General features: G+C 37.7%; 3 protein-coding genes and 1 pseudogene across 3 annotated transcripts; 1 reads left to right on the plus strand and 3 right to left on the minus strand.

Annotated features, from left to right (window-relative positions):
- Window positions 1-1,108: 1,108 nt before the first annotated feature.
- On the minus strand, window positions 1,109-2,994 carry LOC137709768 (geraniol 8-hydroxylase-like). The gene is made up of 2 exons (XM_068448753.1): window positions 2,095-2,994; window positions 1,109-1,714 (listed from the first exon to the last, which is right to left on the minus strand). The coding sequence occupies exons 1-2, from the start codon at window positions 2,992-2,994 to the stop codon at window positions 1,109-1,111; spliced, it is 1,506 nt and encodes a 501-aa protein (XP_068304854.1).
- A 29,085-nt stretch (window positions 2,995-32,079) lies between these two features.
- On the minus strand, window positions 32,080-35,166 carry LOC137711062 (copper chaperone for superoxide dismutase, chloroplastic/cytosolic-like). Its single transcript, XM_068450266.1, has 6 exons — window positions 34,778-35,166; window positions 34,549-34,575; window positions 34,163-34,235; window positions 33,919-34,053; window positions 33,270-33,487; window positions 32,080-32,608 (listed from the first exon to the last, which is right to left on the minus strand). Exons 1-6 carry the CDS (start codon window positions 35,048-35,050, stop codon window positions 32,345-32,347), a joined length of 990 nt encoding a protein of 329 aa, XP_068306367.1. The 5' UTR covers window positions 35,051-35,166; the 3' UTR covers window positions 32,080-32,344.
- A 2,756-nt stretch (window positions 35,167-37,922) lies between these two features.
- LOC137711744 (subtilisin-like protease) lies at window positions 37,923-40,349 on the minus strand. Its single transcript, XM_068450999.1, has one exon. The coding sequence runs from the start codon at window positions 40,338-40,340 to the stop codon at window positions 38,064-38,066; it is 2,277 nt and encodes a 758-aa protein (XP_068307100.1). The 5' UTR covers window positions 40,341-40,349; the 3' UTR covers window positions 37,923-38,063.
- A 10,011-nt stretch (window positions 40,350-50,360) lies between these two features.
- On the plus strand, window positions 50,361-53,261 carry LOC137710020 (subtilisin-like protease 3; annotated as a pseudogene).
- The last annotated feature ends 7,687 nt before the right edge of the window (window positions 53,262-60,948 follow it).

Genomic DNA, 60,948 nt, shown 5'->3' on the forward strand with positions numbered 1-60,948 from the left:
AACTGTGGCGATGCAAAAAAAAAAAAAATACCCAGAACAACCCAGATGCAAATTGAGTCAGTGAATAACTCCAGATGAACAAGAATTGCAGACCTGATCTCCAACTAGCAAGACAATCACTATACACTCACAGAGAAGCAAGAATCACATATATACTTCAACAATGGCAATCGGCCTTGAATCACTTCAATTACTTCAAGAATCTAAAACTCGCAACAAATTTGGCATCGGCCTTTCATCAAATCAACATATAACTCTTCAATTAACCAGAAAACTACGGCATCGGCCTTCAATCAACTCAAATCACTTCAATTCAAACTAAATTTCAGAAGAAAGAACACTAAATTCTTTAGGGTTTTTAACACACAGAACACATTTCTAGATACAAAGACCAGAAGCAATATCACCTTCTTACCAGTCGAAGCAGCGGAAACAATGAACCAGTACTATTGCGCAAGCAAGCACAGCTCTTGATACCTTCTTAACAATAGAGATGGATTCCATAGAAATCAAGAAATATACTGAAAAGGAAGCTTGAAGGAGAAGCCAAAAGAAACTCTCTATATCTTTTACTCAATATCTCTAATATTACAATCACACTAAAAAATAAAAGAAGGAAAAGCTATTTATACTAGTAAGCCATACATGCACATGTTTCTCACGTGTAGTGACCTATATACTTATCCAATATCACTTAGTACTATGGTCTAGTAATATTCTGTTTTACTTGTAAGTGAAAGGTCTGAGGTTTAATTCTCCCTTAAGGTGAATTAAAACCACATTATTGCTAGCCTATTATGAGGCTAAACCCTTCTCCATTCCCTTAATGTAAATAATATCGATTGTTAAATAATAATAATAATAATAATAATAATAATAATAATAATAATAGTAAAATTAAAATAAATGTATTTAAAACATGTCATGTATTAGTATTACATGCTTTTATATTTATAATCTATTACATGTTTAATTCGAAAGCTACATGTCGCTCAAACTTGTCACCTGGCATAAAACTGTCCATCCCTGATTATTCATGAAAACAAGAAACATTCCACTTTGCAAAACAATAATAATTCATGGAGTAGTTTTGCAAAATATTGGACATTTACAATGGGATAGGAATAGCTCGCAAGGGTTGGGACATCTCTAAGGTGAGGCCAACCTTATCATCCATGTTCATGTTCTTTGGTGTAACCCCATCTGGAAGCTTCCAATCAAATAAATGAATAAGAGAACCCAACATTAGGTGCAACATTCTCATTGCCAATGGCAATCCAGGACATATTCTCCGTCCACCTCCGAAAGGTATAAGCTCAAAATTCCGGCCTCTAACATCAACTTCCGACCCCCAAAACCTCTCCGGCTTAAACGAATTCGGCTCATCCCACAAGTTTGTGTCCCTGCCAATAGCCCACGTGTTAACAAGCACTTGTGCACCCTTTGTCACTGTGTAGCCTTCAATTTCTACGTCTGCTCCAGCTTTTCGGGGAAGTAACAATGGAACTGCAGGATGCAACCTAAAGGTCTCTTTGACTATGGATTGCAAGTAAGGCAGTCTTGCAATGTCTGATTCCTCTATTGGATTGCCTTTGCCAATTACTTGCTCAAGCTCTAATTGAGCTTTGGATAGAACCTCAGGGTTGTGCAATAGCTCTGCCATTGCCCATTGGAATGTGGATGATGTTGTGTCTGATCCAGCAACAAATAAGACCTATTATCAAACATAACCACTGAAATCACAGGCAAAGAGCCGTTTGAAAACCATTTCATTTTTATTTTTTATTTTTTTAACTAAAAGCTTGTATGGTAATTATTTCAGTTTTCAATACCAAATACTGAAGGTTACTATTGTGAGTTTTCAAAATTTGGTTTTAATTTTCACAATGTTTTAGTTAAAAAAATAAAAATAAAAACTAAGTAACGAAATAGTTATCAAACAACAAAGTATAGCGAAGAGTTTGTAGATCAAGCAGCTAAAAGCATGCACTCAATCTGCATTTTATATTTGATTGTTCCCCCTCGCTTTCGCTGGTATATATAAAAGATAAAAAGTTAAAGCTAGTAAACAGTTTCAAAAAGATTTGTACTAACCAGTAACAAATGATTGATTTCATTTTTGTTGATCACTTCACTGTTTTCCTCAGCAATGTTAAGAAGGGTTTCTAACACATCATTTTTAACCGCAGAACCAGGCAATTTTCGTAACTCCATCCTTTGGTTGATTAACCTATCATTCAGATCCAATATCTTACTAAAGTACTTTGTCATCCTCCGCCTTCTGCCATTGGGGTCAAATTTTCTAAGCACAGGAAAACAGTCCCCCAAATTCGGCTTCCCAGCCTCCATCATAATATTACACACCATCTCCTTGAAGTTCCTAGCCATTTCAGAATTTGGGTCGGCCAAATCGATCGAAAAAATTGTATTGCTCAACAAATTGAGAACTGTTGTGAATGCAGCCTTCCCAATATCCAGTGCCTGACCGCTTAAGCTACTTTGACGGACCTCTTCAAGGAGCTCCTGCAGTTTCCTGCGCCGCAGGTTTTCGTTGGAATCAAGCATTTTATTGGCAAAGAGTTGAGTGTTGCATATTTTTCTAAGGTTTCTCCACATGGTTGAAACTGGTAGCCAAGGCAATCCAATCGTATGGTGATCATGAGCTCGAAGCGAATCGGGGATTGTTCGGTTACAGAAGAAGTGATCATGGGTTTGGAGAACTTCTTTGGCCATGGCTGCTGAAGAAATGACTATGGAAGTTACTTGACCTAGTTTTAGGGACATGAGAGGGCCATGTTTTTGGGCAAGTTTGGCAAGAGACTTGTGGGGTTTGTCACCAAGTTGGTGCAGGTTCCCAATGACTGGGAAGGGTTTTGGCCCCGGTGGAAGCTGCTTTGATCTTGAACTCTTTTTACCTCTTCCAAGTGAGTAGAAGAGAGCTTCCAGCAATGCCCAGGTGAGAATGAGATAAAGGGAAAAGCTCAACCAGTCCATCTCTCTCTCTCTCTCTCTCTCTCTCTCTCTCTCTCAAGACAAAATTGTATCGTCCTATCTCCTATGTTATGTGAAGGAAACCCACAATTTTGATTTTTATGGAAAAATAAAACTTTACTTAATTTCAAATTTAAGGGCCAAACTAAAAGCATCCCTCGAAATGCTGGATCGTATTATTTAAGCTTATCATTGATCTACGTGTTCCGTTATTCATGCAGCTATGCTTAACTGAAGTCAACGAAGCAATAGCAAATATCGGATTTGGACCTCATGTGGATTTAAATTATAAAAATTATAAAAATTCTTATATCTTAATCATTAATCATATATCGTGTTTTTAGAAATCATTTGAATATTTTTATTTAAAATAAAACATAAATATTATTTTACGAAAATTAGTTGTACAATGTACATTTTACCAAAATTGACTTCTAAAATCCTCGAAGATCTGAAGAGGATACTCATCCGAAATAACACCTACCTGTCTTGTTTTAAAATGGTTTTTGATACAAACGAGGGAAGGGAATCACATCTCAGATCATCAAATACAGGTGTAAATATTAATAATTAATTGAACTACAAAATATTTGCGTTAGGTAGAAAAATAATGAATAAATAACATCATGATAAATTGTTCCAGCTACCACGCTCTCAGTTTTTTTTTTTTAATCGTCGTTGTCAAGCACTTCGCTCACTGTTCATATCTCACGTTTGCACTCACGTAGTTCTTTAGAATATTAGAAATAATCTATGCACATGATTTTTTTTTTCTCGTTCTACACACTTCTATTTATTTTTAAAGTAAACTACACTAAACAATTGTAATTTTGGATCACACTACAATCTCATATCTCGTTTTTAAACATTGCAATGTCATACATCAACTTACAATAATTCATTGCAATATCAAACCTTCGTTAAAAAAATATATTAAGTTAGCCGTTAAGTGACGACATAACACCAATGAATTTCACATTTTGTGTCACCCAACTTATGCCACATGGCTAAACAACTAAAAAAAATATTTAGTTATTAAATATTCAATTCTTTTTATATTTATTAAAAAAAAAAAAACCATATCCCATTCATTTCCCCTCACCTAATCTCTCTCTCTCTGTGTCTCTCTCTCTTTCTTAGCTGGGTTAATTACACTAACACCCATTGAAGTTTATCGAGTTTTCACAAAATCCCCTCACGTTTGAGACATTACACTAACGCCCCCTTACGTTTTGTTTCACTTTCAAATAAACCCTTGGGTAAAAAATTATCTTATAAATTTACTAATTTACCCTTATAATTAAAGAAAAAATATTTATAAATATATAGAAAAAAGAATATCAAATTAAAACATTAAATATTAAAAAATAAAAACGTCAGGAGAGACTAGACACAGTTCAATGTCTCCACGACTCAGGCTAGGAGTAGAACTGTGCAACAAATTTGTAAGTTGATGTATGACATTCCAATGTTCAAAAGGTAAGGTATGAGTTTGTTATGTGATCCATAGTTAAGGTTGTAAAATGTAATTTCATTAATTGATTTCCTTTTCTTTTATTCTATTTAAAGGTCATTGGATAAATAAGGGTGTATATGAAGAGAAAAATAGGTTATGAGAATCATTTTCCTTTAAATAATTGGTATGATTAAAAAAAGTTCTCGTAAAAGAAAGGAAAAGTCGTGAGGGCTAGAGTTTGGGATTAGGTTGACATCAGACGAACAAGGAACACGGAGACGGCAAGAGTGGAGTAAAATAAAACGGAATTTCAAATCTGGGGATTAGGCTCTGAGATGACAACGAGGCTGAACGAGGAAAAAAAGGATACGATAAAAGGGAAGGAATCACCATCGCACAAACCCTTGGACGCAGGTCCGATGGGTGAACAGAGGGAGAAGAGTGAGTTGGAGGCTCTTGGAAAGCCTTTTGGCTCCAGTTTAGAGCTAAAAGAGAATGAATTGAGAGGGGTCAAAATTGAGCGGAAAGTAGTCGAAGGAGCGCTTTTAGGCTTTCACCATAATGTGTTGGCAGTGGTGTTTTCGAGTAGAGAGATCAATTGCGAGACAATTATTGACCAGTTTATGTCTCTTTGGCAAGGAAGGGAAGGCGTCGAGTGCTGGATGGATAGCGTTTCATCGCCAGGTTTGCAAATAAGAGGGATATGTTCAGGGTGCTAGAGACGGAGAAACCATTGACATTCAAAGATGAATGGGTATTGGTCGTGGATGGTTCAGAAGCGGGACGGTATCGGGAGGTGCCTTATAGGATTTTTACCGTTTGCGCAAATAAGGATAAAAATATATAAAAATACTTGCAAGAGTACAAGGTTGTCGTACTATAACAGCTCAAGTAAGGTCGTTTTCCACGGGAATTGAATGAATAATTTGTATTTAAACTAATTCTTAGCTAATTATTTAGAACAAAGTTTCAAAAATGTTGATTTTGGAATTTAAAATAATAAAAACCAATTTAAAATAAAGACAATTAAATAATAAACTAGAAAGCAATTTAAAGAAAATCAATTTAAAGAAACACTAGGTTCCGCCATCATCTTAACAATCCTACGTAGTTCTTCTAATTACTTATGAATTACCCATGCATATTTCAAAGCTTCGGTTTTCCTAATATATATCTATTTGGACCCAAAATTACACCATCAGCCAGTGCAATCCAGGCCGTTGAGTAAGCATAACTCCACACCGTTGGATAGAAAAGTTAAGATAATTTTGTTGTTAGGGGATAATATTATGATTTTTAATCATAATAATTATCTTGGCACTTTTCTTAAACGAGATACATGTGACGCAAACTATATTGAAGCAAGCAGAACAGTTCGATTTAATTTGGGATTTTTAGCATTCAACGCGGGGATTGAGCATCATGCATTATGACAAGAGTCCTAGCATGTGGTGGCATCAGTTGGTAACCAAAGTGGAGTCTAACTTGAAAGATTGAAGTAAGCTAATGTGATGCATGCATGGGATAATTATTAGCAAACTCGAGGCCACCAAACAAGTGAAGTGAATATTCTATGGATAAAGCTTGTGTCAGGGCTTTGGGACTAAGGTTTGAACGACAATTCTTATTTTTAGCAAAGACGGAATTGGCATGCCATGATTTGTTACGTGGTTTTGGCTGAAATACGTGGTTAGCACCAAAGATGTTGAGTGCCACGACTCTCATTCAAGATCAAGAAGTTAATAGTGCGCCCAATGCCACATCAATATATTTTACTCCCCGGCCAAACTCGGCCGACGCGTTCGCACGCCCTGCACACAACCGAATGACGTAGGTAGTTTATTAATTACTTGGCCTGGGCGCCACGTAGGCTTGGTTGTTTTTAGGATCAAAATTTTGGCATGCCTAGTGGGACACCGTGCTAAAACTATGAGGTTTGTATGATATATCAAGATTCCAATCCGGCTCTTAGCCGATTGTACCAGCTCTTAAAGCAATTGGAAAAACAATGAGGAAAGTAAAAGATCTTTGGAAGCGGAAAATTTTCTTTGTGGCCGTAGAGAGATGCAAAAGTCATTCACTTACATGTTGAGAATAAAAGCTCCTGTTACGCTGCAAGAGCAATGGGTAAATGAAGACAGGGCTCGATTTAATGCCTGGCTACATAGAGAACATTTTCCTTACATTCCCAACTACAAAACAATTCCATTTGAGGAATGGTTGGATCATAAGGTTGGGGCACAATTTTTCGCCCTGGCCACAATCAAAATTCAGCCTAAGAAAATTGTTAATTTGGCCGAAGAAAAAGGCACCTATTTTTTGGTCGAGACTGAAAATATGGTCGACAAAAAAGAAAAACCTTGGCCACCTATTTTTCTGGTCTAGACTAAAAGTTTGGTTGGCCTAGAAGAAAAAGTTCAAGTTTCTGAGCCAAAAATCGACTTAGAAAATGATTCGTTAGAAGAGTGCTCCAATGACGAACAAGGCCAAGACATGGTCTTTGATGCCGAAACCATGACATTCAATATGGTTATTGGCTATAAAGCCGTTATGGACCAGTCCCGTTCAACTAAGCTATTCGAGTTAAAAGATGAAATTGGTAAAATTATGATGCCCGGGGGGCTTAATAATTATCCAATGCAATCGGCAGCAGAAGATGTCGAATATTTCGCCAAGTTGAAAATATTTGGAGATCATTTCTTATTCAGGTCAATGCAAAATCTGATTGGCTATATTGATATACAAAGATCTTGGCTAGGAATAAAGCATGGTTGGCCTCCTCCTCATTATGGTTTGGCCACTTTTGCTTCCGTTTGCTAAAAAAAAAAGAGTGAATAAATTATTTTCTTAACCTTTCGACCTCTCGACCAATACTTATGAAAATAGGGGGGCAGAAAAGCAGTGTGCCTATTGAAGGAAAGAAAACGAATAATACTTTATCCAGTAATGTATTCTAGGATTCTCCAATGTGAAGTCAAGTATCAGACCAATTACAAGTCCTTCGGTGGTGTTGTTAATTCGGTGGAGTTATGTTAGCCTACCATGCCTTTGATTATTCAGCATGACAAGAATTGGAATGGTGGTGGATTGATTTAATTTGGTTCCAAAGCCTTCGGCCAGGCCAGCTGTTGTCTCTTGGCCGAGGCCCTTGTCGTCGAACTATGACATGCAAAGATTTAGCAATAGAATTCATTTGGTATTTGTATAGGCCGACAGAACCATGGTGCTATTTGGTCGTGATTTGATTATTGTCGAAAAAGATTTTTTTTCGGTGATACAACAACGTTTTGCTGGGCACAAAACGATTACAAAACTGCAACCAAAGTTGTTAATGTCATAAAAGCTTGGTGGACAGTTGATGCCATTCGGTGGAGAAAGCTTGTCTTTGAATTTGCCAGAAAGCATTAAAGCAAGTCCACTTGAGAAGGCCATTTGGAAAGGGTTGAAAGTTTGACCGAGATTTTCTTTAGTTAAAAGATTTGCACACAAATATCAAGGCATATATGAGCTTTGGTGATGGATTTTTTCGGTGGGTTGTGGTGTTTTCTATGAGGCTAATTTGGTTTTATAGTGTGTTCTCACCGAGTTGAATAACTGGATTATAGTCTACACAATCATGAAGCTAGACGACGGCTCTCGACGATGACTTAGGCAGTTTTATATGTTATTTAATAAGCTTATATATGCATAGCTAATTCTCCAATTTAAAGTTGTGGTCATGGGGTGTTGTCTTTCGGCAAATCTTGATTTGGCCAAGATGAGCTTATGAATAAAGTGGAGTGTTTTTTTTTTTAGAGTCGAGATATTTATGGTATTTTCACACTGAGCTCGGCGGTCAGTCTGCCGAGTCGGAGTCGTGTACCGAAAAGGTTTGGAAGGGTTTGGGTTTTCGACGATGCTCTTCACTGATAAGTTGGTTTCATAGTACTGGCGCGTAGAGCAAGGATCAAATTGAAAAGGTTGATTTTATTGCCGGCGAGTGACTCTTGTGCCATTATCGTTGGTATACACTGTGAGCTAGTGAGCTATGGAAAATTCTGGAGTGGCTTACTAGTAGTTTGTTTTTGCCGAGTTTTGTTTGTACTCGGTGACCAAATTTTATTTGCATGCTCGGTGGAGATGTTCTGACCCATTAAGAATTTATTTGACATGGTAATCCGGCTACTTTGGGGCATTGTTTTTTTTCATAAGTTTTGATCGGAGGGATCAAAGCATAAGCATGAAGTATTAGGTGATAGGGCGCTCATTATAAACCATGTAAACCAGTCGAAGGTTCTCAAGAACACAGAAAACAGAAATACAGTGAGAGAGATAAAGAAGATGAGAGAGAGGTTTAGAGAGAGAAAAGTTATATTTCCATATCTGAATATGATTATTCGTTACAACTGTTTACACCAACAGTATATATCAGCAAGCATAGCTTGCTCACTAAGCTACAATCTTTAACAACCTCACTGTACTCTTAATCTCTGGCCACATGTTTCTTTTGTAGCCATTGGATCTTAATACCTCTAACATCCCCCCACAAGCGCAGGAGCAGTGAAGCTGAGCCTGAGATTGGCACAATGTGTCTGAAAAAGTGGTGCAGATAGCCCTTTTGTAAGAATATCAGCATATTGGTCATGCGAAGACACAAAACGAACTTGTAGCTGTTGTTTAGCAACCCTTTCTCGAACAAAGTGCACATCAATCTCAATGTGCTTAGTTCTTTGATGCTGAACTGGATTACAAGTTAGAGCTATAGCAGATAAATTGTCACAAAACAGAACAGGTTGCACAGATAATGGAACGTGAAGAAACAGCAACAATTGTTTGATCCAATCAAGTTCAGCTGCAGTTGTAGATAAAGCCCGATACTCAGCTTCCGTGGATGACCGAGAGACAGTGTTTTGCTTTTTAGACGACCATGAAATTGGATTAGAACCCAGAAAAACAACAAATCCAGTAGTAGACCTTCGATCATTAGGATCCCCGGCCCAGTCTGCATCACTATAGGCAGTAATATCCAATGAACCCTTGATATAGTGAAGACCACAACCTTGTGTAGCCTTTAAGTAGCGAAGGATGCGCTTAACAGCCAAAAAATGGGACTCCATTGGACACTGCATAAACTGACAAACCTGAAGCACTGCAAAGGATATATCAGGTCGAGTAAATGTCAAATACTGGAGAGCACCAACTAAGCTTCTGTATAAAGCAGGATTATTATAGGGCTTGCCATCATCTTTGAGTAAACGATTATATGGCAAACATGGCGTAGCACAGGGTTTGGAGAGCAACATTTCAGATTTAAGTAACAGATCTGTGACATATTTAGCTTGAGATAAGAAAACACCATCCTCTTGCTGCACAATTTGAATGCCCAGAAAATAATGAAGAGACCCCAAGTCTTTGATATCAAATTCCATAGTTAACGATTGAATTAACTGCATTAATAGCTTGTGTTGCACTCCCTGTGATGATGATATCATCCACATATAGCAGTAAAATCACCACAGAGGTACCCACAGTCTTAACAAACAATGAGGAATCTGCATATGTAGAGAGGAACCCCAAGGATGGTAGAAAGCTAGTGAATCTCTCATTCCATGCCCTTGGGGCCTGTTTTAAGCCATATAAAGATTTGTGTAATCTACACACATAAGCCTCATGTTTTGAATCCTGAAAACCAGGTGGTTGAGTCATGTAGACTTCCTCTTGTAAGATGCCATGAAGAAAGGCATTCTTCACATCTAGTTGCCTCAAGGACCAACCAAAATGTGCAGATAGAGCTATAACCAATCTCACAGTGGTAGGTTTCACAACTGGACTAAAAGTCTCCCCATAGTCAATACCTTCTTCTTGATTGAACCCTTTAGCAACAAGTCTAGCCTTATATCTCCCAATAGATCCATCAGCATTCCTTTTGATCTTGAAGACCCATTTGCAGCCTACTAAGTTCTTGTGCTGTGGGAGAGGGACCAGAGACCATGTACCTTGTTGATGCAAAGCTGAAATCTCATCTTGCATAGCTGCATACCACACTGATGACTTTAAGGCAGATTTATATGTGGCGGGCTTGACTTGACTCAAATCAACTCCCCCATGTTCATGAACAGCAGCTAAAAGTGCAATTTTCTTGGAAATACCACTTTTTGATCTTGTTTGCATAGGATGAAGGTTGAGAGGTGGTATAGGTAAAACCACTTGGAGATGTTCAGGTTGGAATTCAAGTACCACATGGAGTGTAGGGGATAAGGACTGTGTAACTGGTGGACCACTAGACTGATCAGAACTGGAGGATCCTGAGGGGGAACTTGAAACTACACCTGCTATGTCATTGAGCTCAACAGAGGATTGGTTGACATTAAGAGTGGGCATAGGGCTCAGTGGAGCAGCAGAACCTATATGTGGAGACCCAACAAATAGACTAGGAGTAGAAGAACTCGGAGTAGGTGGTAAAACAAGAACATTATTGTTATCTGGGATTGGAATCTGGGGTGATATGAATGATGGTAATGGTGCAGAACAAATAGAGTGGCTTTGAAGCACCAAAGACTTGTAAGGAAACTCAGTTTCATCAAAAATCACATGTCTAGACACATAAACTTTCTTTCTAGACACAGCATAACACAAATACCCTTTATATTTGGATGTATATCCCAAAAAGACACATTTGGTTGTTCGAGGTTCAAGTTTGGTGCTAGTGTATGGTCTTAACCAAGGATAACAGGAACATCCAAAAACCTTCAGGTGGTGGATCACAGGTAAAGCATTATGCAGCAATTCAAATGGGGACTTATGTCCTAATGCTGGAGATGTCATTCTGTTAATTAGGTAAACTGAGGTTTGACAAGCAAAAGACCAAAACAAAGATGGTAAGGAGGCAGTTTGTAACAAGGTAATCGATGTTTCAATGATGTGTCTGTGTTTTCTCTCTGCTGTGCCGTTTTGCTCAGGTGTATGGGGACAGGATAGCTGGTGACTAATTCCTTTATCAAGAAGAAACTTTTGAAAGACCTTACTTATATATTCCCCACCACCATCATTGTGAAGAACTTTTATGGATGTATGAAACTGAGTTAAAATAAAATTGGAGAATGAGACAAATGTGGCAAAAACATCACTTTTATTGCAAATTGGAAAAATCCAACAATACTTGGTACATTGATCAATAAAAGTTACATAGTATTTGAATCCCTCTAAAGAAACACAGGGAGCAGGGCCCCACACATCACTATGGACAATATCAAATGGTTTGACAGATTGAGAGATCAAAGGATAGAAAGGGAGTTTACTAAATTTACCCTCTAAACATGTTTGACACAGGGAAGGAGTGCTATCTGCAATACAAGATATATTGGACTTCTTTAAGATTTGAGAAACTATGGGATTGGAAGGATGACCTAATCTTTGATGCCAAAGACTGATTGTCACTTGTTTGCCAAAAGAGCTACAGATTGGGCTGTTGTCTGGCCTGAAAGAGATCCTGATGAGATGATAGGGTACATGCCATTGTTACACAGTCCTTTGTAAAGAATCCTCCATGTGGCTTTGTCCTGAATCCAAAATGAAAAAGCATCAAAAATCAACCAGCAATTATTGTCCAAACAGAGTCGATGCACAGACAGTAAATTGTGAGACAATTTTGGAACATAAAGAATAGAATTGAGCTTGACAGGATGTATTGGAGTTGGTAAAATAGAGGAACCAATGTGGGAGATATGTAAACCTTCACCATTAGCAGTCTGTATTACTTCATTGGTTGGGTATGGGGTGGCCAATGAGAGATTACTCAACTTAGAGGTCATATGGTTATTAGCACCAGAATCAGTGAGCCAAACTTGCTGTTGCATTGGTGCAGAAGGCACTGAAGAAGAAGAGAATGAACCAGTGCGAGTAGCAGCATGCATTGCATTCAGTTGTGTAGAAGAAGCCTTCTGAAAACAAGTTTCAGCACTATGATAAGGGTTTCCACAAATCTGACATGCTGGAGATTCCACAGCATTCCTAAACCTGCAGGTATCAGCAAGGTGATTTTGCTTCCCACATATTTGACACCCTGGAGAAGTATTTGTATTTCTGAACCGGCAAGTAGAAGCCAAATGATTAGTCTTTCCACAAATCTGACAAGGTTGAGCCTGAAAACCATAGTTTTGAACCCTTGGTGGAGATGAACCAAGAATGCCAGGAGCAGGGCTTGAATGAAAAGTCTTGTGAGGGCCAAACTTTGGATTAAAGTTCGAATGATACCGATTTCGACCCTTATTATTGCTGGTGAAGGACTTATAAGCAGTGGAATGCGGACTGTTAGGATTAGAACCAGGACTAAAAGCAGATTGGTGTTTGGAAGAGAAACTATTGTTCTGTGCCACAAGTGCAGTTAACCCAGGTAATCCAGATACACTTTCAATTAAGGCTTCTTCCGCAAGTAATTGAGAACGAAGATTTTTCAAAGATATAATAGTTTCACGACCCCTAATTACAGACTTAATGGTATTATATTCAGCAGGCAACCCATTTAGTGTAAGAATCACAACATCATCATCTTCAAACATCACACCGGCAGCAGTTAATAAATCCCTTGCTTCTTTAATCTTCTGCAAATATAATGTGATAGAATCAGTCCCTTTCTTTATAGTCTGAAGCTCAGACTTGAGTTGAAAGATACTTGCTTTTGTAACAGTAGAAAACTGTTCTTTAAGTCTGAACCATAAATCCTTAGAGCTGGTACTGCCAATAGCACAGGAAATGGCAGCAGGAGATAAAGTGGCAGTAATCAACTGCATCAATGCTTTGTCATGCATTTTCCAAATCTTGTACTCATCTGTTATTGTTCGAATAGAAGAATCAGCACAGAGGACTGCAGAATCCGTAGATGATTCTTGAGCAAATTGCACAGGACATGGTGTTGATCCATCCACAAACCCAATAATACTATGACCTTCAAGAAGCAATTGCATTTGAAAATGCCAAGCCAAGTAATTCGTATCATCCAATTTCATATGAACTGAATTTGAAACGGACGAAATCAATGAAGTAATCGGGGACTGGAGAATCTGTAACTGAGCAGCTGTGACCATTGTTACCGAAATCAAAGAAATCTTGAAGTAATTTGACTGAGGAATTATCAAAACACTTGGTGTGCACACTGTGTAGATCGCAGAACAGGGAGAACGGGTATAGAAGAAGAACCCTAAATTTATCAGACAGAAACACAATTTCACAGAAGAATATGGAGATGGAGCGAAAGCAGATCACGATCGAAAAACCGTCAAGCTGTTATGCTTGTTCCGGCGATGATACCATGTAAACCATGTAAACCAGTCGAAGGTTCTCAAGAACACAGAAAACAGAAATACAGTGAGAGAGATAAAGAAGATGAGAGAGAGGTTTAGAGAGAGAAAAGTTATATTTCCATATCTGAATATGATTATTCGTTACAACTGTTTACACCAACAGTATATATCAGCAAGCATAGCTTGCTCACTAAGCTACAATCTTTAACAACCTAACTGTACTCTTAATCTCTGGCCACATGTTTCTTTTGTAGCCATTGGATCTTAATACCTTTAACACTCATTGTGGTAGGACGTCACATGCCACTCTTCCATGAAATCTCGGTGATGAGCAGCTAGGTCAAAGCCTATGTGGACTTTATATAACCCATCATGGTGATTGGGGTAAGAGAGAATGAGATGTTTTCCCAAAATTGTCAGTGTGGGTTTGTCGAAGAAGGGAAACTCCTGAGCATATTGTTTCTCGACTTCCTAGTGTTCGGTTGTGATGCTCTCGGCAATTATTTGACCCTAGGTTTAATTTCCTTAACCATTCGGCTTTCAGGCCGAAGCTCAAGGAAACTAGAGGGCTATGTTTGGACCCAAAATTACACCATCGGCCAATGCAATCAAGACTGTTAAGTAAGCATAGCTCCACACCGTCGTATAGGAAAGTTAGGATAATTTTGTTGGTATTAGGGGATAATATTATGATTTTTAATCATAATAATTATTTTTAATAATGAATTATTTTGACACTTTTCTTATACGAGATAAATGTGATGCAAACTATATTGAAGCAAGCAGAATAGTTCAATTTAATTTGGGATTCTTAGCATTCAACGCGAGGATTGAGCATCATGCATTATGAGAAGAGTCCTAGCACGTGGTGGCATCAGTTGGTAACCAAGGTGGAGTCTAACTTGAAAGATTAATTACTTGAAGTAAGCTAATGTGATGCATGCATGGGATAATTATTAGCAAACTCGAGGCCACCAAACAGGTGAAGTGGATATTCTGTGGATAAAGATTGATATGCTAGGGCTTTGGGACTAAGGTTTGAACAACGATTCTTATCTGTAGCAAAGACGGAATTGGCATGCCATGATTTGTTACGTGGTTTTGGCTGAAATACGTGGTTAGCACCAAAGATGTTGAGTGCAACTCTCATTGGATAATCATCTCTGCATAACAATTATTATTTGTGGTGATTGATGGTTACAGCTGGATTTTATGCTAAGTTAGTTCTATAAATATAAAGGCAGTGGTAACAGAATGACCCCCTCCAATTCAACACACAAATTTCCCTGCGCAAAGCTTCTCAACACCCTTTGAGATTTTATCCTTCTCCCATTTCTTCTCGCCAACACATCTTCAGTTTGGATAAACAACACTATGAAGGCAACTGGTGACACCTTCAGTTAGGATAAACAGCACTGGAGCTGTAGAATCAACCGATCAAAGAGCACCCTCAGTTTGGGTAAACAACACTATTTTGAGACAGACTGATTATTTATCCAAGTCTCAGTCGACAAGGATTTTCCGAGTCCTTATTGGTAGAGTTCATCTCATTAGCCTTCTTGGCAAAGTGAGGTGTTACATGTTATTACATTCGGCACATTGAAAGCTGAATTTGATATTGAACTTCGTAGAACTAGCAGCCTTGCCTTCAGGCTCTAGAACTCGAAGGCTAAGACGTGTTTCTTCCTCAGCCCCAGTCGCAAGATCAAGAAGTCAATAGTGCGCCCAACACCACATCAATATATTTTACTCCCCGACCAAACTCAGCCAATGAGTTGGCACGCCTCGCACATAACCAAAGGACGTAGTTAGCTTATTAATTACTTGGCCTGCATGCCACGTAGGCTTGGTAGTTTTTAGGGTCAACAATATCCTACTTGGAACCTCCAACATAGAACGTATGTCTAACATGCAACCCATCCGGACGTTTAAATCAAATATAACCATGAAAGACTCATTAAGTTTTATGAAAACCCTTTGAAAAACCATGCAACCCTTAAGACGTGGTGTTCATCCTAAGTGAAATTACAATTATTAACCACAAGAAGCCAGCGCCAATTTCAGGGAACCTTCCGACCAAAATTACATCAAATTACTTTTCTAAATATCCTAATGGTGGCCAATCATCAAGACAATTAGATAGTTTAAAATGGTGATTAATAATTCAAAACTTGCATACATAATATCATAAGCAAATTGAAAAGAAACTACATATTCTTGCTAAGGGTTGTGGCCTCGCCTTAGCGTAAGAAATTAGTTACGAATAATCATAAAACAAAATATTATTAAAAACAAGGACAAAAAACCCCTAGAAAATAAACTCGAATCCAAAATAATGCGTGTGTTCTCCTCCTCTCCTTCTTTCCAACCCTAATGGCTAAAAATCTTTATTTATAAGGAGTTTTAACAAAAAGCCCACGATATTGTTCACTTTAACAAAAAACCACATTTTTACTCTAAAAAGTCAAACCTGGTACTATTCACTTTACCCTTTATTTTGTCCTTATATTAAAAATCAAAGTTTTCAAGCCCTTTTCATTAGTTTTCCTTTATTTATACTTGTTGACCCTAAAAACTACCAAGCCTACGAGGTGCGCAGGCCGAGTAATTAATAAGCTAACTATGTCATTCGGTTGTGTGCGGGGCGTGCCAACTCGTCAGCCGAGCTCGGCCGAGGAGTAAAATGTGTTGATATGGCGTTGGCCGCGCTGCTGACTTCTGTTGGAAATGTGCCCTAAAACCAATCATATGATGATACTTTACGGACATTTCACATGTTAAAGTAATCTACTTTAATATAAAGGGCAAAGATTATTGTTTTAAGCCGTCTCATATAAATGTTATATGCTTAAACAATAAGTCTAAAGAATAAGCAATTGGGAGAATATGATCTAAAGAAGTTAGATACATGAGACCATTCTCTTTCGTATACATATCCTAAACGTTCATGATCGTAGGATTGCTAATTGGGCATTGACAGTCCGTTAAAATCAGTACGTGCTATGTCTTTTCTTAGGGAGAATGATTGGTCTCGAGTCATTGGTGGGACTGACACCAAGACAAGAATGTAGGTGCTCAATAAAGCATGAGTCCATTGAACCCGATCAACGAGGAGTTTTCATACTCATGTCACATGAAAATTGATGGTTCCGATAATGCAAAGTAGTCCTTTGACCTAAGGCATCATAGTTGTCTTGTGGTTAGGTCCTTGGTCTTTGACTATGTCAAAGTCACTCCATCAGAAGGTGTCCACAACATAGTTGGGGTTAAACCACTTAGCCATGGAGGCAAGTGAATGCGCAACAAGGGATCTCTAACCTTCAAACCGTTTGAGGGAGAATACTCTATGATATGATTAAGAATCTCTAGCCAAAGTATGAATGAGATTTCGGAAGTTGTTCCAAATCACATTCAAGGTAATCATATAAGTAAAAAAATCACATTGGATAGTAGATATGAATAAACTATCAAACCAAACAATGTGGTCAAGAGTATTGTATTAGAGAAATATTGTATTACATTGTAATTCTAAACTGAATAGGTTCTCCACCTCTTCTGATTAGCTTGGGTAACCATGACATACTGCTAGGTATCACCCCTAGTTTGTGGAAGCCCTAAACGTGTACAATCACTAAAGAGAGAATTGAAAGTAAGTTTCAATTCACAATCGATATGAAGAGTTATAATCACCCATTGCCTCGCTAAAAGGAACCTAATGGATCGTACACCGTGTAAGGTAGAGATTGAAGAAATAACGGAGATGAGTAAGGCTAATTAAATGGTTTAATTATTTATGGCAAGGATTAATTAATATGATGATTAATCAAACGAATAAGTTCGTTTTAGACCTCGGGTTAGTTTTCGGCTGCAAGGCCCAATTGGACTTGAATGTCAAGTCCAATAACTCAAGTTGTATGACAACTTGAAAACACAAAGGGCTTGAAAGCCCTATAAGGCCGGCCATATAGAGAAAGAGTAGTGAACTTGCTTTAATTGCAAGTTTGCCACTACATTGTGAGGTGGTATAAAGGCAACTTTATAGCCATTTCATCCTTGGGGTTTTCTTTGGAGAAAAGATGAGAACAAAAGCTCTTTTGACTCTCTAGGAGGCCGGCCACCTTGGAAGAGATTACTAGCATCTATGTCTTCCTAGGTCACTTATCTCTTCATCAATGCTCTCCCTGGTGTGGAAAAATTAGAGGTTCTCTATTTTAGGAACTTGGAAAATCCTTTCAACCATCCTCCTCCAAGAAATACATGGAGCTAAGAAGCAAGGAATGAAGGTGATGTGAAAATTAACTTAACACACAAATTAAACCCTCTTTTGATAATTGTAGTATATAAGTAAGTAGGGATCGTTCTTAAACTGGGGATTAGGAGGGATTGCTAAACACTTTAAACTGACTCAGATAGATAAAACTAAGCTTTAAAACACTTAACTCAACTTAAAAGACTCAAAACAAGTTCACAAAACTCAAACTAAGCTAAAAACACTCAAAACTGCCTAAAAAACACAAACTGGGCAGATTTGACTCTAAACATAAATTTGGACGAATTTTGGTTTTAACTTGACTCAAATAACTTGAAAACACAATCTAAAACAGATTTTAATTAGTTAGACACTCTAAAATAAACGGGGATTTAGTTTTGGACGAAAATAAAGTAAACAAAACAGAAATTAGAACTAGGCAGATTTGCACGAATTTGGTGGAAATAGATGGATGATGGGCTAGCTAGGAGGTATTTCTCCACACATGACATACTTGCATACAGAACAATCTCCAGTTGCTTTTTCAATGAATCATGAACCTCAACAACCCAAGTTAAGTAGGTACGCTTAAATTAACTCTCAAATATAAGACCATAAGGTCCTGAAGTCACTAGGTTTATTGCTGGATCTGCAAAAGACAAAGGAATTGGACGCCAGACTTTATCAGTGTAATACACAGAAAAACCAAAACAATGCTTTAACCAGGAAATGAAACAATCTGCAATATAATATTTCAACTACAAAGGTTTTCTTTGAAATTCGTACTAATGTAAGTAACCTCCGGTATGGATTGTCTATATTGTAAAATTGAAACTTGGCACAACTTGAGGGCCAAGTGAGACAATCAACCAGCAGTAGGAAATGCTTGTGATTTCATCAAGCGCTGATGCTACCACAACCCATATAAAGAAGCCATGATATACAAAGTTGCACTGGCTATTGTTGTAGAAAGGAAGATGACAACTACCTATTCATCCAAAATACCATACTGTAAGACATATTACAGATTCCTGTTCTTCGAATTGGCAAATTTGGAATTGAGAAACACCAAATGAGGTTTGGAAAAGCAACAAACAGTGCGTAGAGCTATCTCTATGGCCCAATACTAGGAAGGTTTGCATTAGAATGTATCAGACTATACAAATCTCAACAAACATCATAAAAAGAAACTGCTCTTATGCTTTTACAGAAGGAAATAGATAAATTTGGTAATAGATAAATTTGTGACAAAAACCCTAAATAACAAAAACACATCGAAAATAAAAAACCCTTATCTTGATTTTGGGATTTGATTCACGTCGGCTGCGAGATTCCCGTGCCGGCCTGTCGTTTGGGTTCAAGACTTTTGAAAAGGAAACACAGGTCTGGGTTCGACGACCCAAGAGGAAAGACAGGAATTGGGGTCTACGGGGAAAGAAAAAAAGGAAAGGAAGAGGGAAAGAAAGAGAGGGAGATTTGGGGTCTACGGGGAAAGAAAGAGGAAGGGTTTAATATTTTGTCCAAACTTGGAAAACTGAAAAAAAGCGTATATTTTTCATTATTGGAAGGTCAAATTTATCACAACTCGCGCGACGTATGTATACAATTTGACGTCGCGCAAAGTGGTTTTGCGCGACGATCACATTAAGGCGTCACGCAAAGTTTTTTTTTTTTTTTTTTTAAATTATTATAAAAATTATTGAAAATGTGACTTTCCTCCTTTCAAATTCAATTTTTTTTACATAAACCCCACAATAATATATTTTTCTAACAAAACCCACAATAATTTTTTTACATATATATCATTCAATTTCTTAAGTGTTATATGACACATCCCGACCGAAGTCAGGGCATGCTGGCCATCACGTGAGAGTGGTGTAACCAAGTGCACAGTGCGGAAGCTAATAATAGTAATACAAGTACGAATAAATAAAAACCAAGCTATACACTAAGTAAATAACATACATGTGCAAACGTAAGTGTGAAAAAACAATATTCAGAGCACGGAAGACCTAGTGCAGTCCGGGGTAACAAACACTAAATAAACACACCCAAAGGTGGTCCTACATTGGTGATAATCTGTTAGATATGCCATGAATTCCTCGAGAGCCACCAAAAGAGCTATCCAAACTAGAACCTGGAGGGGCGCAAAACAGAAAGTGTGAGTGGGCAAAAACAAAGCTTTTCAAAACCATTTCATTAACAAAGTTTTAACCCCTCGCCGTAAAACCCGTATAGTTTCCCAGAAAATAGAATATGCACATATATATAAAACATGCTCAGAAGTATGCCATGTCGAATGCCTCTAATCAAATGTAAGTACTCAGGTAATGTCAATCAATGTCATGTAATCTGTCAGCTGGAGTCACCTAACGTGACCTGTACGGCTGAATCTAGAGCTCAAATCTCAATATCACTAACTACACCTGCACACGAGTCGGAACCACCTAAAGTGGTCTATACGACATGACTATGCACCTAACTTGGATCCAAGATGAGTGTGTGGTGCAGGATGTGAACATCACGTGAAGGACTGTGCCCTACTCTGGGTGGGAGCACTAACACCGAGAATGCAGGTTATGAGCTCTCAATGCATCTCAATTCACTACTAAACATAAACATAAATCATAACTTACCTGGCACTTACCTGTGCGTCCGCAGCACCCATCATATATATAAATGCAACTACTTATGCATAACAAAATAGGCAAACGCAAAGCATGGCATTTAAAACATATAAACGTTTCAATTCATTTTCTGGGAAAAATCACAAGTATATAAGTATATACGGAAAACCAAAAGTCCACTCACTGGTATGTAGAAGGGTCGTAACCCCATTGCCTCGAGTGACTGCGCTCGTCCTCGGGATAGGTCTCACCTATATGCGAAACAACTATAAAAATGTTACTTTAAAGCACATAACACAAACTAGGCAAAAACTTCTCATACAATGCTCAAATGGGGTGTGTGAATACACCAACGTGATCTACTCAACCTCACAAACATCCCCAAAATTTTAAAATAATTTTTCGACCCCTCACGCGCCCCCACGCGCTGGCCAAGGCACGGCCACACGCGCCGCCCACGCGCAGGCACATGCCTGGCACATTGACGACGTCAGTTAACGCCGTCAGGAATATTCCGTTATATTTGACAGATTCTGTTAAAGTTAACCTAACGCCGTTAGGAATATTCCGTCCAAACTGATGGAATATTCCGTTGTCTTCTCCGGCCAACCTCCGATGCCGTTGCAGTCGCTGGAAAACCGGGAAATTTTCCAAACTTCATATCTCACTCGTTTTTCACCCAAATTTCACGAAATTGGTACCAAAATGAAGCTAACAACTAGAGGAACAAATCCTTACCACTTTCAAGCACTAAAACCAACGGAATCTCGCCGGAAAAACTCCACCAAATCTGGCCAAACCTGCAACACATGATCCTGACGTCCAAAACCTTCAAACGAACCACCCCAAGCTTCCTAAGGACCTCACCAAGCTTCCTACAACCCTGAAATTCCCAAAAACACAAGATTTTATGTGTGCATGAACAGTGACCAAATCGGGGATCTCGAGTTCGACGTGAAAACAAGGGTTTCCTTACCTGAAATAGGTATGGTTGAACTCCTAAGAACCTCACAAGCACAAATGTATAGTTTTCTTCCACGATCCGTAACGTTTCCAATAGTTTTGGTGTTGTCCGTACGAAGAAGATAAGAAAGGGAGAGAGAGAGGGACTCGGGATAGGAAGAAGATGGGGATGAAAGTGTGTGGGTGCGTGTGTGGTCCAAAAATAGCTAGCCAAAACCCCCCAATTGACCACACAACGGAACAAAACACTAGGGGCAAAACCGCCATTTTACCTCTACGGTACGAAAAAATCCAGGACGGGCTGTCACATTATAAGTATAAAATAAATAAATTAAAATCTACTTAGTAAATATATATACCATTGAACTTAATGGGAAATGCATTGTACGAAACTAGTTTCAAAGATCCAATCATCAAACTTGTTTGTATATAATTCAAGATCGCATACGCCAAAAATCGCAAAAAACAAACATGCAGAGATCAAGTAACGGGACAAAACTTTTCGACGGTTATAAATGAAAATTCATGATTTAACGGTTATTTTAACTCCGATTTTGATGATTTTTTACAGCTACACTCCTTGATCCTATATGAATACAATAAACTAATTCAATCGTCAATTTAAAATATTTACACAAGTGTATACCACAAAATCTTACGTTATACTTAATAAAAGTATAAATAAACTTCAAGTGTTAGCGAATCTAATGTTTTGATGGGATATGCATTGTACGAAACTAGTTTCAACGATCCAACCATCAAACTTGTATGAATATGCTTCGAGATCGCGTACGCCACAAATCGCAAAAAACAAACATGCAGAGATCAAGTAATGGGACAAAACTATTCGATGATTACAAACAAAAATCATGATTTAATGGTTATTTTAACTCCGATTTTGATGATTTTTTTACTGCTACACTCCTTGATCCTATATGAATACAATAAACTAATTCAATCGTCAATTTAAAATATTTACACAATGGTGGATACCACAAAATCTTATGTTATAACGAATATAATGTTTTGATGGGATATGCATTGTACGAAGCTAGTTTCAACGACCCAACTATCAAACTTGTTTGTATATGCTTCGAGATCGCGTACGCCAAAAATCGTAAAAAAGAAACATGCAAAGATCAAGTAACGGGACAAAACTTTTCGATGGTTATGAACGAAAAATCACGATTTAACACTCTGATTTTGATGATTTTTTACAGCTACACGCCTTGATCCTATATGAATACAATAAACTAATTCGATCGTTAATTTAAAATATTTACACAAGTGGATACCACAAAACCTTATGTTATACGTAATGAAAGTATAAATAAACTTCAAGTGTTAGCGAGTCTAATGTTTTGATGGGATACGCATTGTACGAAACTAATTTAAACGATCCAACCACCAAACTTGTTTGTATATGCTTTAAGATTGCATACGCCAAAAATCCCAAAAAATAAACATGCAGAGATCAAGTAACGGGACAAAACTTTTCGACGGTTATAAACGAAAAATCACCGTTTAACGATTATTTTAACTCCGATTTTGATGATTTATTACAGCTACACTCCTTGATCTTATATGAATACAGTAAACTAATTTGATCATCAATTTATAATATTTATACAAGTGGATACCACAAAATCTTATGTTATACTTAATGAAAGTATAAATAAACTTCAAGTGTTAGTGAATCTAATGTTTTGATGGGATATGCATTGTATGAAACTAGTTTCAATGATCCAACCGTCAAATGTGTATGTATATGCTTCGAGATCGCATACGCCAAAAATCGCAAAAAACAAACATGCAGTGATCAAGTAACGGGACAAACCTTTTCGACGGCTATAAACAAAAAATCACGATTCAACGGTTATTTTCACTCCGATTTTAATGATTTTTTACAGCTACACTCCTTGATCCTATGTGAATATAATGAACTAATTCGATCATCAATTTAAAACATTTACACAAGTGGATACCACAAAAGAAAAAGGCAATGCAAGAACCCCAAAAGAAAAGCAAAAGGAAAATAATAATAATAACAAAGACTTTGCGTGACGTAGGTCCAACTATGTTGCGCAAAGATGTTTTGCGCAACGCAGTTGTACCACACACTCATCTTGGATCCAAGTTAGGTGCACAGTCCTGTCGTATAGACCACTTTAGGTGGTTCCGACTCATGTGCAGGTGTAGTTAGTGAGATTGAGATTTGAGCTCTAGATTCAGCCGTACAGGTCACGTTAGGTGACTCTGGCTGACAGATTACATGACATTGATTGATATTACCTGAGTACTTACATTTGATTAGAGGCATTCGACATGGCATACTTCTGAGCATGTTTTATATATATGTGCATATTCTATTTTCTGGGAAACTATACGGGTTTTACGGCGAGGGGTTAAAACTTTGTTAATGAAATGGTTTTGAAAAGCTTTGTTTTTGCCCACTCACACTTTCTGTTTTGCGCCCCTCCAGGTTCTAGTTTGGATAGCTCTTTTGGTGGCTCTCGAGGAATTCATGGCATATCTAACAGATTATCACCAATGTAGGACCACCTTTGGGTGTGTTTATTTAGTGTTTGTTACCCCGGACTGCACTAGGTCTTCCGTGCTCTGAATATTGTTTTTTCACACTTACGTTTGCACATGTATGTTATTTACTTAGTGTATAGCTTGGTTTTTATTTATTCGTACTTGTATTACTATTATTAGCTTCCGCACTGTGCACTTGGTTACACCACTCTCACGTGATGGCCAGCATGCCCTGACTTCGGTCGGGATGTGTCATATAACACTTAAGAAATTGAATGATATATATGTAAAAAAATTATTGTGGGTTTTGTTAGAAAAATATATTATTGTGGGGTTTATGTAAAAAAAATTGAATTTGAAAGGAGGAAAGTCACATTTTCAATAATTTTTATAATAATTTAAAAAAAAAAAAAAAAAAACTTTGCGTGACGCCTTAATGTGATCGTCGCGCAAAACCACTTTGCGCGACGTCAAATTGTATACCTACGTCGCGCGAGTTGTGATAAATTTGACCTTCCAATAATGAAAAATATACGCTTTTTTTCAGTTTTCCAAGTTTGGACAAAATATTAAACCCTTCCTCTTTCTTTCCCCGTAGACCCCAAATCTCCCTCTCTTTCTTTCCCTCTTCCTTTCCTTTTTTTCTTTCCCCGTAGACCCCAATTCCTGTCTTTCCTCTTGGGTCGTCGAACCCAGACCTGTGTTTCCTTTTCAAAAGTCTTGAACCCAAACGACAGGCCGGCACGGGAATCTCGCAGCCGACGTGAATCAAATCCCAAAATCAAGATAAGGGTTTTTTATTTTCGATGTGTTTTTGTTATTTAGGGTTTTTGTCACAAATTTATCTATTACCAAATTGCTCGGGGTTAAGTTTCCTTTTCGAAGAAATGAAAAATTGACTACGGCAAAGCTCTATTAAAAAACCTATTTCCTTCTGTAAGAGCATAAGAGCAGTTTCTTTTTATGATGTTTGTTGAGATTTGTATAGTCTGATACATTCTAATGCAAACCTTCCTAGTATTGGGCCATGGAGATAGCTATATGCACTGTTTGTTGCTTTTCCAAACCTCACTTGGTGTTTCTCAATTCCAAATTTGCCAATTCGGAGAACAAGAATCTGTAATATGTCTTACAGTATGGTATTTTGGATGAATAGGTAGTTGTCATCTTCCTTTCTACAACAATAGCCAGTGTAACTTTGTATATCATGGCTTCTTTATATGGGTTGTGGTAGCATCAGCGTTTGATGAAATCACAAGCATTTCATACTGCTGGTTGATTGTCTCACCTGGCCCTCAAGTTGTGCCAAGTTTCAATTTTACAATATAGACAATCCATACCAGAGGTTACTTACATTAGTACGGATTTCAAAGAAAACCCTTGTAGTTGAAATATTATATTGCAGATTGTTTCATTTCCTGGTTAAAGCATTGTTTTGGTTTTTCTGTGTATTACACTGATAAAGTCCGGCGTCCAATTCCTTTGTCTTTTGCAGATCCAGCAGTAAACCTAGTGACTTCAGGACCTTATGGTCTTATAGTAGCACTCCAAATCATAAGTCTCCAATGAACCACAATTGTGTTGAATACTCTCTCATTTGGACTCAATGAGACTGTCTAATATTTAGTGCACTTTATGGAAAACATGTGATGTGACAGCCCGTCTCGAATTATTTGTAATATTAGTGGGAAAAGATGATTTTGCCCCTGGACGTTAATTAGTGTTGTAGGGTGTTTGATTTGTTTTGGTTGGTGGGCTGCCATTTGGACCACACACGCACTTACACACACCCATCCCTTTTTCCCCGTGACTCCCTCTCTCTTATTTCTCTTGGATTTTCTTCCATTTCCTATGCCAATGTTCAGACAAACTTCAAAACCAACCTTTCGAGCACGGATCGATCTCTAGAAGGTAAGATTTGAACTTCTTGCAAGCTCCTGAGTTCATCCATACCATTTTTAGAACTTGAAACCCTCGAAAACCCGAGAACCCAGTTTTCATGCACTGTTCATGCACTCTACAGTCATGATCGCAGAGATTTCATCGAGTTTTGAGGTTATAAGGAGCTTTAGAATCTTCTCACGAAGCTCGGGGAACAAGTTTGAAGGATTTTGGACGTCGGGATAACAATTTCTAAGGTTGGCCGGATTTTGCGAGATTTCTCCAGTGAAATTCTGGCATTTTTGGGGTTTCAAAGTGGTAAGGTTTTTTTCTACTCATTGTAAGCTTCATTTTGGTACAAATTTCATGGAATTTGGTTGAGAAATGGAGAAGATATGAAGATTTGAAAAATTTTCCAGTTTTCGGTGACGCAAACGACGGCCGGCGGCGGCTTCGGCGAGGATCACCGAAGAAGAAGATGAATATTCCGTCAACTCTGACGGAATATTCCTAACGGCAGTTAACGGCGTTAGGTTAGTTTTAACGGAATATGCTTGCTTTTGGATGGAATATTCCCTAACGCCGTTAGGGATTCCATCTGTGTGCCAGGCACGTGCCTGGGCGTGGCAGGCGCGTGGGGGCGCGTGAGACCTCAGAAAATTATTTTAAAAATATAGGGATTTTCGTGAGGTTGAGTAGATCACGTTGGTATATTCAAACACCCCATTTGAGCATTGTATGAGAAGTTATTACCTAGTCTTGGTTATGTGCATTAAATTGACATTTATATAGTTGTTTTGCATATAGGTGAGACCTATCCTGAGGACGAGCGCAGTCACTCAAGGCTCGGAGGCTACGACCCTTCCACACTCTTCCACATATCAGTGAGTAGGCTTTTGGTTTTCCGCATTTACCTATATACTTAAGAGTTTTCCCAGAAAATGAAATTGAATGTTTATATGTTTTAAAATGCCATGCAAAGTGCCTGCCTATTTAATTATGTGTTAGTAGTTGCAAATATTTATGATTGGTGCTGCAGACACACAGGTAAATGGCAGGTAAGTTTATAGATTATGGTTGTGAATTAGTGGTTTTGTGAGATGCATTGAGAACTCATAAACCTGCACCCTGGTGTTAGGGCTCCCACCCAGAGTTAGGGCACAGCCTTCACGTGATCGTTCACCTTGAATCCAAGGTAGGTGCCAGCCTGTCGTACAGACCACATTAGGTGGTTCCGACTCGTAGTTAACTTGCGATACTTCGCACAGCCTTCACGTGATCGTAGCACTTGAGCGTATTTATTTACACCCGGCCTGTCGTACAGACCACTTTAAGTGGTTCCGACTCGTGTGCAAGTATAGTTGTTAAGATGTGGATTTGAGCTCTAGATTCAGTCGTACAGGTCATGTTAGGTGACTCCGGCTGATATATCATTTGCATTGATGGACATTACCTGGGTTACTTACATCTTATGTTGAGATATTCGATATGGCATATTTATGAATGTTGTTATTCTGAGCATGATTTCAATATATATATATATATATATATATATTCTATTTTCTGGGAAATTATACAGGTTTTACGGAGAGGGGTTAGAACTCTTGAGAATGAAACAATTTTGAAAAGCTTTGTTTCTGGCCTACTCACACTTTCTGTTTTGCACCCCTCCAGGTTCTAGTTAGAAGCGCTTTGGTGGCTCACAAGGACTTGACGGTGGTTCTGACAGAACAACACAAATGTAGGATCACCTTTGGGTGTTGTGTAATTAGTATTCGTTCTTCTGGACTGCACTTAGGCTTTTTATGCTCTGAATTTTGTCTATCACTTTTAGTCTCACACTAGTGTGTTACTTTAACTAGCTTTTGGTAGTTTGGTTTTTATTTATTCGTACTTTATTATTATTTTTGCTTTCGCACTATGCACATGGCTACGTCACCCTTACGTGACGGCCAACACGCCTTGATTTCGGTCGGGGTGTTTCATGTGACCATTCATGAAGAGTCAAAAGTTGTAAATCTTCATTAGGATAGACACATATATCCACCAAAAGACTTCGCTTCTAATTTCCAATCAATTAATAAATTTAATATAACAATAATAATATTGAATTTTCCAATAATTTTAGTATTTGAGTTTTCTCTACAAATGATTTTAAGCATTCAATTAATAATAATAATAATAATAATAATAATAATAATAATCTTAACTACATTAATAAAACTCTCTTTGTCAACCAAAGAGGGTAAAAAGATAATTTTGTCTTCTACCACAAAACAAAATCATGAGCAGTAAAGTAAATTCAAACAAACTAATTTTTACAATTTTTTTTTTCAAAGCCTCACCCAATGGTGATTCTATCATCCTCAAATTTTGAAAAAAAAAAATTCTCTCTCTAATACACATTTCTTTTTTCTCCCTTTCTCCTTCCATTTTAAAAAAAAAAAAAAAAAAATTATTTTCACACACAAAGTGTGGGGCATACGCTAGTAGTAGTAGTGGTGGTGGTAATAATAATAAATTCCAACATTAAAAGTATGAAAAGATCAAAGAGGATTGGTGGATTACGGTTCCGGGACATCGAGTGTTTGAACCTTGCAATGCTTGGTAAAGTGGGGTAGAAATTACTTCAAAACCCAACATCACTCCGGGCAAGACTAGTGCAAGAAAAATATCACTATGGGAAGAGCTTGATGGAGGTAGGTTTAGGGAGACGGACATCCTGGGGGTGGAAGGGTATCCTAGAAGGGAGAAAGCATAAGGGTCAAGAATGCCCCGTCTATTCCATTGCCATGCACATTTCGAACGAAATTGAATAGGGTGGAGGAGAGGATGAAGGTGAGTGACCTTATAGAGAATGGTATGAAGGATTGGAACGAGATATTCGTACGAGAATAATTTGACTAAGGAGAAGCAAATGCCATTCTATCTATAACCAGTAGCCGTTTTGGGTGTGGAGACAAACTGGTATAGCACTATTCACGGAGTGGAAACTATGCGGTGAAATCTGGATACTATGTGGCATAGTTTCTTGAAAGGAATGTAGAGTTGGGGCATAAACAATTTAATTGGCATGAGTTTTGGAATTTAAATAGTTTAATTGGCATGAGATTTGGAATTTAAAGCTACCTAACAAATATTGAAGTTTTGATATGGCAGTGCTGCATGGAGATATTTACGTTACGCCAAAATTCAAGGAGGAGGCGAATGAATGTGCAAGGGGTTTGGCGGTGGGGGAATCTCGAGTCCATTTATTTTTCTCCTGCCCGTTTGCATGGGCATTTTGGTTTGGAAGCTTGATACAACTGGACTGCAACACGATAAAGGAGGGGTGAGGGGGGAAGACTTCCCGTTGGTTTAGGAACAGGTAGTGAGGTGGTTTGGAGATCGTGAAAACAAAGAAACTGCTAGAGAGTTCGGAATTCTGTGACTACAATGATTAAGATGCGAAATGGACAGATTGTTTGAGCTACATGGAAGGGTACTCTAGTGATTGAAATATAAAATGGAACGAGTTATATTACAGAGGTGATGCTAGTTCCTGGCTTAGATGAAAATTTGCTGTTTGGGCCAAATGATTCAACATGGATACTTCCTAGTGTTTGGAGATGATATGGCGGCAATATTTGAAGATAGATAACTTCAGTATCATGTGGCTATAGTACAGATGAAAGAGAATAGATACTTTCCTTTACTCATGAAAGACATGAATCTAGTGGCTAGAAAAGCTGTGATAGAAGAGAATGCATGGGATTGGCATAGGAGAATGGGACACTTGAACTTTCAAAGTCTGCAATTACTTGAAGAGAAAGAAATGGTGTATGGGCTGCCAGACTAAAAGGAAGTGGAGGAGTGTGTGCAGGATGTAATGCAGGAAAACAACAGGAGAGCCTTTTAGTAGAGAACAAATATGGAGAGCTACACAACCATTGGAATTTATACATTCTGATGTGTGTGGACAAATGCAGGTGACCACAATGGAAGGCAATAGATGTTTTCTCACATTCATAGATGACCATACTAGAATGTGTTGGATTTATTTCCTGACTTGCATGTCAGAATTGTTTAAGAGCGTTCAAGAGGTTCAAAGTTATGGTAGAATTGCAGTTTGGCTATTCAATTAAGAAACTGAGAAGTGATAGAGGAGGAGAGTATCTTTTAATTTAATTTCTGAATTTATATGAAGACAATGGTCTTGAAAGACAATTGATTGTTGCCTACTACGTACCCAAAACTATTGTTGAAATGGCAAATAATATGTCACATGAGAAGAAGCTGCCTAACTATCTTTGGGGGAAGTTGTCAACAGAGCGGTCTATTTGCTCAATAGGTGTTCTACAAAGGCAATACAGGATGATCATTTAGTGGGAGGAAGCTTGGAGTTAAACATCTCAAAGTTTTTTGTTGTGTTTGTTATAGTCACATTACTAGACAACTGAGATAGAAGTTGGATGAAGCGCTTCAATCAAGGGGATCTTTGTTGGTTATGGAAAGGCAGAAAAGGGGTAAAAGAATATTTGCTCCTGACACAAAAAAAGATTATACTCTCTAGAAGTGTGTTGTATGATGAAAATGCAATGTGAAATTGGACAACAATGTCAATTTCAGTGAACTTGCAGTTAAATGAGATGTTGAATGAACTTGAAAATGTTGAAGTGAATGTGATTGCAGGATCACCATAGTTAGAAGGGAGCAATTTTCAGGGGATGATGTTTCAAGACTTTGTGGTAGAAACTGGAGAATCAAGTTCTGCAAGCTTAAGTCATGTGAAATTGAAACCACTGAGTAATGTATATGCTAGATGCAATCTTAGAATAATTGAACTTGAGAAATATGAAGAAGATGCTACTTATGAAGCTTGGAAGAAAGCTATGGATGCAGAAATTGAGATGATTGTGCAAAATCAAGCATGGGAATTGGTTGATAGATTAACAGATAAACCAATCGTTGCTATCAAATGGGTTTTCAAGACTAAATTGAATCTAGTTGGCACTATACAGAAACACAAGGCAAGATTGGTTGCTAAGGGGTATTCTCAGAAGCCTCGAGTAGACTACAATGAAACATTTGCTCCAGTTGCAAGAATAGGCACTAAGAAGTCTTATTTCACTTGCAAGACAACATAAGTGAACTGATTTATTGCAAATCAGAGCAATTTGCTGCATTTCAGTTTGATTTTGTTCTTGAGTTTGTCTCGATGTTTTAAATTGTACATGTGTTGTGCACGTGAGTGTGGAATAGAGCCGCGACTCATCTGGCCTCGTGTGTGAGCTCTAAGGGTCACTAGATATTAAGCCCTCTTTTCAGATCTAAATGCTTTTGCTGAAATGAATGGAATAGGAGCAACGAACTCCAGTCTTCTCCTTCCTCGAGCTCTCCGATTTTTCGGTCATAAAAACTGAATTGAAAACTCAACATATACTTATCAAACACTAACATACTTGAATTAATCTCGTGTACAATGTTTATTATATTTAAGGTTTGACATAACCCACAATTAGTAGGTTTTTCTTAATTGATGAATACAAATACAAATTACTTTATGTACAAGAAATCCTAATTAAGGAGGTTTGAGGAAGTTGAGTAGAAGACTCCAAACTAATGAAAGTATCTTTAGTTTCTAACCAGCTGCCACTTAAAGGTCGCTAATTTTCGATTTTTTTCATGGTTAGGGAGGGTAAGATGAAGCATTAAGCCTCTTTTTGTACAGAGGGCCGGTGGATAGATAGATTGTTGAGCAGCTGCAAGGAAAAGAAACCGGCGTTCGTGAACACGGTGAGCTAATTAAGCTCCTTGTGGTTCCCAATGGAAAACTCTGGTGCATGACAGCCGATTGATGCAAGGGTTTTAACAGCAATCACGCTCTACGAAATGGGCAAAAGGGACGGGCTCTTGCCTCCTGCGAAAGCCTGAACTGCTAATTGTAGCCACTATACCCAACTTTTTGTTTCGCACGTCACCATTCAACAGTTTGTAGTAGATCCTGACCCGATTTCTTTTCTCCGCTGTGTAAAGTTTGTTTTTGTTCTGTTATGTTCAGTTTACAAGCTGTGTTAGTCGATGTTGCTACACATTCGATAAGATGATGGACATTGGTCTATTTATCAATTGCTTTATTCAATGAAACAATGTGTTCTCTTACACCGGACAAAGGTTTTATGAAGTACAATACGAGCAAATACGATGACTCTCATGGTTGTACAAGGTGCCTAACAAGATGCGAATCAGTCTAATCATTTCCTTCATTCAACGAAACAATGTTTTCACTCTTATAAAAACAGATCTGATGACTCTTCTGGTTATACAAAGTGCCTATGAATTCAACCATACTTTTGACTTCAAGTATGTTTTGTTGTTGATATCAGACCTTGCTGGTGACGAAATCGTTGCCCGTTGATTCCCATATGGTGGTTCCGTCACAAGTGCAAAGCTTTTTGTAGTTCTCACCCACTCCAGCACTTCTAGCTATCACAGCAGCCGCGATACCAGAGTCCGACTTATCAGCAGTTTCATATATTGCTATTGACCTCCCAATAAGATCAGCAACTCTCAGCTTCTCTTTGACCCCAGAGAAGAAGGCATTACCACTCTCATCACTTTCCAGTGTTCCCAGGTCACCAAGCGGCTGAATATCATTAAGCATTAAACGACTCAGAAAATGCCATTCAAAGTCACCGTGGATGACAAGCCAGCAATATAAAACAAAGCAGAAATTACATAAAACGGGAAGCGAGAGATCATTACCGATGGCTGAAAATCTAACAGAAGATTAGCTTAAGAGGTTAAAAGAAACTGGAGGACGGGATAACTGGAGGGTTCACAATACCATCTTTTAATTGCAACAGATACATATAGGCAAAGCAGAAAGCAGTAGAGAGCATTGAATTTGTAATCAACAAACGATACCGGAGAAACAAATGTATTTCCCCAAGAACATATCGTGGATGAACTGAAAATAGAGTAATAAATAAATCTTTAAACAGGTCTTGGGAAATATATACAGGCATGCAAACTTCTTTAACAAGAAGCAATTGATACACAGCAACAGAAACATAATAGAGTCGATAACCAATACAACAAAGGTAACTAAGTCCTAATTATTAAAACATTCTTTCCTTTGTTGCACCTCAAATAGCATAATAGAAACCCTAGACCATTAATCTAAATGTTTACTGGCAAAAGTTTCACTAATTGTTTTTACTGAGGTATATACGACTGAGGCAGATAATTAGTGACTAGGAAAAATCACCATAGATATCAGAGAGAAGTTTAATATCAAAGCGAACCTCGTTTGCTTCATTTGATGGTTTAAACACTTTTCCAGTGCTTTTAGCTCCATCTGTTAAATCACCAAATTCATTGATCGACCAACCATGTTTCCCAGGCGTCAACCCACTAAAGTTGGCCTCGATCCTAGCCAATTCCATATTAACCTGAGCTAAACGAACCACACCAAACACATCTGGACCTTTAAATTCAGAAACAGCCGCAGAAACCAAAAAATCTGTAAGCCATGAAAAAAAATATACAAACTACGTCAGTAGCATAAACTTTCACAATTACTTAAAAATTTTGAGCACTGAACCAAAATATGATTCAACATGCAATGATTTCTTCTGAAGTAGAAACAGGATTTAGATCATTTAACCATTAAATGCTTAAACTCATGTTAACTGTTGGCAAATGATTTCGTTTTTTATTGTTCAACTCAAACATTTTATAAACGGTAAAATTTGGCATTTTATCCACCAACTATACTCAAATCACAGTCCTGTTTGTTCACATTGATGCAGCTCTACATGCTTGAATGATTGGCTGGAAAAAGGATATGCTTGTTTGAAAAAGAACCCTTATTCAATCTGTGTCATAGCTGTTCGGGGCAGGATTTCTGCAATAGCGTCATGCTTGAGAATGGAGAAAGAAAAAAGATATAACCTTCAGGGATCCCCTGCCCAATTAATCTCACTTTTCGCCCCGTCTGCTCCAAAGCTTCAGTCATGGTCTTCAAAGGCGTTGAACCCAGAACCCTAACCACTTGACTGTTGAGGTCTACCTCTACATTTTTTACCCCTAGAGAAGATCCAATTGAATAACAACATTAGAAGATCAAACTAACAAACACAAGGGGAAAAATAACCAAATATTTTCGATTGTAACGCAGATGTTTAGAAAAACTTACCCTCAACAGTATCTAACTTGTTCTTGACAGACTTAACACAACCGTCACATTTCATATCCACCATGTACTCTGTCTGCATACCAAACCAAAACCAAAAATTTATCTTCAGCAAAAATCAACAAAACCCCTTAAAACTTTCATCACTAACAATTATTTACGTCCTTAATTTTCTAATTAATAATTCGAAGCATTGAAACATCGTCATTTTTTCATTTTTTTTACAAGCTATATACGAGGAGGAGGAGGGGGATTTGAGCTTGAGTGTACAGGGGAGCACGATGCTCTAACCAACATGGCTAAGACCAGGTCTGCCAAAGCATTGAAACATCTATAAATAAATAAATTTCGGATCAAAAGTAAATTAAATTCTGAAGATTGAAACTTACCAGTAGCTCTGGCAACGCACCATCACTCTGCAATTCAAAACAAAAATAAATAATAAAAAATCTGTACAAAGCTCAAAACGATCAAACAAATAAAACCCATAAGAAAATCCAAATCAAATAAACAATCAGATTACAACCCATTAATTTTTTTGAGAAAAGATTACAACCCATAAATAAAAAAACCACAGAAATAATCACGAAACAAGGAAGTCGATTAATTTCAACGAACCTGAAAGGATGGCTTTTGCTCCGATGCGGGCACGTCCATCTGGGTAGCCGAGGACGAGTGGGCGAAGCTTGTAGCGAGGAACGGAGGGTTTGGGTTGAGCAGAGACGGCGCGGAGGAGAGAAAGGCTCTGTTTTGGGGTTTTGGGAATCGAAATCGAAAAGATACAAAGGAGGAGGAGGAGGACGGAGAGAGGGAAGAAAGGACAACGGCGGCAGTGAACGCAGAAGCAGCTGCTATGGCAGTAGTCGTAGCCACTGACCTCAGAAATGCCATTTTTATTCTTTATTTCTGCATTTGGGGTTGGTAAACTTTAAACCTTAAACTTTTGGGAGTTGGATTTCTATTCATTTGTTTACATTATCAATCTCAATTTTTTTGATTTGTTGGTAATTTTGGGTTTTTATAATTACCAGTCATCTTCTTCCTTCCACCTGCTTGCTTGTTTGTTGTTTCATCCATCACAAAAAAAAAAATTAGGGCAAAATAATTGGGTGTAATTTGTTGGTTGGTTATGGAAGATCCTCTTGGACAAACCCACATGTTTTTTAAAATATTTGGATTTACTTGCTTTTTAAAAGAAATAACAAATTAGCTGAGGTATCGGTAGAAGACAAGACACCCATTACACCTTCTATCTTTATTTTTTTATTTTTTATTTTTTTTTGGGAAAAGTGGGATTCAAAAGGATCGCAACGAGAAGCTTTTATTAAAACAAACATACACTTACAAACAAAATAAAGGCCCAATTTATTTCTAGAAACAAACAAAGAATGGGCCTAAAGACAAAGAAAACACAGAAAATAAGCCCAACAACAGTGAAGCCCAAACAAAACCGAACATTCGAGAAACATTTACTGTGCTCTCCACCGCCAATATGAGAAGCAACTAGCCATCCAATCCTCCGTCCACCGCCGATCATCACCTCCACATGCGCCTCCTGCACACAGTCATCAACAAGAGATAGTCGGTGAGAGAGAAGCCAACCATCGGAAAGAAACTCTAGGAAAATCCCAAGCAACACCGCCGCGAACAGCAGATAACAAGGAGAACGTGGTGGTGTGGGAAACACCCGAGCCAGATACAACACCAGAACTCTACACACAAACTCAACATAAACCATGGCTGAAAAACAAAGCATGGAAGGGCCATGAAAAGGGATACCCACGGGGGTTAAGGGATAGGAAAAGCCAGAGAGGAAAAGGAGAAGAACTATTAGCAGATGGAAAGGGAGAAGAAAGAAAAAACAGAAGCAAAAAAACCAGAGGAAAAGGAGAAAGACCATCAACAGATGGAATGGGAGAAGAAAGAAAAAGCAAAAACAAAAAACCACCCGTCGATCCCAGCCGCAACAGGGATTGGCAACACCAAACAGAAGCACGATCGGGAAATCACTCACACAATGTGGTGAGAAGCACCCTCAAACAGAGTACTAGTTAATAAATTTATTGAAATTTAATAAATTATTAAATTATTGCAATTATCACAAGGAGAGAAAAGAGTACTAGTTTATTAAATTATTGCAATTGCAGAGTACTTGTGATAATTTAATTTACAATTATTACAAGTACTCTCCTTGTGATAATTTACTAGTACTCTGCAATTGCAATAATTATTAAATTAATTGAAAATAATTTAATAATTTAATAATTATTACAAGTACTTGTACTCTGCAATTGTGATAATTTAATAATTTAATAATTATCACAATTGCAGAGTACTTGTACTAGTAATTAATTGAAAATAATTTAAATTATCACAATTGCAGAGTACTAGTAATTGTGATAATTTAATAATTATTGCAATTGCAGAGTACTTGTGATAATTTAATAATTATCACAAGGAATAATTAACTAGTACTTTGGATATTAGTTAATAAATTATGATATTAGTACTCTGCAATTGTGATAATTTAATTTACAATTATTACAAGTACTCTCCTTGTGATAATTTACTAGTACTCTGCAATTGCAATAATTATTAAATTAATTGAAAATAATTTAATAATTTAATAAATTCTCTCCTTGTGCTAATTGCAATTGCAATTATTAACTAGTACTCTGCAATTGCAATTTATTAACTAATAAATTTATTAACTATTATCCTAACTCTGCAATTGCAATAATTTATTGAAATTCAAAGAATAGATTTGAAAATATCCAATGGTAATTAATTAATTAACTAATAAATTTAAAATATAAAATTAAAACTAATAAATTATTAAAGAGGCTATGTTTAGCATCTTCGGTTGGAGATGACATATAAATATAGTCTGAGATTGATCATTTAAAAATAATTTTTTGCAGTACTATAATGCTAAACAGGGCTATGTTTAACCCTTTCGATTAAAAATGATCTCAGATTTATTTTGTATGAAATATATGGACCTCTTGCGAGGTTTATACGCCCCAACTAAGAGTTGTGCCAAATTTCCAATGTAGTTCTGTGATTATTGTTTTACTTCTTCAATATAGAATGTGCTTTTGCATTCTTATTGACTTTTATCGAGTCAACTTATACCAAAAAGAAAAGGTTCTATCTCGTTATTTTTATCTGATATGTATATTTGCAAGTCAAATATTATGAAGGGGAACTGTTATAAGTACTTTAAAAATTTCATTCTACACTCTTTGCAAGTATATTTTTCTTTTTAATTATAAAATATTTAAAGTGCAAAATATGATTTTTGGAATGTAAATAACAACTTTCTTACAAAAACCACTAATAGTTTAGTCAAAAAAGGTACAAAATACAAGGGTCTCTTCTAGCCACTAGCCACAAAAGACTCGGTTCGCTAAACATATAGCAGATTTGGATAAATCAAGCACCGTTGCAGAACCCAGTAGAATATATCTGAATAGCGTACAAATACAGAGCTTTCTCTAGTCACCGGCCACAGAAGAGTGTTCGTTAAAAACAAAATTAAAACTGCAAGTTCTTGACGCCAAAACGACTAACTCTGCAAGTAAGCTAATTATAAGTCCAATACCATGTGGTGAAATGAAAGCAATAATAGTAATTTCATGCAAAATCTAATACCGGTAAACCAATTCAGAAAATTTCTAGCACGAGTATTCAATTAGTTCGAACCTGTTTACTATTAAACTCTGACCAAGATAAAAAAAATATTTCTATCGCCGAGGCCCCCTCTTCCTTTATTGAAGTAAGTGCAAATGGTCTGATTCAAGATTTCCTAAGAATCAACTTAGTGAAATCTCATACTTTGTATATCCCGAAAAAGGATTCTTATTCTACCTAGACCAAAGCAAGATTTAATTTTCCTCGAGACTCAAAAGAGCACAGCTATAGGGCTAGTCACCTTATACTTATCAGAAACCCATCTCAAATATCCCTGACCAAATGATACACCTTCCTTCCCTGCACCCTTCTGTGCCGTGAACTTCACACGGTACGTAATGATCTGGTTGGCCTTCAGGAATCTAAGCTCCGGTGGACTCACATCCACATTCATCTTTTGTGGTGCTAAAATTTCCAGCTTGTAAGTAGAATTAGCCGGCCCGACATTCTTCACTGTCCTTGTGTAAAGCTGAGACCGAGTCTTGTTATTGGAACCTACTATGAGAGAAAAAGTAGGGTAATTTAGCTGTGCTTCTGATATTGATCCTACTTCTGAGCATTTTACTTTTTGTTGGGTGATGATCTGTATCTGTTTCTCTGTGTATTTCAAACCGCACAAGTAACGGATATAATCCTTCGGTTGTGTGTCGTATATGAGCCCGGGGTCATTTGCTTTTGTAGGGTTAACATGGCCTGCACCTATTGCAAAAATGTCTGCAGGCCTAAGTGTTTGATCAACTATGGACTTATCTCCGAGGTTATGTACATCTGCGGTTGTCATGATTGCGGATTTAATTGCAGCTGGAGACCAGTCGGGATGAAAACTCTTGAGCAAAGCGGCAATGCCACTTAGGTGAGGGCATGACATTGAAGTACCCGAAATTATGTTGAATGTTGCTTTAGACTTTATGGTTTTGTCCACTGGAACAGGCCATGCTGCTAGGATGCTAACACCAGGACCAATGATGTCCGGTTTCAAAATCCCAGGACTTGGAATGCTTGGTCCTCTTGATGAAAACGAAGCGACACTGGGAGCTTGCGAATCTCCAATAACAGTGCCTTTGAGTAAAATTGTGGCTGTTGGTTTGGAGGATGATTTTATATAAGACTTAATTTTCAACCCTGCGGCATAACTCACATGTGTTGCGGGAAGCACATGAGGGTCAGCTGATGTGCTATAGCCATCAATCTCTTGGTTCATGAGAATCATGGCAGCACCACCAGCTCTTTTCACTTCTGCCCCTTTGTCGACTCTTCCGCTCATTCCGCCTCTCTCGCACAGCACTATTTTCCCTCCAACATTTTCAAGCGTACCACGTTCGCAAGAGGGGGAAGAAGTGTTGCCAATTGTGCTTGCATACACAAGGGGTAACATTAATTTCGAATTTGAGCTAAAATTCTTAGGCTGGAAGAGAGATTCCCCATTGTATGCCTTCTTATTCCCAAGACGTGTCGTTGCTCTTATGCTTCTGTCAATAGTGCTGGCGCCGACGGTGAGAATCCATGGGGCCACATTTGATAAACTAGAATAGGAAGGACCAGAGTTTCCGGCAGAGCAACTCACAAAAATTCCCTTTTGCATTGCTCCGAATGCCCCAATTGCAATCCCATCTGTATAAAAAGGACCAGATGGACCCCCAACTGAAAGCGAGATCACATCCACGCCATCATCAACAGCAGCATCAAAGGCAGCCAAAATGTCACCCTCGAAGCAACCCAAAATTGAGCATACTTTGTAGATTGCCAAATGAGCATATGGCGCCATGCCAACAGCTGTGCCTTTGGCCATTTCAAACACTGCGGCGCGTTTCACAAAATTTCCACCAGCTGTGCTAGCTGTGTGTGTCCCGTGGCCTTCTCTGTCAAATGGAGGACCTCCTGCAGGTTGCCCGTCTACAAAACTTCTTGCACCAATAAGTTTGTTATTACATATTGCCCCATCAAACTCACATTTGCCTTTCCATTTAGCTGGAGGAGGAGGCACTCCTTTGTCACTAAATGAGGGATGATCGGGTGAAATCCCGGTATCCAAAACTCCAATGATCACACCTTTACCATAATTTGCTCCTTTCCAAAATCCCGATCCGTGCTGCAAACCCAAGAAGTTGGGACTATGAGTTGTGTGCAAAGGCAGAATAGTCTCCAGATGAGCAGAAACAAACCCTTGTTTCTTTTCCATTGCTTTCACTTCCTCTGGTGTTAGCTTTGCTGCAAATCCAGTTGCCACATTGTGGTATGCATGGACAATTCGCGTCTGCTTCGAGCTTTCAATCATATTTTCTGGCAAAAATGACCGATACCACCTCTCCAAGTCTTCATGAGACACTGCAGAAGGTTCCAGAGAAACCGGCGGCTTTTCTACCCAAACAATATAAGTTTGCATGCCATTTTGCTCCTCATCTGCAGCTACTAGTGATGGATTAAACACGAAAATGAAGCCAAGAAGATTAATAATCTGCAACACCATAGCAAACTTTTTGCCCTCCATCTTTTAATTCGATTGGGATGAACTCGAAAGAAGTGAAGATTTGTTTCAGTATACAATTCCAAACACCTAATGATGATGCAGTTTAAGCAAATGTGAAGTTTAACTTAATTAAGCTGTGATTTGATTGATTAACAGATTTCCAAATTAGGGTTATAAGCATATCACATGTGGCATAAGAGTACAATGCGGGAGTTTTGGAATATGCGAAGACTTGGTAATTGCTTGCTAATCCATATACAGTTAGAGCAATGCGGCGATAGACCTTGTGTTTGATTTTTTTTTAGTCAATTGGTTTGCCATTATTGTCACAAATTAACCTTCAATGATCCACTAATTAATATGAAATTGTTGTAGGCATATTTAACTGAATAATTATAAAGTGGGAGAGAGAGAGAGGCGCGACAAGCACGATAGAGAGAATTTGGTGAATTCTAAGGTATGTATCATTTCACCCCATTGCGCTTCAATTCATAGTAGTAAGGAAGGTAAATTCATTGTCCAATATGTATTGCAACTTAAATAGGATACTATCTAAAAGATATGATAAAATCTCATAAGAATTTCCTATAATTTACACAATCACATTCGTAAAGTAATTAGGACTGCAACACTCCTCATTGAGTGTGTAAATACTCAAACAAAATATGTAGTAGGTATTCAATGGTCAAGTAAGGTCAGTTGATGAAGTCATTGGTACAACGGGCATATGTGAGTCTCAAATTAACAAAAGGATGGATTGGTAGTAAAACTCACAAAACCTCGCTATGGTAAACAAGTTAAGGGAGAAAAACTCATAGACTATGGAGAAACTTGAGAAGTATGCATAATGACAAAACTAAACGTCCATGTACAGGACGAAAGTAGAAAAACCTCACAAGGGTATGACCAGTCCAAGATGGGTGCTTCATTCAACCTAGTTAGGTAGCAATAACCCAGTGAGAAAAATGCTCCTAAGGGAAAAGAGTGTTAAGATCAAGTGAATATAATTTTAGATACTCTCCCTGAGTTTGGCAAAACTTCCAAAAATGAGAACTACAAATAATTCAAATAAGATAATTTATTCCTTGGATGACTTTGACAATGACTTCATGAAGAGATCGGCCAGGTTGTCATGGGAACGGATTTACTTGACTTCAATGTTCTGATACTTTTGTTGCTGATGTGAAAAGAGGAATTTCGACAGATGTGTTTTTGGTGAAGATGTTTTTGGAACCCAATAACATTTTCTCTAAAAATTCTTTTAGTCATTTTAAAAGCACTTTTATACGAGCCTGAAAATGTTCCTTTATTCTTAATAATTTTGAGGTGTGTATTGTTGAATTCTGATTTAGCAACATATGCTTCCATTTTGCATATTACGTTACTCATGTAAAAGGTCACATTATTTCATGCTATGAGATGACTAGTATGAAGATAAAAAATAAATAAATAAATAAATTCAAAACGGCAGTTATACAATTTTCAGCAGTTAGAAAAAAGAGCAAAAAGACTAAAGACAAGAACTGTTAATTTCAAATATTCAAGCCAAGTTACACAGAGGAATATTAATGATCATTCGCATTACTTTTAAATATTTGATGATCATCATCAAGTCAGGCTATACAACGTTTATCTACAAATTCACAAAAAAAAAAAAAAAAAAAAAATGAAAAAAAAAAAACCTCTTGTATAAACGTAAACTCAATTGAATTACATATTGTGGATATATAAAATAACCACATTTCAGTACAAGAATGACATGTGGATGTTTAGTTCAGTATGACGGTTTTACCTTGACGTTGTGAACATACCACACCAGACCTCAAATGCCTGCCCTATAGGTTGTGGGTCTTTGGGACCACACACATATCAAGTGTCATTCAAACATGTGATATCACACTTCTACCACCGTGCCTTCTTCGGTCCAAGGAGGGACGAGTTGACTCTTCGGAGTCTTCCTTGGGTGTCTCGCGCTACGCCAACACTATTAACTACCAAAGACCTTTCAGGAACTTTGTGTAGTTGCCCACGGAGAATGGTTTGCATCACACTAGCAAAGTATAGTTTTCTCCCTTCTCTTAAACTATTCTCTGACATGTACATCAGAAGTCCTTTCTCTTTTTCTCAAGTGTTTGTCAATTAGACTAACGGTTTTCTTATTATTAGTGAAGCTTTGTCAATTCAACCTTGGACGAAATTTACATCCACTCATACTTACTTTGACGAAACACGAGGAAAGCATTTCAACTCCTTCAAGATTTATGTTGGAAAAATTAGGGTCTAATTGCTATATTAAATCACATAAAAATTTTAAGAAATAATTCATGCAATTATATATCAAAATTAATGCATACACATGAGTAACCAATGTTAAATGAACATGATATAATGGATTAGAAAAACCTAGAAAATACGGTTAAGACAAGTGTTGGACATTTTGTCCTTAAGACAAATTTACGCCCCACTATGGTGCTCATGGTTGATTGGTGCATGTCTCCCAAGATAAAACGACCACGTCCTTGTAATGGTAGAGCGCCAAATCACAAGGCTCTATGAACCACGATTGTGTTGAAAACTCTCATATGAAATCAATGAGACTTTCTAATATTTAATGCACTATATGTATGTATGATGAAAAGTTATTTTGTGATTATAGGGGGCTTTCCTATTTATAGAATGTAAGATACCTATTTGGAAAGCATGTGATTATTCATGAAGAGTCAAAAGTTGCAACTCTTCATTTGAGTAGACACATCTTTCTACCAAAAGGCTCCACTTATAATTTCCATTCAATTAATAAATTTAATATAATATTATTATTATTAAATTTTCCAACTATTTATACAAATATAAACGACAACTTTATTCTGAATTCAATTTTTACTGGCCAGTTTTTATTGATTTTTAGAGATTGTCATCTTCTAATTGCTGCCATATGAGATAATGGCATAGGTCGTAAATACCTGACGTGGGAATGTTCGTTGCTTACTTATGTGATACTGTTATGCTATTTTAAAAGCTTGTCACTTAATTACCAGTTAGTATTACGGCCTAGTAGTATTCCTCTTCACTTATAAGTGAGAAGTCTTAGGTTCAATTCTTGCCAAAAACGAATTTAAACCACATTATTACTAGTCTATTATAAGACATAGCTTACTATCTTGGCCCTCTTAATGTAAAGAATAACATTTGTTAAAAAAAAAAAAAAAAAGGGTTGTCACTCAATCAACATTATCAATTCTTCAACTAACTATTCAAATTTTATTTTCACTTTTAAGTTTATCTTATCTTGATAGGGCTAAGTTTTTGCTTTTCCAACTCTTTAGTAAACAATGATTAAAATATATCAAGCGACTCAATTTGCTAAATTGAAAATGATTGTTTGCCACTTTTTCAATTTGTTAATTATGTTGCTACTTTCGTTGAAGATGCTAGGGTAGGGATGACAACGAGGCGGATTGGGTTCGAATGTATCCCCATACCCGAACCTGTTTATTTTTGCCAAACTCGAAACTGTAGAATCCCCAAACGGGTTTTCTCTATAACCAAACCCGTCGGGTAATAGATTTTTCATTGGGGAACGGTTTTCCCCATTGTGATATTTATATATTTATATTATTAATTAAATAAAGAATTTTAAATAAAAACGATATTAAATAAATTGCTATTATTAATACAATTGATACAATGGATCTAACTGTTGTAGACCTAATTTACTAAACAATACAAAGGACAGAGAGAGAGAGGGGGTGCGACATCAGTAGAGAGAAAGAGAGAGATGTGTAATTGTGAGGTGTGAGTTGTCTTACCCCATTGTGTCTTTATTTATAGTAGTAAGAAAGGTAAATTCCTTACCCCAATAAGATTACAACTCTAATAGAATAATATCTAGTCTAAGACTGCAACACTCCCCCTCGAGTGTGTAAATACTCAAGTAAATGGCGCATCAGGTCTTCAGTGAAGTAGTAAGTACAATTGATGAACTTGTCGGCACAATGAGCGAATGCGTGTCTCAAATCAACAGAAGAATGCATAAAAGGTAAAACTCACAAAACCTCGCTATGGTAGTAAAACCCAAGGTGGGATAAAAACCCATAGACTAAGGAGAAAAGTGAGAAGTTGCATTAAGTCAAAATTTTACCTCTTCTGGACGCAAGTAGAAAAGTTCACAAGGGTATGACCAACCCAGGATGGGTACCTCTTCAAAATCTAGTTAGGTAGCAAAAACCCAGTGGGAAAAATGCTTTTAATCATAGGGAAAAAGAGTACATTAAGATCAAATGTGTATACTTCTGGATACTCCCCTTGAGTTTGACAAAACTTCTAAATGAGAACTACAAGCATTGCACATGAATAGTTAGGCATACCAATTCCTCGGACAAGCTTCTAGAAGGTTGACTTCTGCAGTGACGTCATGTAGAGGTCGGCAAGGTTGTCTAGGATCGGTTTGCATGACTTCAGTTTGTTGATGCTTTGTTGATGTGATGTAGACACAATATATCGTGAAGTGTGGCGAGTCTTGGAACGATTCAAAGATTTTGCAATTAAGGTCATATCGTGGACCTCCAAGATATTATGATATCCCTAACGGTAAAGACATAACCATTTGGCCGAATCTGTAGTACCTTCAAGGTAGAGGAAAAACATCTTTAATACCAATCTAGTGGCTGCATGTAGGCGCAATGCTGCATCTTTACTAATAGATCAACAGCGAATGAGATGTCATGTCTTAATCAATGGGCTAAGTACAAGAAAGCACAAAGTTGAACTTGGATATGGAACTTCGGATTCCATAACCTCTTCAAGGGTCTCATTTGCATATAGCATATGGAAGATCATAGGTATACTCAATGGTAACACCTTTGGGGTGTAGCTCAACTAGTAGACCAAATACCGTCTAAACAATGTTTGAACTGTCAAGGCATAAACAAGTTTTCCCAAGATCATTCATCTCAAATTCCATCTTTAGATGCAAGGCAGTTTTCTCAAGCTCTTCCAGAGTCTTAGTGAGATGCATGTCATTGATATAAACTGTAACTCTAGCAATTTGGAATAAGACCTCATAGTTTAACACCAAGGTCATTTATTCATATTCGTAACTGATCAAATAATTACTTGGACAAAAATACCACATCTGCCAGGTTGATTCAATCCGTAAATGAACACCTCAAACGAGTTAAGAGGGTGTTCTGTGGTTTGGAACTATTTAAACTAGTCCATGTAATTCTTCAGGAACTTACATGTCAATCTCCTTATCAATATCCCTATGGAGAAACACTAACCACATTTCATTATGCTGCAGTCAATCACAAGTTGTCTAAGAGAAACATTGCGCCATAAGGCGTGCATTACATCGCACTGTTTCATTCTTCTCATTACGCTTCATTTTCCACTAGTAGCACGACAGGGTAACCTTGGGCAGTGTAGGAACTATGGGTCCAAAATAAACTTTGGTAAGGAATTTAACTTGGATTGTGATTTCAGTTTTCTAACCAGTTCTTAGTTTTCCTTGTTCAACGTAACACAGTTTGATATCGCCTTTTTTCATTTAAGTCAATAGCTACCATATAAGTGAAAACATCATCGATGATAATCTCATTCCAATTCCATTATCTCATCCAAACTAGTATACTGAACCAAGAACTTCAAGTCTTAAGAGTAATCCGGATTAATTTTATGAGATGGAAATGATTGAGACATCAATTGAGTATGAATTCGTTTTGTGCCATGATCTTCCTCTTCTAGACATCATCGATGATAATCTCATTCCAATTCCATTATCTCATCCAAACTAGTATACTGGACCGAGAACTTCAAGTCTCAGGAGTAATCTGGATTAATATTATGAGATGGAAATGATTGAGACAGCGATTGAGTATCGATTCGTTTTGTGCCATTATCTTCCTCTTCTAGGGAAGTAAATCCTATGAACTGAATGATATGTCATGCTTCAGGCTGAGAATAATTGATTATCTATCCGCCGATGTACCGAACTGTCCAACATGGATGGCTAAACCATGCAACAAGGGCGGCATACCCTTCGGGGATGTTGACTCAACGTTCGTTAAGTACGCCTATCCTTGCAGGTATATTTACAACTAGTATATCATCTCGTCACTTTAGCTAGATTATAGGAATGCTTTTGGAGCAACATTCTAAAAGCTAGAATTCATCATACTTGCTTATCACAGTTGTGCTATACGGGGATCGAGATGAGACATAGTGGGCAACGTCCAAGCAAATTTACGTCGTTCTACAGGAACGTTGATGTTCTTATCTCCCCCTAATGGTGGGAAGACTATCTTATGGAAGTGACAATCCGTAAATGAGTAGTAAAGAGATCGCTTGCAATATTGGTACGTTATGTGAGGACCCATATTGGTACGTTACGGCAGTGCAACTTGGCACATGGAATGCACACCCAAAACGTGTAAGTACAAAACGTCAGGTTCGTACCCAATAATCAACTATAACGTCAAATAGGTTGGGTGGCAATGGGCCTCAAGGCGGACCAAAATAGCTATGTACAAGATTGCATAGCCCTAGGCAGAAACCAAAAGCTTGGTGCATTCACCAAGGTCCGGGCGATCAATTAAATTTCACTTTATGATCACTCTGCGAGGTTGTTTGGGGGTGAAAATGGGAATTCAATGTCTAATTATAAACCCAAAAGAAATGCAATACTTTATCAAAAACCTTCGATATAAACTCTCCGGCATTATCCAGTTTTCCAGACTTTATGGGATAATTAAGGTGGTGATCCCCTAAAATTAGCCAGGAGGTTTAGCAACAATGTGCGTAGACAAACATGTGATCAGTTTGTCGATTCATCAACCAAAACCATAAAGTAATTATATGGTCTGCATTTCGATTGGATTAGTCCACATATATTCCCTTAAATCCACAGTGAAAAAGAGTGATTTCATATCTATGTGAGGGATGATATGGAAAATCAAATTCCCTAATGAGCGGGCTTGTCAAAGTGTGCTTGTAAGCACAAGATCTTTACTTCGGGTAAAGAGATGCATTGTAGCATCATTGTTCGACCTAAGTGTCCTAAAAAGTTGTGCCAAGGCAAGTACATTCTCGAATCACCAGGCTTTAGCTCGGCCACATGTGGCGCATCCCAGTTGGGAGGCAGCTCATTGACCCCAAAATATAGCTTCTGACTTTGAATTTTGGAGGTGGTGCAAAGATATTCCACTCTATTTTCTTTAGTGGTTTCATTCATGATCATTGTTCTTTCGAATATCCTTAAAACTCAACGACGTTCTTCAGGAACATGGAGAATATAAGGTCTCGTAAATGGTAATTCAATACCATTCATACAATGAGGAGAGTGGCAATGATCTTAATCAGGTTGGATAAACCTAAAGTCGTTGTTAGAGATGTGATTTAGGTATAAAGTTAGCATGTGTAGTATCACATTCATCCAGACAACTAACTTTCCCACATTCGTACCTAATCACGTGTTTAATTGAATTCGGTCGCATGTATTAGAATTCAATTAGCTCATATTCAAGGACAATATCGATAACATTATCCATAACTAAAACAAGCACCAAATGTGAATCCAAGAACATCGAAGAGTTACTAAGGGGATTTGGCCAACAAGGTCATTCATGTCTACATTCTACTCTTCCAACGATGTTCAGTGGAGCAAAATTAGTCTTACATTTTGACTACGAGAATGGTACTCCTCAACAACATTGGTAGGGGCATGAACAGATGCATAACCAATTATCTATTACATTAAGACGGAAGTAGATTATGCAAGGTTGAGGTTCAAAAATATGATCCCTTATTCTTGAAGTTTTAGGTCTTAGGTGCTAAGGATCATGTTTTGGGCATGATGCCACACCCATGCCTTGATTTTGCCATACATTGTGAAAACAAACTCTTAAATTGGATTGTGTGAGAGTGAGAGGAGCATATTTAGGCGACTTGGCTAGCTTATTCTTGTGCATTTGTGTTATTATTTCTTAGTTAAGGTAGTATTTCAACTCATTTTCGTGTGTTTGTAGGTTCAAAGGGTTAAAGTACCAAGAAAGTGCATTTTGGAGCAGTTTTGGGCACTAATGGATAGGTTGTATATGGGCCAACATGGATGGACGAATTTGGAGTTCAAAAGGCTAGAAATCTGATGAGAAGATGAAGGAACTAAACTCAAGACAAAGTGGATAAGGAATTAGCTCAAAAGAGGAAACATTACCCAAAACCTTATCCAACATTATCCAAAACCTTATCTTATCTTATCCTATCCTAATCTTATCATGCCTTAATCCTAGCTGCAAGGGGACCTAAATAGATATTTTTAGAACCTATTTCTAGAAGCATTCTCTTCTAGAAGTCCCAAATCAGCCACAAAGCACATTATTTCTAGAAACCCTACAAAGGTGGCACCTATTCCCTTCTAGAAGGCCTTGCCTTGCTTTGCAAGCCATTCCCTCTTTCCCTCCAATATGTGTCGCATCCCTCTAGGCCCTATCCCTTATGGATTCTGATTTATAGGGCCTCATTACTTGTGGATTTGGGTTACACAAATCCTTTTATGAAACTAATTGGGCCAAACCCTCTCCTAAGTGGATTTAACTCACTTATGCCGAACTATATAATCATATTTTCAGCCACAAATTCGTATGAACCCCTTATGCCATTCAGAAAATCCTTGCCGCAAGCCATAAACACCATTCTCCATCATTCATTCAATCCACACACTTCCATACACAATCTGCCGCACCCTTCCACCCTAATCAGCCATCATTCATCATCCTAAGCAAGAATACATCGTTCATAACCCCCAAAACAACCACCCACACCTTGTGCCGCAGCAAGGAAGAAGGAGGAAAGCCCTTCGACGTGCATGCCATTCGACTTGGAGTTGCTGGACATTTTAGGTGTAATCTTTCTTGTGTTTTTCAATGTTTAAATTCAAGAATCCTTGTTTTGTGAGTATGAGGAACTAATCCCCTCTTAGCTAGGGGGAATTTCGAAACCATGGCCATATTTGCATTATGATTTGATTACTTTCAGTTGTGATTTCATGAATTGAGAATTCAATTTACTTATCTATTTGAATTAAAACTTGTTTATGTATGTGGGTTAAGAGTGCACACTTAATTTGCATGCATAAATTTGATGCTAGGATATAAGGGATCTTCACCTAATCATTGTGAACTTATATACAAGAGTAGTAAAGGTTGTTAGTTACAATCATGTTAAGTAAATTCTTGGCATAAGTATCATGCACTTTCATAGTTACGAATGCCTCGTCAACACTTATGATTTTCATAGAATTTAATGATCTTTGATTGCTTCTCTATTATGCGCTTTCATGTAGAGAACTTTTGAGGAATGATTTGATTGCAATGCGCTAATTCCATTCAATTCAATGACTTAAGGAAAATCTGAGGGTTAATTTAAGTGTACCTAATTAACTTGGGGTGTTGAAGTTAATGATTCATTGAAAAGGCAACTGGAGATTGTTTTGTATGCAAGTATGTCATGTGTGGAGAAAGACCTCCTAGCTAGCCCATCATTCATCTATTTCCACCAAATTCGTGCAAATCTGCCTAGTTCTAGTTTTTATTTTGTTTACTTTATTTTCGCCCAAAACCAAATCCCCCTTTATTTTAGAGTGTTTAACTAGTTAGAATCTGTTTTAGATTGTGTTTTCAAGTGTTTTGAATCAAGTTAGAACCAAAATTCGTCCAAAATTGTGTTTAGAGTCAAATCTGCCTAGTTTGTGTTTTTAGGCAGTTTTGAGTGTTTTTAGCTTATTTTGAGTCTTGTGAACTTGTTTTGAGTCTTTTAAGTTGAGTTAAGTGTTTTAAAGGTTAGTTTTATCTATTTGAGTCAGTTTAAAGTGTTTAGCAATCCCTCCTAATCCCCGGTTTAAGAACGATCCCTACTTATATATATATATATATATATATATATATACTACAATTGTCAAAAGATGGTTTAATTTGTGTGTTAAGTTAATTTTCGCATCAAATTTTGGCGCCGTTGCCGGGGGGAGCTTTAGTGGACAAAACACCCATGGCTGTCAAGACTCTCATTGCCAACCGAGCTTTAAATGCTCAACAATATGAAGGCGTTGGTCAACGGGACATACCACGGCAGCAACAAGTTAATGAGGTAAGTGCTATTTCCGAACTTCAAAATCAAATGGCTAATCTTACTTCTCTTCTTTCGCGGGTGGTTGAAATACCAAAGGTACAAAGTGTGGTTGTTTGTAGCGTGTGCTCCATAAATGGACATCTCACGGATAAGTGCCCGCAATTGATCGAGAACGGAGGGTGGGAATTTGCCAATGCCGTGGGTTATGGGAGCCAAAACCAACCAAGGAGTGATCCTTTCTCTAATACATACAATCCCGGTTGGAAAGATCATCCAAATTTCAAATGGAGGGAGCCCCAACAACCCTAACACCAAAGCGCATTTAGGCAGCAACCTCCAGGATTCTACCAAAGGCCGTATGCACCCACACAACCCCAAGCACAACTTGCCCAATCCAAATCAGGTTCGTCCATAGATAACGATCAAAATTTTCAATTACTAACTTCTATGGCGCAGGGAATGCAAAATAGGGACAAAAAGGTTGACTCCTTTTTCAGAATAACATTTTTGTACCTTTAATATATGTACCTAGGATTTAGAGGATTACGGGGACCGTGACGCCACTTTATGTGCTTGGTTAATAAGATTTTGTTGCTTAATCCTTGCAAACAAGAGAAAATGGCGCCATGAAACATGTGATAACCATCATTATTGATGCTTAATCCTTCCATATACCCACATTATTATTGATGGATCGTTAAGGTTTTAACAAGAATGATAAACCAGGTGGCAACGCACAATGCAAGAACATCCTCCAAATTTAATCCAATCAAATTAATCTATCTAGTCACATGCATAAGCTATAGAGAAATAGATAGTGGCAGAAAGAGAAGAGCAGTGAGAAGCTGTTCTGTATTATGAATAAATTCGTTGATAATCTGTTTATCATATTGATACAAGATATATACAAGCCTATAGTTGACTTTATAAAGCATAAAAGCTAACTAATAACTCTTGATTATTTACATAAACCAATATGGAGAGAATGAAGGGATCACGGTTTGACAGCAGATGTGTTGGAGAGATTTGAGGTGGATTCAATACTCTTGTCGTCCCCCCCTGAAGCAAAACAAAAGAAAGTGTAGATTAAGCTTGGAAGCAAGGAAAGAGAACCGATCGTGTGAAATTCCTTTGGTGAAGATATTAGCGATTTGGTGATGAAAGGAGATGTGTCAAGTTTGAAGGACATTGTGGGGGAGAAGCTTTCGAACAAAGTGGTAGTCAATCTCTATGTGACGAGTACGTGCATGAAAAACAGGATTGGCTACCATGTGAAGGGCATAGACATTGTCGACAAAAATGCAAGGTGGAGTACGAAGAGGAGAAAAATAGCCTCTAAATTTACATTGTTTTTCTCAAAAAGCCCGTCTCCTCGAAATTTTCTGTAGAACCAGATTTTGACGGTATCAGTCATTTTTGCCTGAAACTATTGCAAACTCAAACCAGCAGAAGATCGTTCATACATACCGCACTGTGGTCACTGGATTTGCAGCTAAACTGACACTAGAGGATGTGAAAGCAATGGAAACCAAAGAAGGGTTTTTGTCGGCTCATCCCCAGAAAAACGTTTCTTTGCTAACTACTCATAGTCCTGACTTCTTGGGGTTACACCAAGGATATGGACTATGGAAACGAGCAAACTATGGTGAAGGTATGATAATAGAGCACTTGGATACTGGCATTGGACTCGATCATCCTTCATTCAGTGACGAAGGAGTATCCACTCCTCCAGCTAAATGGAAGAGCAAGTGCGACTTCAATTGAACAATGTGCAACAACAAGCTTATTGGTGCACAAAATTTTTTGGGTGCAGAAGAAGGGAATATTACCGGAATACCATTTGATTAACATGGACATGGGACCCATACTTCTAACACTGCTGCTGGAAATTTTGTGCAAGGCACTAGTGTGTTTGGAGACCCGAAGGCATGGCACCTTATGCTTATTTGGCAATGTACAAAGTCTGCTACGGGCCTGGTTGTAGTGAAGCTGATACGTTAGCTGGTCTTGATGCTGCTGTTAAAGATGGCATAGACGTGCTCTCCCTCTCACTTGGAGGTTTCTCATTATCGTTCTACGATGATGTGATTGTAATCGATGCAATTGCAGCAATTAAAAAAGGAATATTTTTCAACTGTGCAGCTAGAAATTCTGGACCTTTCCATGAATTTTATCAAATGAGGCCCATGGATTCTCACAGTTGGAGCAAGCACCATTGACAAAAAACTAAAATTGAAAGATGAGAAGCTCAAAACCTATGGCACTATTATAGAGATACGCTTGCTCCCAAGGTCGCTCACTTTTCATCAAGAGGACCAAGCATTCCAAGCCCTGGAATTTTGAAACTCGACATCATTGCAGCCGGCTTGGACATCCTAGCAGCATGGCCTGAATTAATAGACAATGCCATAGTTCCTAATCCTAAGGCAACATTTAACATAATTTATGGTACCTCAATGGCAACTCCTCACCTAAGTGGTATTGAGCTCTGATCAAGAAATCACACCCTGACTGGTCTCCAGCTGCTATTCAATATGCCATCATGACAGCCACTGATGTACTAAACCTCGCAGGCACGCCCATCATTGATCAAAGGTTAAACCCGTGGACGTCTTTGCAACCGGTGGAGGCCATGTCAACCCTGCAAAGGCAAATGACCCGGGGTTCATCTTCGACATAAAACCAGAGGATTACTTTCCTTACTTGTGCGGTTTGAATTACAATGAAACAAAAATTATGATCATCACCCAACAGATAGTAAAATGCTCGGAAGTCGGACTAAACAAGGCTGTAGATCGTTGCAAGTTATTAATTTGTTAAGTGAGCATGACAGTGGGCACATACCATTTAAATATTCAACAAATATATGTACCATGTATGTGTATGTGGGATGTGTGACACAATAAACATAACTTGGACATAAGATACTTTTTGGCTGGAAAAACCCACTTCTGGGTTAAAAAACCCTGGATTTTCCACTGAGTCCAATCCACCAGTGTAAACAAAGGTTCAGACAAATACCACATAAGCTCAATTCCTTGATCCCTATCTAAGGAGCAGCTTTACGTTTGTGCAACCTTGCCTTACACGAGATGGACTCATTCGGTCTTCATGAAGTAGCAGTTCCTCTTAAGCTCATCACCTTGTGGCACCGAGATCAGCACGATCAATGATGTGATATGATTTTATGACATGCACATGAAATCTGGATTCAATTGACCAGTCAGATTCTCCAGTCAAATAGTTGAAGGAAGAATCTAACTTGAATCCAAAAGCTTGGTCTAAAACTAAATTTAAAGCTTAAAACCAGACCAAGACATAAATGAAAAACCTTAAAATAATGCAACCCTAATAGACAATGATTGAGCATTTATTGCATGAGGAAGGTTTGGTAGTTAGGGTTCATAAATGGAGAAGATGCAAGCTTAAAGCTTTTAAGGTAACTCTCCTTCTCTCTCTCTAAAACTAAGTTCTAAACCCTGAAGAACAATCTCCCCTTAAAGTAAATATACCCAAGGAAATCAGATTTTCAGTCAACCAACTTGTCCTAATAACACTTGTCGGCTGCAAAAGAGATCTAGGCAAATCAATGGCCAGAAACTGACTACCATTAGAAAGGTGTCAGTCAGCCCATGTGGGTTGCCTTAATCTGTGTGTCTAGACAGCTAGAAGTCAGCCCCCAAAACTGACTAGACAATCAAACTAAACATAATGCAACACAAATAGAAATATGAAATGCACGTGTATGAACAAACCTTTGAGTTCAAATGTACCACTTCTTGTACATTCACTCCAACAACAACAACCCATAATTTGAGTATATTCTAAAGCTAGATTGGGCATGTGTGATGGTTCAATTACAATATTTGACAAGGAAAGCAAAACACTTAAAGCTAGACTTTACAACCTCCCCCTTTTGGCTTTCCTTGACAAAATATCCTTAGCCTATAACTAATTTCACTCAAAACCAACACTCAAGAGAACATCAAGCAACAAAAGAAGACCAAATAACGACTTTTGCAAAAGAACAATTCTTGACAAGAACAAGTGACATTTATTATGGGTATAGGTTTGCAAGATATGAAGTACAACGAAATTTTTCTTTCACATTTTGTCATGGTAAGACAAAGAAATGGTGGAAATCACACATAAGAGTCAAATTTGTTGCACAAACACATGATAAGAACCACATGAGCACAACGGTTAAAGAAATTGCAATAGATCATATGGATATGCCCAAGCAAATTGAAGCCACAAATAGATTAGGAACAAGTAAGCACAAAAAGATGCATGCGTTGTTAATTGAACTCCCCCATAATGACAACTCCCCCAGAAATGATGCTTGTAATATAAACATATTCTTGTCCAAGATTACCACATAGAAGTAAAGATTTGCACCAAGAGAAAAACAACAACATAACGACTAGATGAGAATGAACTACCATGTAGCATGGATATCTATGCTTCCAAGAGATATGAAATTTGAAGAACACAAAAAGTAAACATGCAATGAAGTTCTCAATGGACAAATCATCAAAGGCATACACAAAACATTAATAATGAGATTAACACAAGCTCATAATCCAGCAGTGATCTGTCAATGTATGGGAGAAAGGATGTTGGATAACCATCTTAAAATCATAGAACCAAGCATTTAATCTCAAAAGCATTTTCAAGGTTAACCAAGCTTTTAATAATCTATTAACCTTAAGAGACAACACTTCCTACATAATATGGGCAATGGGCAAGACTCGCAAAAAGCAAGGCAAAAGCCTTGAAGGAAAAACCAACTTTGGTGAGAAACTTTGAGTGAGGCACCAATTTGAGAAGTGCTAAGGTCATTTAAATGAAGGTGAAATTTTAATGAATCACCATTGAAATTTGAGAGAATTGCATACATGACCTACGAAGGGGGATCTTGAGGCACTACTCATGACATTGCATGGAAGGCTAAATGAGGGGATTTTCCCATTTGATAATATACACTTTCTTTTAAAGATACCTCTTTCATAAAACACTTTCCCATTTGTTTTTTGTTTTTTTTGTTTTGTTTTGATTTTGGGGAGAGGAGAACAAGAAGAGAATTCACACAGGGAGCCAATTCATACAAGATGTGACAGTTCCGGGAGCCAATTCATACAACCAATCTTTAGCTTTATCCATTAGAGAGAATGGAAAAGCTTTCATCTTCAAGATGCTTCCATCGACATTCACCGGGGTCATGCTCGAACAAACAACTTCGAACTCCTTTAAGTGTTTGTTTGGATCCTCCATGGACAGCCCATGGTACTTGGGAATGTGATGTAACAAACTTGACTTCAATTTGAACTCGGCAATCTTATCTGGAGCCGCCCTAGGATATTGAATACACAGGGGTGCGGCATTGTCCAATCCCGAAGCGGAAAGCTCCTTGATTGTTAGGTTGTCCGCTGCCATGTCTACTTCACCCACTCTTGCCGTGAGTTCCTCTTCTTCAAATTCAGAAACGGACTCGGAACTTTCACTTGATTCGCTAGGTTCTGGATTCTTTCTCTTTCGTCTCAACTCTCGCTCGAAATCGTCGTCAAAGTCCAAGATATGTTCACGAATCGGATGAGAACTCCGAGTCATAAACTAGTACCTAAAACAAGAAACAAAACAAGATTAAGAATATGGAATAAAATAAAACAAACGAAAATAAAACAATCCAAGGGATTAGCAAAGTTGCTAATCCCCGGCAACGGCGCCAAAATTTGATGTGAGAATTATACGCACACAAATTAAACCCTCTTTTTATCAATTGTAGTGAAGAATGTAAGTAGGGATCGTTCTGGACCGGGGATTAGGAGGGATTGTTAATCACTTGGATTTGACTCAAAAGCGTAAAAACACAATATAAAACACCAAACTAGACCCAAAGAATGCAAAACTAAAGTTTAAAACACTTAGACAAACCAAAAGACTCAAAACAGCAAGAAAACACTCAAAACTGCCTTAAAACTACTTTCTGAGCAGTTTTGAGCACTAGAGAAGAATTTGGACGAAAATAGTTATAACTTGACTCAAGATACTTTAAAAACACAACTAAATTGATTTCTAACTAATTTGACACTCCAAGTAAAGGGGGATTTTGATTTTGACGAATTTGAAAACAAAACTTAAAACTTTGTAAAACGAACAGATTTTAAAACGAATTTGGATTTAATGAATGGAATGAAGGCTAGCTAAGGGGTTCATCTCCACACATGCCATACTTGCACACAAAACGATTTCTAATTGCTTTTCAATAAACCATGAATTCTCAATGCCCCAGATTAACCGTGAATTGCACTAATTAACCCTCAGATTTTCCTAACGTTATTGAATTGGATGATTGCATACGACAACCCAAAGCATTCCCCACAAGTTCCCTACATGAATTGCATAATAGAGATACAAGCAAGAATCATTAAGTTCTTTGAAAACCATAAGCATTGACGAAGCACTCGTTACTATGAATTGCATGAAACTTATGCCAAGAATTTACTTAACGCAATTGAGATCATCAACTTTTACTACTTGTGAATATAAGTTTGTAACGATTAGGTGAAACTTTCTTATATCCTAGCATTAGATTTACGCATGATAATTAAGCGTGCACTCTCAACCAACACACACAAATCAGTTTAATTCAAATAGATAAGTGAATTGAATTCACAACTTATGAAACACAATTAGAGGTAATCAAATCATATAGCAAGCATGATCATGGTTTCGAATCCCCCCCTAGCCAAGGGGCGTTTAGTTCCTCATACGTACAAGACAAAGAGAAGTAAATTTAACCATTGAAATCAAAGGAGAGGAAACACCTAAAAACTCCAGCAACTCGAACTTGAATTGCATGAACGTCCAAGCCTTCTTCTCCTCCTCTTTGTTGCGGCACAAGGTCTAAGGACAGGTTTTGGGTGGTATTTGTATGGAGGAATGGATGTGTGATGGTAGGGTAGTGTTTAGGAGGGATGGGGAGTGCGGCAAGGTGGGAAAATATGGAGAATGGTGAAGGATGGTTGCGGCAAAGGGTTGGGAATGTATTTCTGGCGAATTTCTGAATGTGGAGGAGTGAATCATGATCAATTGGTGCGGCAAGGGGGTCTATTTATAGTGCAAAATCCCTCTCAATCAGCAAGGAAAAGGACTAAGTATTTGAAGATGACAAGGAAATCAAAACCCATCAGGAATAAGCCATCTAGAAGGTAGGAAACCCCAAAGGAAAAGGAATAGAGGCGCCAGATTTTTAGGGTTCTAGAAACAAAGTGTTTTGTGGCAGAAATTGGCACTTCTAGAAGGATTTGGGGCGCTACCTTTGTAGGAGATAAGATAAGGTTTCTAGAATCATGATTTAAGTGCCAGCTTTGTAGGGAAAAAGAGATAAGGGTGCGGCACCTTCTTAGGGATAATGTTAGGGCTTCTAGAAAGCCTAAAAACTAAGGGGAGTTGGATAAAACCATCGGCAAAGATAGGATAGGGCATCTAAGGCTTCTAGAAACCCTCCAAGATAAGGTAAAGTGCATGGCATCCCTATAGGATTAGGATAAGGTGTCCTAAAGTGTTTAGGACTCCTCTTTGTGGCTGAAAACCTTGTGCATTAGGATTAGGAAAGCTAATCCTTCTTCATCTTGGAATTCTTCTCCTTCTTGGACTTGGAAAACTTCTTTGTTGCTGCAACTTGAGGCCATTGGGATTTAACTTTCCTACTTCAAGTAGGAAACCTTGTTTGAGTAGGAAACTTTGTTCTTCTAGGAAGCCTAATTCAACTAGGAAACCCATTTTAACTAGGAATCCTAATTCAACTAGGAAACCATCTTCCATTAGGGACTTTCCTACTTCAACTAGGAAACCTTGCTTAAGTAGGAATCATCATCTTCAAGTCTTCAATTTCGTCCATCCTCTTGGCTCCAAGCATATGATATCCATCCCAAGCTCTAATTTGCTCCAAAAGACTCCAAAATGCATCCTTTTGCATACTTTGCCCTTAAATCCTGAAAATACATAAAACTAGCTTAAAAGACTACTTTACTAAGGAAAAACACTATAAATGCACAAGAACAAGCTAAACTAAGGTGCATAAATATGCCCCTATCAATTAACCAAAGAGCATATCAAACTTCCACCCATATTTGTAACTTTCTTTAACAGTCATGCAATTAAAAACCAAATCCTCATCATTGTGTTGGAAGGTACCCTAAGACACAAACAAGCAATAAAAATGAATATTTTTTTTGGTATTTCTCAAACTTTTTCAATTTTTTTTCAATTTTTTTTCAATTTTTTATATGACAGTGAATAACAGTATTAGTAGTGATAGGTGGTGAAATTCGAAAATAAATCATGAAAAACAATCTATTTACCCCCCCCACCCCCACACTTAAACATAACATTGTCCTCAATGTTTCAAAAATAAACTTAAACAAGAAAGCAACAGCAGATAACTAACAAACATGAGAATCATAGCAAAGTAAAAACAATAAAGAGAAGAGTAAAAGAGAGCAAATCTGGTTGTAGGAGCCGAAATTTCCATTGTCTCTTTATTCGAACATATGGGTTGCCTCCCATAAAGCGCTTGCTTTAACGTCTTCCAGCCAGACGATAACTCCATTTAAGCTGCACTAGGACCAACGGCATGGAGGGCTACATCCTCCATGACATGCTCCTTAAAACTTCCATACATTGGATCTATGAACAGAAGGGCATAGTGATCCTTCCTGATTGTGGCGTTGAGCTTCCTAAAGTTAATGTAAACTCTCCCACCAGCTTGGATTTGATTGGGCACCTGAACCAAAGAAGGTAACAACCTATTAGTTGAAATGGGAATTGGAATTGGAATAGGTGGCTCATTGATGTACTGCGATAAAGACTGAAAATCAGTAGCACTGTCAACAATTTCAGAGGTGGTGTTCTCGGCCTTGGGTGCTTTGAGGACAGTGACTTGTCCCATATGATCCACTCCAATTCCCTTTTCAATGGTGGTTCTAAATACATCCTTCTTGATAGTTGCTGAACGTTCTTACCCTATATTTTTAATCACATTAATGGCAAAGCAAGAATGAACATCATTAGCATACTTAACAGATTCAGAAACATTAAAATTAATCATATCACCATCAAACTCTATAGTTAACGCTCCATTGGACACATCAATCTTGGTTTGGGCTGGTTTCATGAAAGGTTTTCCAAGTAAGATTGGCAATGGTGTAGAGTGGGCTAAATCCTCCATCTCAAGCATATAAAAATCTACTGGAAAAATCAAATGGTCTACCTGCACCAAAAAATCTTCCAAAACTCTTTTCGGATATGCATTAGATCGATCAGCCAATTGAATAATGACACCATCATTTTTAAGCTCTCCTAGATTCATAGATGCATAAACAGAATATGGCATGACATTAATGGAGGCACCTAAATCTAGCATAGCATGTTCAAACCTTGTATTACCAATAACACAAGGGATAGTAAAACTACCTGCATCTTTGATGTGTTATATAATAGCACTCAGATTAAACCCTCGTGTTGACAATTGTAGTAAAGATGCAAGTAGGGACCGTTCTAGGCCGGGGATTAGGAGGGATTGCTAATCTACTTAAAACTGAATCAAAATCATAAAACTAGTCTTGAAAACATTTAACTAGACTCAAAGAACTCATAACAGCACTAAACAATCAAAAAGACTTAAAACAGACTCTAGGACTTACTTTGGACGAATTCTAACTTTAACTTGACTAAAAATACTTTAAAAACACAATTTGGACATATTCTAGCTAATTTGATACAACAAAGTAAAGGGGGATTGGGTTTTTGACGAATTTAAACTAAAAACAAACAAATTTAAAGACTTAAACAACTTTGGACGAATGTAGGGAAAATTATGGGTGAATGGCTAGCTAGAAGGTCCTTCTCCACACATGATACACTTGCATACAAATTGATTTCCAGTTGCTTTATCAATAAACCTTGAACCTCAACACCCCTGATTAACCGTGACATAACTAATTAACCCTCAGATTTTTCTTAAGTCATTGAATTGGATAGACAACGTATCGGCAACCAAATTATTCTTCCCAAGTTCCTTACATGAACTTCATAATAGAGACATAAGCAAAGATCATTAAGCTTTGTGAAAATCATAAGCATTGACAAGGCATTCGTAACTATGATATCATGATACTCATGCCAGGAATTTAACTTAACATAATTGTGACCAGCAACCTTTACTACTTGTGAATATAAGTTTGTAACGATTATGTGAAACTCCCTTATATTCTAGCATCAAATTGATGCATGCAAACTAAGTAGGCCTCCTTAATCAACATACAAGAATAAGTTCTTAATCAAATAGTTAAGTAAATTGCATTCACAATTTATGAAATCACAACTGGAATTAATCAATTCATATTGCAAATATAATCATGGTTTCAAAGTCTCCTCTAGCTAAAACAGGTTTAGCCTCTCATGTTCACATCAAAACAAAGAGAATTTAAATTAAACATTGAAA

The sequence above is a fragment of the Pyrus communis genome, chromosome 12 (assembly GCF_963583255.1).
Source record: "Pyrus communis chromosome 12, drPyrComm1.1, whole genome shotgun sequence".
NCBI lineage: Eukaryota > Viridiplantae > Streptophyta > Magnoliopsida > Rosales > Rosaceae > Pyrus > Pyrus communis.

Coding starts and splice junctions, on each gene's coding strand:
- LOC137709768 (XM_068448753.1), bottom strand. CDS start 2,994: ATGGACTGGTTGAGCTTTTCCCTTTATCTCATTCTCACCTGGGCATTG. Junction 1,715..2,094: donor AAATCAATCATTTGTTACTG/GTTAGTACAAAT, acceptor GTTTGATAATAG/GTCTTATTTGTTGCTGGATC.
- LOC137711062 (XM_068450266.1), bottom strand. CDS start 35,050: ATGGCATTTCTGAGGTCAGTGGCTACGACTACTGCCATAGCAGCTGCT. Junction 34,236..34,548: donor GTGCGTTGCCAGAGCTACTG/GTAAGTTTCAAT, acceptor TTTGGTATGCAG/ACAGAGTACATGGTGGATAT. Junction 32,609..33,269: donor CATCAAATGAAGCAAACGAG/GTTCGCTTTGAT, acceptor AATGATATTCAG/CCGCTTGGTGACCTGGGAAC.
- LOC137711744 (XM_068450999.1), bottom strand. CDS start 40,340: ATGGAGGGCAAAAAGTTTGCTATGGTGTTGCAGATTATTAATCTTCTT.